The following is a 60,771-nucleotide window of genomic DNA, read 5'->3' as shown; positions in this document are numbered from 1 at the left end:
GCCCTTGGCTGCCCAAATGCCACCCAAAGAGACACAAATAGCTCTGTCCTGTCCCTTACCAGGGCTGTCCCCTGAAACACAGCCACAGCCAAGGTGCTGCCAGGACCTCAATGGCCATCACAGCTGAGCACAGCTCATCCAACGCAGACCCAGCAGCGCCGGCCAGGGGTAAAGAGCTCAGGGGGAGCACCTGCTCCATGGGCCCATGACAGTGCCTGGCATGGGGCAGGGGAGCACCCAGGGGGTCTCCCTGCCTGCACCCAGCTCCATCAGAGGTTTGGCAGCCACCACGTGCGTGTTCCTGATGGGGTTGCTCTGACTGCCCACGTCAGTCAGAGGTGTCCTGCAGACCCTCTGCAAGCTCCACGTTCATCTGCGCCTCTTGTGATACAAACACATTAGCAATCAGAAAAACCCCGTACAGACAGCCTGACCTGGATGGTACAAACGGTGCCATGCCGTAGTGCACTGCAGAGGTGAGATCCATCCCCCCACAGCGGATCAGCAAGTTCAGTTTTTCTCCTGAGCTCGGCTGCCTGCATCCCACAGAGCAACCAGAGGAAAAAGCGCTGCAGAATGGCCAGCCTTGGCCACAGCAGTGCATTTGCCTTCATGCGTGAGGACAAGCATGTGGAGGTATATCAGTGTGCATATCCACATCTGCACATGGAGCACCCTCCTTCAGGAGTACTGCATCCAGCTTTGGTGTCCTCAGCACAAGAAGGACATTGACCTGTTCGAGAAAGTCCAGAGGAGGGCCAAGAAGATGATGAAGAGGGCTGGAGCACCTGTCCTGTGAAGACAGGCTGAGACAGTTGGGGTTGTTCAGCCTGGAGAAGAGAAGACTCCAGGGAGACCTTGTAGTGTCCTTCCAGTATCTGAAGGGGGCCTACAGGAAAGCTGGAGAGGCACTTTTTACAAGGGTATGTAGTGATAGAACAAGAGGTAATGGCTTCAAACTGGAATGGGGTAGAATTACATTAGATATCAAAAAGAAATTTTTTATGATGAGGGTGGTGAGGCACTGGAACAGGTTGCCCAGAGAAGCTGTGGATGCCCCATCCCTGGAGGTGTTCAAGGCCAGGCTGGATGGGGCTTTGAGCAACCTGGTCTAGTGGGAGGTGTCCCTGCTCATGGCAGGGGGTTGGAACCAGATGATCTTCAAGGTCCATTCCAACATAAACCACTCTGTGATTCCTTGGAGCGAGGACTCCCTGGCTGTGGTGGCAGCATTTTACCCTTGGATGGAGCGGTTCTGATGGAGCTTTTCACGCAGCTGTGGCAGGAGGGGCTCGCGCTCGCTCTCACCCCCAGGCACTGCCCAGCACCCAAGGGCTGCCCTGCAGCGCTAGCCCTGCCAGTGCTGTGCCCAGGTGGCCAGGCACTGCAGTTTTGGCTCCTGGCACCCTGTGGCCAAGGTCACACTGGAGCAGCAAGGTGCTCACCCAGCCACGTTCCATGAAACCTGCTGCAGGACCATACATTCACAGGCACAAGTGTGAACATAGGAAGTTCCACCTAAACATGAGAAGGAAATTCTTTACTTTGAAGGTGGCAGAGCGCTGGAACAGGCTGCCCAGAGAGGTGGTGGAGTCTCCATCTCTGGAGACATTCCAAACCCACCTGGACGCTTTCCTGTGCAACCTGCTCTAGGTGACCCTGCTCTGGCAGGGGGGTTGGACCAGATGATCTCCAGAGGTCCCTTCCAACCCCTACCATTCTGTGATTCTGTGATTCTGTGACCTGGGACATGGCCAGGAGGTGATGAGGGGCCAGGAGCCAGTGAGAGCTGATAGTCCTGACCCCCCGTGAGAGCGGAGATGGCACATGGGGGAAGCTTTGCTGTAGTCATCAGCTCCCTCACAACCGGAACCAAGGGCAGTCTTGGTAGGAGACACAGAGGTCCCACCTCCAGCATCTTCAGAAGCCCAGGGGCTGCAGCGTGTGGAGCGCTGCTCCTCTGCTTGGCGGCTGCCAGCCAAGGGGCGCCGCACACCTGGAAGCACAGATGATGAGAGCTGACAGCCAAGCTCACTGCCAGCTGCTGGGACCTGTCTCCACGCAAGCGCTGGCTGCGCCTTCCCCAGGGGCACATTTCTGGGCTCTGCCTGACCATGGCAGGATTCACCCAGGTATCTGCTGTTCCCGTGCTGGAACAGAGCAGGATCAGGCTCTTGCAGCTGAGTCTGCTCTGGCCACCAGGGCAGGACGTGTTCAGTGGCCATCCCACCTCCAGCACCCACCTCCAGCACCCACCAGCACCTCTCGCCCGCACAAACCAGGGCCCTGCTCTGTTGTCCCTCCTGTCGTTAGCCTGGAGCAGAACTCTGCTCGTGAGCCTGTCCACCTTCAATGCACGCCAGAGCAAAGGTTCAGGGAAAAGCATAACCTTGTAATTGCACCTAATTGTGGGGTGGGGAGAAGTCATCTCCACCTAGTAAGCTGTTTGTAGCCTGGAGCAGAGGAGGGGAGGCACATCAAAGGGCAGGAAGCTGGAGCAGGGGCGGGAGGACAGGAAGGAGGAGAGCTGGGGGGGAAACCAGGGCAGAGGAGGGGGGCATCAGGCATGCTCTGGACGCTTGGTGCAAGAATGAAGCCTCCCCCACATTTCTGGGTGATGAGGCAGCTGGAAGGCCGGCGTGCAGGGTGTCTGCAGAGCAGGTGGAGGTGAAGCGCTGCAGTGGTTGAGGACATGGAAACGCGGATGGGGTGGATGGGCAGCACCCACACACGGGAGGCAGGAGTGGGTGCAGAGCACATGGGGGTGAGGTGGTACAGGCTGCGCAGCAGGTCCAGGGGTGGGCAGGTGAGGCCGCCCTGCGTGGGGGAGACTTACAGGGCGTGCATGGGGTGAGGCAGCGCTGGGCACACGCCGTGCGTGGTGTAAGGCAGCGCTGTGTTCAGGGCATGCATGGATGGGCTACGTCAGCCGGGGTTCTCTCCTGTTACCCAGTTGTCCATTTCAGAGACACAGCTCGGCTGTCCCCAGGGAGAGGAGGCAATGGCACTGGGTGCTGCTGGCAAAGAAAAACCCCTGGTCAGGATAAGCTGGAGCTGCAGATAAAATCCAGCCGGCTGAGGGCTGGGACAGCACGGTGCCACACCCCCCCTGGAGCTCTACCTGCAGGTAACCTGGCTTAGTGCAGAAGTGAGATTGTCCCATTATGCACACCAGGCCACCCTGAAATCTGCTCCTGGCACCCCAGAGAAAGGTTGTTTTACCACACTGTGTCCCCCAGCTGGGATTTCAGCAGCTGCAGAGAAGCCCCCAGCAGCTTTGCAGCTGCCATGGGACAGGAGAGCAGCTGGAGTGCCACCATCATCTCAACCCTGTGATGAGATCTGGTCCTGGCCTTGACGTTACTTGGGACAACCTAGAAACTGCCCAAGCTCTCACCAGTGGGGGAATCCTCCTGTGGAGGCACTGCAGGGACCAGGAGCTCCAGGCACACCCTTTGCTTATGGGACACCACCAGCTCCAGCCCTAGGACCCACTAGCCCAGGGCTCCCTGCCTGTCCCTGTGAGGAAGCTTTCATCTCCAGATGGTGTCTGAGCAACCCGAACACATGAGGGATGGAGAGCAGCCACAGTCACGGCCATTTTGCACCATTTTGCATGAACAGATCCTGCCTTCAGGCCCGCTGCCTTTGAAGCCCCAGTGCTGGAGCCTCTCTGCAGGACCTGCAGTGTGGAGGCATCATATCCAGGGACCCAGGGTATCCTGGGAGTCCCGAGACTCCCACCACGGAGACACCATTTGTACGGACAGCTCTTCCTGCCTCAGGAGCTGCCTTCCCTCCTTTCTCTGTCTTATCTCTTGCAAATCCATTTGTGTTATTTTTCTCCCTCATCTAAAGGAAATGGGGCTTTGGGCTGGCCGACAAGTTGCCACGTGTATAGAGAAACAAAAATGAACTTGCAGGAGACTAGACAGAGAAAAGGAAGGCAGGTGGGAATTTTCCTCTGTTTCTAGGAGTGGCAGAAAGTGCTTTGAAATCTCTTCATGCAAAATGGTGTAAAATTTCAAATTACAGTTATGACACCAAGGGAAGTAAATAAACTCTGGAAGCGTGAACTGGCCTCTGGGATATGGGAACTGGGTCCAAGGCAAGCGCACGAAAGATGTCGTGATTCATGTATATACAATTACTGAGTAGCTCTCCACCCTGGAAATTATCCAATTATGTATTCAAAACACAAGAAACCAAAGAGAGAGATTTAAGAAGTTGAAAAACTAAAAAAGTTATTATGATTGAAGGGACAAACCCTGTTGTGCAGGACCAGCAGTGGTTCTGCCTGGGCTCTGAGGAAGGCTCCCTGGCCTGCTTGGCACTGCTGCTGAGGTCCAAGTTCCTGGAGAGAGGAGAGAGAGGGATCCCTGCTTTTCTGAAAGTAAGAAAACAAAACAGAGCAAAGAAAAACAAGGCCAAAGAGGTACAAAAGAGACAGCAGGCAAGCCTCTACAGCCAGAACTATGTTGCAGAGCTGTAGCTGGACCAGTGATAAAGCTTTGGTCTGGAGGCGCCTCACCACTGCGGATGTGGTCACCATGAAGAACAGAGTTCAAGCAGTGCAGTTAATCCTGGGTTTTCAGTATGTCCCCAAACTGCCCTGCACCAGGGTCAGCCTTACGCTGCTAAATAAGGTCATTTTTTTAAAATTTATTTTGCTGACGAGTTATCACAGCGTACGTAGGGTAGGTGCCGTGCAGGACAGGCGCTCAGCCAGGTTTGGCTCTCACTGAGAGGAGCGAGGAGTCGCGCAGCAGAAGGGGGCAGAGTAGCACTTCTCCAGCAGATGCAGGAGCAGATCCCGCAGCAGATACCAGACTCCCGTGGGCCCCTGGCTGTGAATGCCTGCTCAGGTTTAGGTGCAGGTGGGGCTGGGGGTCCCTGGCTGCTGCGGCTTGCCTCAGGGTGTTGTAAAAAATGTCATTAAACATGCTAGAGAGCGCCTTCTGCCAAGGGGTTGTCTGTTCTGCCAGAGGAGGTGCAGTGATCTGCTCACAGCGTCGCCAGCTCTGTCCGAGAGATGCCCAAGTAAGATAATTTAAAGCCCATATCCCTGTTTTCTGCAGCTAAACCATATTTCAGCACCTTAGCTCAGGAATGCATTAATGCAGTTACACAATTATATTTTGTATGACTTATGTACAACCTACATTTGCCTTGCGACACAGGTTTGTAATGTGTGGGTAACTGCAGCTCGGCTCATGGAAAGAGAGAACAGACTCTAACGCATTAAGAAATGCAATTGAGAAATCTCCTGCAGACGATGCCGTCCTGCCTGCCCGGGATGGGGGTCTCCTGCTGCAGGAGCAATTCGCAGCCGGCTTCAACTCAGCAACTCGCATCAGCTACCAGGAGCACAGGAATCACGCAGGGAGTGAGGCCACAGGGTGGCCTCGAACCCTGAGATATCCCTCATTCCTGCCCCACAAGGCTGTTTTATACCTGTTTTATATATGTGCCAGGAAGATCTGGATCTGAGGGCGGCACTTTGGCCCTGATGGACCTCTCCAACAGCCAGCACAGTGTTTCCAACCCCCATCTCTGAGCCCCCCAACCTCACACCACGGGCCAGAGGAGAATTTTAAGAATCCCTTTTCTGAAAGAGCAAGTCACATCCCTCCGTGAAGGCTGCAGAGCGCAAAAACACTGGCATATGTGTTTGGCTTTGCCCATGAATAGCTGCACTGAGGCCACCGAGCCCGAGCACTCACGCCTTGGGCTGAAACACAGGCCTAAGTGTTTGCTAGACTGGAGTTTACATTATACAGAAAATAAATAACATAAATTCAGTGGTCAATGCTCTGACTTTGTTTCAATACATAGTTACGGTCTGAAATGGCACAGAGATACCATTCACAGAATCACAGAATCATAGGGTTGGAAGGGACCCCTGGAGATCTAGTCCAACCCCCCATTCAAGGCGAGTTTCATTCAAACAAGTTAGGAGATTTTAGGAATGATTAGTTTAGATAGTGTTAAAAATGCTTTGATCTGTGCTGCACCCTGAGGATAGTAGCCAGGCGTGTATTTCAGTGTGAAGGGACTTGGGGTGAGACAATGGATGCTTTATCCAATTAACTTGAATTTTTCTGAAAACAGATATGATACCTTACATTCCCAGCCATAATTGTTGTTGCAAAACGGAAGGCAGATAGAATAGAGCAAAAGCGTCCCACACCAGGATGGACACACAGGAGTGTAGGAACTTCCTTGGGATGCAATGGAGCAGCCTGGGCCAGTTTTGGAGCCTGTGCAGAGGCAGACCTGGAAGCCAGCTCCTGGCCCCTGCCTGTAGGCAGGGAGAGCTGCCTGGACCGGGAGACGGACCCGGCTGTGCCATGTGTGTTCCCGGAGAGCTGGGGTCTTCCTGTCCTATTAGTGCTGCAGGTGGGCAGAGACCATCTGCCAAAGCTTGAGGGAACCAGGCAGCCCCCGGGTGGCTCGGGGGTGGAAAAGTGCCAGTGGTGCAAAAAGAAGGTGCAGATGTGCTCTTGGGGATAGAGAGTCTCAGGGACTCGCTTGTCGATAAAGGTGTGCACCAAAGGGTATATGGAGGGAGGGCATGAGGCTGGGACTTAGTGTGGGGACTGAGAGTATGTGAGGAAGACAGGAGGAGAGGTGCTGCCTGCAGCTCCCGGTAAAAGCACCAGCATCATCCCCACACCAGTGTTGGCTCCGAGAAAAGTCAGCGCTGGAGCCGCTGGCTGGGACAGACAGACCCCTGCGCCCACTGGATGACTCCGTCCCCCACCTCCTCTAAGCCACCTTGTGCCACAGAGCCAAGCCACTGCACTATCTCATCCTCCTTAAAGATGGCCGTTGCCACCTCAAAGCCTTTCCCGAGTCCCCAGGCAGATTTTCTGCGGGCACTTTCCCATTACCTAAGTGCACCTCAGTTGTATTGGAACACTTGATCTCCATCTTCTTCTCCAGAGGGCTGCCAGGGTAAGTGCCTGCACGAGCGAGCGTTGGTGCACTGCTTTCTATAGGAAGAGGAGCCATATAGCCATACTCCAGACACCCACTGGATGTCTCCGGTGGGACACAGGGACTGCTACATCCCTTCCCTGCAGTAGGTGATGGAGCTGTGGGCTTTATCAGGGTGCATTGCCTCTCCCAACGGCTCCCTCATTAGTCGTGCTTCCTGGAGCAACGGTTGCATCTCATTACAGTTGGGAAGGGAAGGTGCTTTGCTGTGCTCCAAATGCTTCAACACCCCGGGGCGGGCAGAAACCGGGGAGACGCAAGGACACGCGGTGCTGGCAGCTTGCTGACCGATTGTCATAGTAACCCTGGTTAAAGTCCCACCAGGAAAACGACTTCTCCTACGGCACTTGACCCCGCTTGAGGTGACGGCTACCAACAGCACCCCTGGGAGCAGGGAGGCCCTGGAGTCCCACAGTCAAAGGCAGTGTAGAGCTTTCCCCCAGGCTGCAGTTCAAGGTCCCTGTGGGGTGATGATTAACCTCGGTGCCCATTTAAAAGCAGCACAACGGTGTTAATGCCTGCCCTCAACCCTGGCACCTTCCTCCCTGAAGCTATAAAAGCTCAGAGGACTTTATAAGTCACTTGTGGCAGCTCTCATGTGGAAAACAAGAGACGCCACATTTTTTTATTCTACAACAAAAAGTAATTCAGCCTATGGAAAGGGGGATAACACCTTTTCTGGCATCAGTTAGAACAACAAAATGAGTCAAACAGTCCTACATTGCAATGTATACTCTTTGGTTTTCTACTTTCCAACACAGGCAGGGTGGTGGCAAAGGTGGCTGGGATGGTAAGGGAGCTTGGCACAGGCAGAGTGATTTGTTCAGGACAATTAGCGAGCCAGTGGCAGGGCCAGGACCAGAAGAGTTGGATCTCAGTCCTAGGCAGGAGTCTTCCTGTTATACCATTAAAACGGACCAGCTCTTACCCAGTTACTCCCCCAGATGCCTGCTTTACAGTCAAAGCAGAGATTCTGTCTTTCATTTTACCTGTTTCTGCTTTTATTCTTCTTGATAAACAGTGAAGGAAGATCTGCCGGACTTTCAGGTGACCAGAGTTGCTCCAGCTGTGTGCTGGAGCTGGCGAGGGCTGGGAAACTTCACTGCTCTTCACAGCATCATCTGCCAGGTCCTGCACGAGAAAGAGCTTTCGTACAAGGGGCCCAAACACCTGATACGACATGCTCAGGAGGTGGACAACCTTGCGCCATGCTGGCTGGGAACAGGCAGGCACTGGGGAAGACAAGAGCAAAGAATGGGTAGAGAGACCAAACATCAGCATGTGCTCTTCAAAGCAAACCCATTAAAGTCATGGTATTTGGGCCAATTTCATGATGCAAAGGCTATGAATCTGCAAAGCTGGCAATGGCATAGCAGTACCATTCGAGTCTTAGAAACCCTCATGCTTAAAAATACAGATATTTTTCCAAAAAGCCAGAAAGAGTCAGACTTTCTCCATGCCAGTTCCTTGGGGCTGGAAGCTGCCTGGTGGCAAGGGCTCCTTCATTACAGATAACCTGACAATGATGTGCTTTATCGGAAAAAAGACCAGAAAAATGCCTCCCTGACCGTGCCTGCAGGACTAAAACACAAACAGCTTCTCTGTTAAGGGCAGAGGAGGGTGATGCTGCAAATCCACAGCAATGGGGTGGGCAGAGACCCAGTCTGTTACTGCTCTGTTGGCAAAAAGTGCTGTGAGGCAACCTACCCTCGGGGAACCAAATTAAACCGCCTGGAAGGAAGCGAATTACTGCCTGTTCACTGTGGCACGTGCACGGTAACCGCACCTGAACCCCGTCTCAGCCAAGCAGCGTGCCCGGAGCTGTGCTGCACCAGCGAGCCAACGCCAGCAGCCAGCCCTGCCGTGTGCCTCCTGCTAAGCTTCTGTCAGGGGAAAAAGTAATATTTCACTGTTTCGAGGCAAAGACACAGGTCTGCTCCCTTCCTCGAAGAGTGCCAGGGGAGAGGATGATGCAGCTGTATCAGTAGCATCCCCCCGGCCCTTCCAGCACTGCTGAGAATGGATTAACTGCGGCTGGCTCCAGGCCAGCCCCCGACGGTGGAGCTGGCTCCGTGACAAATTCTCGTGCTATTTGTAGCTTCTCTCCAGTCCCCAGGGCTCAGGCTGCTGACTGAGAAACCTGCCGGTATCGGTTTTAGTTTGTTTCTATGACATTTCTCAGCATTGTGGTTACACAAGCAGCTGAAAAGTCGTGTTTCAAAACGCCAGCCAGAAGGACGGGTGCTGCCGTTGCTATCACAGCACCACCACGCTCGGGGAGGTGCGGAGGTGTCTCCAAGCTGGAAAGATAAACCCATCCCAGGTTTCCTAGGTCTTAAAGTTTCCATAATGGTAAGCAAGGCTCCTATTTGAGGGTGCGCTGGGTGGCACTGTTGCAGAGCTGGGTGCGGATGAGCAGAGCTACCTGCAGAAGCAGCGAGCAAGCGAAGGCATCCTGCTCCATCGCGCTGCCCTGGCTGCCGGCAGAGCGGCTGGGCCAGCATCCCACTGCGCAAGGCAGGACCTCAGCGGCTTTCTGACCTGTTGTGGCTGTTGTAGAGATCTTCAGCACAGCTTCCTAATCTTCATTTGACACGTATAACGCTTCTTTATTTCTAACTGGTAGTGCTGATTGATGTTTTTCTTTGATTTCCCAAGGAAGACAAGGAGCCCCGGGGGAGGCAGCCCACCCGCAAGGTGCTGTGTCCCCACGTGTCCCACCTTTGGGAGCAGGGAAAGGACCACTGGGGGAGCAGAGGTAAAGCCCTGACCTGGGGCAGAGGAGAGCTGCCCTGGGTAACCTCCCGTGCTGTTTTCAGGGCTGCTGCTGTGTGTGAAAGCACTGCCATCACTGGCCTCCTTTTCCCAATAGCATTTCTGGCAGTGGCACAGTTCCTCAGCCGTGGCTTCAAAGCCAGGCACGCAAGAAGCGCTTCTCAAATCCTAAACTTTCCTCTAACACCTATCGACTCCATCCCAGGTGTCAAAGCAGTAGGTTGGTTACACAGCAGACAGCGCCAACACGCCACGAGTCAGTCATATGCATCACCTGGCCAGACACAGGAGTATCCATTAGCTCAGGCCTGCCAGGCAGAGGAGAGCGTCCACTTTCCATCTCTGCATCCCTTCTGCTGGTTTTTTTTTGCTGGCGCTTCACCACCCAGACAGCACCTACAGGACCACCACTTGGGAGGAAAGCAGCACACAGAAATACCCTGACGCTCAGCATTACCTAAGAGAAAGCACAACCCACTGCCTACAAGCATTCCTCCAAATGCTGGGTCTTCCCCGTCAGCCCAGCAGACTGTCGAGCATAGCTCCCAGCAGCACTACACAGCTCCCATTTGGTACAGCAAACTGGGTGTACGCCACCTGGCCAGCTCTGCAATGGCTTGAGCAATTCTGCCACATCAGAACAGCAAACCTCGGACATCAGCCACTCGTGACAGCGGTAAACACTTTTGAGGCCCAGAGGAAGAAGCATACATTCCCATCCTCTGTGTAGCTCATTGTAGAGATAAACACATGCAGGACTATCAATGAGGGATCTCCATAGCAACTTGCTGCTTCTCGCCTCTGCCTGAAACGAACCACTTCCTCTGCAGCTCTTGCCACTCAGAAGAGACTTCTGGTTCCTCTTGGCTTTTAGAGATGATCTTTGTTTACTTCACCCACCATAAACTTTTTGTCTTCTAAGCTCTCCCTTTGCTGCTAGTGGAAGTTTTGTGTTGGGGCTAAACCAGGAAACACAGGTGCCATGAGGTCTGGGACACACACTGGGACTTGCCACTGGTTTGGGACTTAGGTTTTGGTCAAGACAGAGAGAACCTGAAACTATCTGGAGTATCCAGACTCACAGTGCTTCCCTGGGAGACCCCAGGAGGCTCCTTGCTGTGAACAGAGTGAACACGACATGCAGAGGGCCACCTCTTGGTTCCCAGTATCATCATAGAGAATCATGCTGATCTGAAAGGTAAAACAAACCCTTTACAAAGGCTAAAGGGTGCACCAAGGAGCTGTACCATCACTGTCTTCCAAACCATTGTGAGAAACATGCAGAAAAAGGTAGGACACTGCCATAGCCTCAGCAGCTGGCCCTTGAGAGGAAAGCCACAAGCACCTTCGGCAGCCTAACTCCTCGCAGGATACCACAGCAGCAATGAGCATGGACTTCCAGGGATTTCACTGAACTTCCTTCTGTCTCCTCCATCCCCTGGCTTTGAAGGTCACTGTCAAATGGAATTGAGTTTTCTTCCCTCTGTTACTCACCAGCAAGACAACGATCTGCCCCCTATGCCTGCATTAATGAACACCACCATGCGAAACAAGGGTCTGGCTGCCTCAGGGAATCTGCCTCTCAGATTTCAGAACCAAGTTTTCACTGAAGGGCTGCTGGAAGCTCAAGATGGGAAGCGGCCTGCTTGGTCATCTTGGCTTTGCTCTGCTGGCTCAGAGTTCACGTGATCATCTGCACCATACAGAAACACTTGATACTTGCTCTTCCCACACCAGCACTCTGCTCCTCTCGGCCCCAGACACCCACCCAGAGCTCCCCACCCAGCCCAAAGCCAGATCGGGCACTGACAGCTCACCTGAGCACATCCCAGGGGCAGAGGAAGGGACTGGGGCTCACACGCTGTGAAATCCTAACCCTGACTCGGCCACGAGGTCCTTGCATGGCCTCGGACACTTCTTGGCTTGCAAGTCTCCGTTCTGTCTGTGAGAAGAGCTAATCCTAATTACCAGGCAGCTGTAGCATTTGGATTAGTTACATGCAGAGTGCTGAGGCAATGAATAATGCACAGCACCGCTCTCCCAACGCTCTCATTTGAGGGAAACCACATAAAATACAAACACTGACAATGTGTGTGTTTGCAGAGGGGCCTCTCTCTAGCTGCTTCTGCTGATGAAATGGGTTGTGCTGCCCGTTCTGCTCCAGGCAGTTCCCACTGAGCCTCCCCAGTCCCACTACCTGCTGAACCACCGCCACCTCCTTAATTACTGAGCCCAATTAAATCGTGACTTCAGATTCAAAGGGGGTGGGAAAAACAATGTACAAATGAGCACTTGAGACACAGACATGTGCTTTACAAATCTCACAGTTTATTTTTCTCTCTGTGCAAATCAGTGCTACTTGACATTACTCACATTTCACAGTGCAGGGGGCAGAAGTGACTACAACAATACTTAAGCGGCAGTTCAGGGGGATTGTTCTGAGTCCCGGATCCCAGGCAATCTCCATGTGCTGATAATCTGAAACAGAAAAGAACTGCACGGCCAGCATTTCCAGTAGCTGTAACTACTGTAATACAAGCTACCTCCACAGCATCTCTAAGGGAAACCTGCTTTCCTCCTCAGGCATCACACAGAGCATTCACAGCTGCATGCAGACTCCAAGCGTTTACAGCCAGCAGCGTATAAAAAGTTTATGGCACAGTTTCCAAGTCAGAGCTAGCACAGACAGATGAAGAAAGAGCAAATGATAAGCTCTTCTCATAGGCACTTAATCTCACATAGGACAAAACAGAACAAAGTTTAGCAGTGGAAGGGAAAGCTGGTCCCTAGAGAGGTCCCAGCCTGGCCAGCAGTGCCCACAGTCCCGGCTGCTCTGCTAGCAGTCACCACTGGGACAGAAGGAACAGGGCGTGAAGCCAGGCAGCCCCAGCACTTGGAAAAGCGACTGAAATCCCTCTATATAGCCAACAGGAGAGACGCTTGGGGACACTGTGCAAAAGTAGCTCATATCAGTTATCAAGAGGTTCTCTGAGGAGACAATCGTGCGTGACGTGGAAATTTCATTGTGCAATATTAAAAAAAAAAAAAAAGAGGAAACATGTCACTTTAAGCACCCTTCCAGAGCTCATAGTCAGGCCACGCTGGCTGCACAGTACCCCATCACTGTTCAAGTGCAGAGAGGATGAAATCAAAATACTGGTTTGGGAAAGCAAAGAGCAGCTCCCTCGCTAGCAAGAGGGAGCCTAGCATGGGGCAGTGACAGGAGGGAAGTAGGGGGGCAGCTGGACAGTGTCTGTACCACAGTTGAGTAGTTCAGGCACCAGTACCCAAGGTAGCAAAGGAGCCAAATTTGCCTGCTACATCAGATTCAAGCCTGGCTCAGACTTCACTCATTATTAGAGGGGCTTTTCCCTGCCCAGCCTGTCTGCAGTTGCTGGCTCTGGCAGCTCCTGGCCACAGTGCCGGGAGGGAAGAACCCTTCTTTGCAGAGATCTGACCCCTCCAAGCTAGGTAATGAGGCTGTTTAGAGGCAGCATTGCTGTTTTCCTGGAAAGAGCAGACAGTCACAGCACAGCAGAGCTTCCTAGCAGTATCACGAAAACAACAGAAGACTGTGACTGACCCATTTTCAATCAAATGGAAAACTCTGCTTTTGTTTCCCATTTTAGTTTCTCCCTTTGAGACATCTCATAGCAACAGCTTTGCTCTGCTATGAGCAGCCTGTCCTTGTAAGGAAAAGCAAGAGCCCATTAACGAGCCAAATTTATCACTGGGAGAACTCTGCTGACCTAATTACACTAGCCACATATTTGACCCATTATGTTAACCTTCCTCTGCGTCCTCCACAGTTAAAAGGAAAACACCTTTCGGCTTTAATCAGGACAGCAGAGAACACAAAGAACAAGAATTAGGAAAAAAACCAAGAATGCCATGCTGTTCTCAGCATCCCACAACACAAGACATGAAGGAGTAACCCAAAGTGAAAGCACACGTGTCTGCAGGGGAAACGCATCAGCTATGGGTGCAGACAGGCTAAGTCCGCTCTAACCTGTGCGTACGTATGAGCACTGGAAGGATGCCTGAAGGACAGCCATTTACAGGGTGGCTCCGGGGATGTAAAGCCAGTCGGCAACGGCAGTGGGCAGGTGAGTCATGACTTGCAGCCTCACCCACCAATAGGTCTCCATAGGATTGTAACGGTTGTTCGGGCACGGGGAAGTGAGTGCATCAGTGATGTCATTCAAGACCAGAGACATGTCCTTCAGGCCACTGTTAACGAAAGACTTCATCAGGGCCACATGGCGAGTGAAATACTCCCTCCCATAGTCCTCCTGTACAGTGTCGCTGGCTCCGCTCCACAGTGCCTCAGCCTGCTTGTCGATGCCGTCCGCCGTCAGGATGCCTGTCGCTGCCACGAAGTTACTGGGCTCAATGAGGATGACTCTGACGCCCCAGCGGTACATCTCCTGCCGGAGGCAGTCAGAGAAGGCTGCCACCCCAAACTTGGAAATGCAATAGCAGGAGCGAGACGGGCTCACCATCCGTCCCAACATGCTTGTGATATTCACCACACGGCCTAGAGAGAAAAGAGGAGGGAGAGATGACAGGATGCAGAAGCAGTAGCCAGAACATCCCAGTAAAAAAGTGCTTTGTTGGATGATGCTGATTTGTAAAATCTGAATCTTGAAGAGGTATCCAAATTCCCTGCCAAGGAGCCTTTCTCTCCTGACTCAGGCAAGGCTAGCCCCTGCTCTGACCTCCTCCGTGCATGGTACACATGCCTGCCTCTGTATTAAAAAAGACTTACAAAGCACACAAGACATTTCCCTCCTAATTTCCAAGTAGTGAAGTACCCAGATGTTCTGAGGCTACTACCTCTGTGATCTCGCATCAGTATGCCCCACTCCTGCATCTTGCTAGAGAAGCGTTCAAGCTCCCAGCTGGCTGTGTTACGAGCTGGAAAGCACACAACACAGCGTGATGCCATGCAAGCATTCTAGTTCTTTCTTTAAGCATGACAGCTCATCTGCAGCCACTCTGCCTAATGCAGCTACATGCTTTTAGACCTGAGCTGGATGGCAGAGAACCAGTGGAGGTTTCTCTGAACCTGCAGCATGAGCAGCAGAGCCTGCTCACCCAGCACCTAGAATGCTACATGACTGGGACAAACGGAGAGGAAACTTGATGTGCTTGCTGTCAATGGGGCAACAAAGAGCAAATGTTGTAACTCCCACCAGGAGCCCATGCCAGCCCAACTGCAAAGCTCTGGCAGCTTGTCTTAGATCACGCGCTGCCTAGGGGCAGTGACAACAGTGGTCACTCCTCTGTGGGTGGCTCTGTCCTTCCCCAAGACAAGATGTGTACGATTATGGTTTCAGATGCACTTACAAACAGACCCTTGAAATCTCACTAGCTATTTTTACAGAGAGGATTTTCACAGTCGGGGAGCATGACACCCTTCTGCAGCTTGAAATTTTAGCTGAGAAACAAGTGGGTGGTTCTGCTCTCTCATTCCAGACCTAAGTGCAGCTTAGAGGGACTGTGAGAGAACCACCTGCTGACCTGACGGGTAAGCTACCTTTTGTAGTGAGATGGGGCTTGTTTAGTGGGTACTTACTTTCTGGAAACGCTATCTGAGCAATCTTCTCAATATAACCCCTTTCTGTCCTCAGAGACACACAGCTGTGCCAGCATTCTCCCACACATGCTAAATAAAGAAACTCTTCAGAGTTCTGCTCCTACTTTTTTTTTTTTAATATAAACCAAAGACCTTTGATAATACTGTTATCTTGTAAGATATCTAAAATGGTTGTTTATTGACTCTGGTTTATTCCACCACTACCACTCTGCAATCATCTGTGAAATGAATAACACGAAGGGAGAAGATTCAGTTATCCAAACATAAGCACCTGGTGGACCCTGGAGGCCAGGATTATCTTGTCTGGCCTCCAGTCACTTTTTCTAAAGGTGGCCTGGAGTCCTGTGTCATATCTGCCAGCGCTGCACAAAGGCCTCTGATATCTTGGGATGTTCAAGATAGCACCTGCTGTGTAGGTGCCTGGACTGCACCAAGAGTGGCCTGTACTACCAAATGCTTGCACAGCATTTTGAACCTTGCTGTCTAGTTAGCCTGCATGCCTCAGACACCCTCCTTGGACTGCACAGGCATTCCTCGAAGCACAGCCTGAGTCATGATTTTTAGCTACATCTCTCTGCTGTGCTGCAAAAGCTCTCTGAGTCTTGCCACACTGCCCAGCATGTACCTTTAGCTCGGCGAATGAGGGGCAGGAAAGCCTTTGTCACCCTCACGGTGCCCCACAGGTTGATCTCTGCCACGTCCTTGTAGTTGTCTAAACTTGCAAATTCCACCTCTCCAAAGGTTGAGATGCCAGCATTGTTCACCAGGCCCCACAGACCTGCCAACAAACACATGGTTAAAGAGTGGAATGAGGAAGTGTCGCAGAGAAGCAGCTTTCCTTGCTGTCCAGAGTAACCCAACCCCTTGACAAAGAACGTGGCACTTCTGTAGAAAAAAAGTTGTAAAGAAAAAGCAAGGAGACGAAATACACTCTTGATGTACCAGTGGGGCTTGTTTAGAGCACCAGGGAGAGTGATGGGGTCACACAAGCATTGTCTCTTGGAATGTCTCCTCTAAGGTCAAATTCTGTCCTGAGCCTTTGTACGGCTGGATCTGGCTGATATTCTTTTATGCCTCCTGTTGATCCCAGGTTTGTCTTCACGCAGTGACTTTATCATGCCTTTTGCAATTTGGAAGGGGTCAGTCTTTCCCTCAATTAAAAAAAAAAAAAAGGAAGGAAAACAAACACCTTGGATGTCTAAATCCCCTTCACAACTCTGACTCACTGTTTTGGAAAATGCACGGTATTATCCTGCAGTTTCACAGCCCAGTAGTTAACAGCGCCTGTATTTTAGCCCAGCTATTTTGTTTCCCTCAATCCTAACAACAGGACACAACAAACTTACAAACAAACCTTAAAACTACTAGAATTTAAAAATTAACATCTTTTGTGCGTGCAGTCGTGTCAAAATTAAACTGGCTGCACTTACCAAGAGCTTCTGCACTGAGCCCCTTACATGTCCAGGACTCAGCAGGCCATTGAGGACTTGATCCTCCAAAGTGATTACTGCAGGAATCCCAGAGGCAAACATTTGTAGGACTGAGTCTGTACTTTGTGAATTTGTTGGAGCACAGGACTATGCAGCCATAAACTGCACAGGAACAAACAGAGGAGCTGGAACAAGATAACAGAGTCGCTCCTCATTAGAAGTCTTGCTATACACCATGGTTATTTTTCACTGTGTAAGTACCCAGCTGGAGTCGGGGCCCCTTTCTACTCCCTGACCTTTCTCTCACCACCAAGAACACACACAGGGCTAAGAAGGAGTCTTCATGTACAGGGAGCTATGACATTGCTATCAAAAGCACCCACGTCATGCCACCCTGTTGATAAAACTTATCGAGCTCACTTTCAAAAATTTTTGGGCCGTTTGCCCTGCCTCTGCTCCATGGCTTCCCTGCCCTAATGTATGAAAATCTTTTAATAACTTCCAGCCTATATGTATTCATGGTCAGATAGTAACCATGCATTGCACCAAACACAGCTCTCTAGGCAAATTGTAATATTCTACCATTGCCAAATAAATACCAATGGAATTTATCCTCCTGGTGCATTTAGCACACCCTTCCTAGACTGGTTCTCTATTCTCACACTGGCCCTAGTAACCCTGCCCTGTGCCCAGCTAAGCTCTTTTTCCCTGCAGGCTGTTGACCAGCTGTGTTCACCAGACAGGAGAAGGTCATGTCCTACCCAGTGGTAACAGCGTATTAACCATTCTCTCAAGGTCTGTCCCAGAAGGGTTCTGCCTCTTTGCCTCTCATAGCTGCTACCGTTCTGGTATCTCCCAGCTCTCACATGCTGACCCCAGCACCCCTTTTGCCCTGCACACCTCTCTCTGACAGACAGTGGTGAATATTGCTCCAGTTCACTGGCCTCCAGCTCTACCCTCCTCCAGACAACCCCTTCCCAATCCCCACCGGGCCAAAAGAGCCTCAGGAGCTGTTTGGGATAAAATTAAGTCATGGCCTGCAGCAAAAGCCAAGAAAACATCTTGCTCACCCATCCTTACTTCAGTTTTTATTAATTCAAGTTTCTAAATGCTGTAGTCAGGTAGTTCTACTCCTGCCCTGCCCAAGATCCCCTGTCTGTTGCTACTGTACTTACTGAAGCTGCCAGGTTTAATAGGTCAAGATAACTTCAAAATCCACACTCCTCTGGCAGCCAGCACAGCATCTCAGCCTGAACGGTGTCCCCTAGGCTGCTGCTAAGCAGGCTCTAATTGCTAGCAGAAGGACCATGGAAACAGGGCACCTTATGGTGTAATTTCACCAGTAACAAAAGTTATGCAGAGCAAACTTGGCAGGGATTTACCAAAGACCACAAAAGACTTAAACTCTTAGTTCCAAACTGACCTCCGCAGAGTATTCCTGATTCTAAATTTCTCTACAATGATTTTCCATTTCTTGGGTTACGAGGTTAGATTCAGGGATGTTCGTGAAAACATTATTTACAATAGTTCATTCTTGGAATGTCATTGCTCACCGATCGGGTCATGTTATGTACAGAACAAAGTGCTGATAGGCACCAGTCACAGGGCTGTTTGCTGCACAGCGGTGTGTGTATTGAGCAGAGCCTTATCACTATTATTTCTTTAGTGTCAACAACAGAGCGGGAACTGCCTAAGATCAAAAACAAACATGGCCACTCCCATCGAAATTAGCTTAGCCTTATGTACACAGCACAGTGAGAAGAGGTATAAATGTACAGCACAAGAACTGTTCTACACTCGCTGCTCTGGGGACACGCTCAGCGTGCAACAAGCACCCATATGCAAGACACCTTAGTCTCAATGGTCTCTACGTTCCAGAGCTTTTTATTGAGCACTATTTATTGGTGAGCCCCAAACCTCCATCACACGGATGTGCCTCAAAAGAAGCCTATGCTGCTTTCCACACTGCTGCTGCAAACAACTACAAAATGAGGTGCTCAAGAGCAGGAGGAACCGGTCCAACTTGCTGATCAAGGATGCAAGACTTCTCTGTCCCTGCTACACACAAGGCTTTGCAAACACTGTTGCATCTATAGAAGCAACAGAGCTGCTCCCTTACAAGCTTTCACTCAGTGGGAAATAGCTCTATGCCACCACTGCTGTTGCTGGGTTCTTCAGGAAAAGCCTGAGAAGCTGTGAAATGTGTGATGAGGGCTGGGTGATTGTGTAGGAAGAAAAAATCATGCAGAGAGAACATGTGTGGGAACGGAGCTTGTACGTAACTTGATTACATTTCATAAGCTTGTTTTAGAAGGAAGGGTGTGCTCACGTAATTTGCATGAAGATTGAAGCTACTGTTATTTACTAGCTTTATACCTACTGTGAACAAAGACAGGCCCATGGCAGTCTCATCCGTGCCTCAAGAGGAGCAACCACCCTCCAGCCACACAACCCACAAGTCCTGAAGCCACAGATGTGAAACTTCAATCCACCCTCAGCCTGGGTCTCCAGCTGCTGCCCAGTTTGCCACTTGCACAGAGGCTGCAGAGAAACCCAGGCGGGACAAGAAGCCTCACAACCTCACCGCATGGCAAGAGGTGAGGTGGTGTCACACCAGGCTCCCACTGTAGCCTCACATTCCATTGCCAAACCACGCACATGAGGAACTGCCTGACACCCAATCCAGGAGCCAAGCCGTGCAGGGATGCAATCAGCCATCCCTTCACCCAGGAACCTCTGCTCCACTCAAGCCCAGAGGTCAGTTCAAGGACAGACATGGAGCACCTTGGCACTAGCAGCATCTTGAGCTGGCTGGGCTGGTCCTGCAACAAGCACTCTCCTGCCTTCCCAGGCTCATGCACTTTTCTAAGAAGGAAGGAAGCATGCAGAAGGGACTCCTACCTTCTTTCACATGTTCATAGGGTCTGGGAGTTGGACTCAGACTTTAGGTGGTGTGTGGATTAAGGCGGTTTATGCTGAGCCCATCCTGGATCCTGTCTCGCATCACCTGGATTGACCTGGCTGAAGTATAATCCAGGTTTGGGAGAAGATCAGTTTTATGCTCCAGCTCAGCACTCAGTCACACAAACAAGCTGTACCAGCACAGCAGAGGGGACAGCAGTCAGCAGCCAAGGCCTGTTGGTGACTAGCAGAGTCACTACAGAAAAGCCTGTGGGAGCCAGGATGCCGCAAGAGCACCAGGAGGGCCAGGCTGCAGCAGGAGGACGAGGAGGGAATCAGGATGTGCCCACACTATGCTCGTCACAGACATTCAGGCTCATCTCACAGGAGAGAGACGAAGGCTCTTGCAGGCTTGCTGCCACTCATCACTTTTTTATGAGATGTAGGGTTAAGCCTCACCCTCTAGCCAGTCTTGGTCTCTTCCCACGTGGACATCACACAAAGTGCAAGACAGATACACACACACCTTCCTCTGGCTCCTTCAGGGTCCTCTTCACAAAATCCACAGCCTGAGCCACCTCCTGGTCACTGCATACATCCATCTGTAGCACTTGCATGCGATCTGACTTCATGTTCTTCAGCTCCCTGGCTCCATCTCCATTCTTGTGCTGCTCAGCAGAAAAGAAAGATGTCCCCACTAAGACAGACAAAGAGCAGTAATGCAGCTTGGGGCCAGGAATGTTCACATGGGCAGGAAATAGAAGCCATTGAAATTGCACTCAAGAGGTGTAAACCTGGTGCACAAATAAGCATGCAAGCCACACAAACCAGCACGCAACCCACCACCACCTTCCTATTCCCTTTAGCACAGCCCCTATACCTGCATCAGTGACTCACTGCCCTGAAGGGCCACAAAGCCCCTAATGTTAGCTCCTCACATGAAGCGTTTCACATCCATAATACTATCAAATATTGTGCCAGCCTGGGATAACCATGGGTGACTCTTCACTGCCTCAGTCTCCATGCTCTGCAGGTAACATAGCAAACACTTGTATAGAAATCAAAGTCAGATTTTCTAGGCTTAAAAGCATAAGGCTAATTAGGCACCATACTCGTCCTATTCCAAAGTATTGCCTGGCTTCTAAAGAAAGCGTATTGTCAGATCACTTTGAAAACAAGACAGCAGGGACACCTTTGGCATGCCTAACAGCAAATGGTCTGATGCTACAGGATACAGTAGGAAACATTTACAGCTGAACCTATATAATAATAATAATGTGCTCTTACTATACAGCAGAACAGGATGCACAGGAATACATGCGCAGTGGGGATTTGCCACACAACAACAAGATTACAGACACAAGGCATGAAAGGAGGAGATTCTGTCTGGGGAAGCAAGAACAAGTTTTGGTTTTTTTCTTCACACCTTTTGTAATAAGAATGTGATGGCTCTGCTTTCTTTTCTATCCTTTTCGTTTCATTCCTCTTCCCCCCCGTCCCCCCCCATCATTTGAGATTCTGTTACTATTGTGGGGTTTTTTGTTTAGTCAACCTAAACACAGTTCAAATTCCAAATTTTACCTGTTCACTTCCAGACAGGATTGCTGCCTAAGCCTTACAGCCTTGCTCAGGTGCTATGCAACAAATAAAAGTCAATAGAGCATAGATTAGCCATGTAGTTCCACAGCAGGCTGGAGATTTAATTCATCAAACTACTCCCCAAATCACAGGATCTGCCTTGTTAGGGAGGAAGAAGTTATGAATTGGTGAGTCACCATGCCTGGCTGCCACTCTTCCTTTAGCACTTGATACCAACTCCCACAGCACAAGGGCAAACAAGGCGAGCAACCCTCCCACAGTCACCTGCTCAGCTGCCTCTGCAGCCAGGCTCATGAAAAAAACATGTAACCACTTGGTTCTGCCATACGTATCTCAGGCTATTTAATGTATATAGCATACAACATCTCGCCTCCACCTTCGGTCCAGTGAACAATGATGTGTAATGAAGGAAAAGAGCTGAAATGTCCATTTCAGCCTTGAGCAAGACAGAGTAGCTCTCTCAAAAATCAATACATAGTTACACCAGACTTACGACATTAGTAAGAATAGGCTTCTGGCCCTATGGCTGCATAGCATTTCACAACTGACTTATGTCCAGGTATCACAAAAACAGCAAATAAAGACTCGAAGCTTTCTAATGCACATCAAACACAGTAACGTGCTGTGTCTAGCCCTCTTATCTAGCCACAAAACGAATCCCTAAAAGTGGTGTTACAAGTAGTTAATAACAGAGTCACTGAAATATTATATTCCCTTTGAAACAGGTGAGGGTTGTGTGGTGCCTCACTATATTTCTGGAAGATGCTCTTGCATCTCACTGAGTTTTAAAAGCAACTTTCAGCTACTTAACAGTGAATAAAGTGGAGCTAATTCAGCCTGTAAAGAGAGAGATTTACTGTATCTATAAAGGAACAAAAACTTAGCTATATCTGTACTCAAGTACCAGTTGTCATTTCAGAGCACTGAAAACACCTTTTCTTGCATGTTTATTAATCTTTTATAATGCTTATAAACTAAACAAGAAATATTTCCACTGTTTTTTGAGAAACAAAGTCATAGGCCCGCAACTTAAAAATCCAGTATAAATGGTTTTTGTTATTCATGTTGAAATGAATTTTCCCCTATCGCCAATGCAACTCAATCTGCAAAGCTACCTTCCCAGCTACAATTTATTCATTGTTGACAAAACATTTATTTTGGAAGACTGACTTCAACTTGCAGTATCAATTGGAACTACTTTGCACAGTTGCAGACACCACCTCAGCTGCTATCTAACTTTAAAACAAATTGCTTAACTCGTATGACTGGAAAGCCTCTTCACAAATGAAGCAGCCATGTATTTTTATGGAAAGAAGCGAACATCATCTTATGTTCTGTGGCCTCTAGGGGCTGTAAGCACGTCCCCTGTTCAGACACCCACATGGTACGTCCTCCTTGTTTTTTAAATGGTAGATTCGTCAGGAATACCTGGAGCAGTTCCCGTGTGAGCAGTCAGGCTGTCCTCCCTGGGATGGCTTTCATGGCCTTGGGACGCATCAGCAGGAGCCGAGGGGGATCCCTGGGGGGATCCAGGCAGCACTGGCCCAATTGCTCCTTCAAAACCCCTCTTCCCCTCCTTTTGCTGTCACTTTCTTTGTCTGATTGTTCTCTCAGGGAACCTCCCAGCTTTCCCTTTCCAGTTTCATCAGAGTCGAAAGTCGCCCTGCTCCAGCCCAGCCTGCTGCCCAAGTACTCTCCAGAGAGGCCCTTCAGTGGGACCTTCCCGTTTCCTCCCAGCTATCTCATTTCCCCTGGTTATCCTGCCCTCGCAGTCCTGCTTGGCTCTGGCTGCCCACCCCACCCTCCACCATGCAGGGGCTGCTCCTGGGCAAGGAGCCACACAAGCCCTCTCCACCCTTCAGAAGAGCCTTGCTCCAGCTTTCAGCTGCCTCCCCTTCCCCTTGCTCGCTCCTCTCCTGCTCTGGTTCTGAGGACCCCAGTGCAGCTGGTGCTGAGAGACAGGCACATCACACAGGGGCTTGTTAGCAGAGAGCCCTCCTGCAACAGACTGAGCCACGGCCTTCCTCAGGGAAGCTCATGGGATTGAGGATTAGCTCCTGGCAAGCACTTGGGCACACACACTGATATGTCAGTGGCAATCAGGAAGCCACAAACACAATGCTGAACACCCGTGGATCCGGCCAGCTTGCTCCATCTGCGTCAGTTCCCCCCTCGCCCTGCTGCTGCTTACCCATCCGCTCCCTTCCTGCGCTTCCTCGGCAGAACACCTTGTATTTGTCATTACTGGTTTCCATCTAACTGATTTCAGATGACATCTGATCTATCAGGATCATTTTGAACCCTATTCCCCAAAGGGCCTGTAATCCGCCCTGCTTGGCACCACGCACATTTCTTTCCAAGTGAACTCTCTATTCCAGGGAGCACTTCCAAGAAAATTTCCCTGGGACTGAACAGCAGTCACAGGCTCAGAGCGTAAGTTTGCTCATGAGACTATCATGAGGGACTGTGTCAAAACGCTTATTCAGCATAAACTGATTCCTTCCCCTTTAACCACTCTGCTGCTTAATCAGAATGAGCTTAGACTGATGTGGCACAGTCCGAGCCCAGTAAACTTCTACAGTTTGTATCACACTGTGATCTAGACATTTGTAAGACTGACATTTCAGTGTGTTGCAACTTCATCTAGAGCACCGAAGGTGAGCTGCCTCGTTGGCAATTCCAGAGGTCTCTCTCTTTTGGGAAGGGAAGTAGAGTATCTGCCCTCTTCCAGCATTCTGGAAATCCCCTGGCATCCAGGTGCTCATGAAAATATCACTCATGGGGCAAAAATCACAATGGCTCATCCTTTAAATGCTCTGCAGTACATGTCGTCAGGCCTGGTGAACTTGAACGTATCCATTTATGTAAACATTCCTAGTTCTTTTCCCTTTTCTTGCCTGCGGTCCTCATGAAAACTGCCATCAGTAGACATCTGAAAACAGTTTATCTTTTTTTTCAGTAAGAAAATAAGACAATGATTATTTCAACTTTCTCTGTACTTTCTACTTTTCAGGTTATTTTGTAATCGATTTCTGTGTATGTTTCCATCTTTATTCTAATATATCAACAGAAACTTCCTCTGTGGACTTAGTTGTCCTTGCTAAGTGAAATTCCATTTGCACTTGATCGTCTCCAGTTCTATCCCAGCCTGCTTGCAGTATTCTTGTTATTCCTGTAGCTTTACTTTTTACTGTCTGACCATTAAAAAGCTCTGTTAAAGTGACCCATCTTGTATTTAATGCAAGAGCTTTTTGTGGTGGCTAGTACATCAGGGATCCTTTAATTCTCAGTATAAAAGCATGCAAGTAAGTGATGATGGAGTAACTACGTGTGAACTAATTGCCTGGCATCTGCTCTAGGACAACTGCCCCCATACCTGCTCTGACCCTGCAGTGAACCTACAGCAGCTCACTCTTCTCTCATGACAGGGTAAGTTTCCTTGCATTTGTCATGTTACCACACGGTAGCTGCATCCTTAGCCGCGCGTGCACTCCTGCACTTATCAGCAATAATCACTCATATGCTCATACCTTGTCCTTCTCAAGTGATCTGACCTAACAGCTCCCTGCCTTCACCGACGTTTCCTGCTTCTTTTGGATCCATCATCCTTTTCTGCAGTCACTATAAACTTCCTTTTCTCAAAGCAGTCAGCTCTAGATTTATAAACATTTTCATCCCACAGGCATTCTACCATTAGGTTTTCAGAAAGTTCCTGCTCATCAAATTTTAAATGTCTAGGCTATTATCTCCCTCATCCAACACAAGGCTGTTCCACAAGGATGCTGCCCGTCCCAAGAACCATAGGAAGCATTTGGCTGTATTACTTTTGCAACAGCTACCCAGACAACTGTGATACCACCAGACCCTGACCTTTAGATGCACCTAACAGCAGGTAAGACCACACTAACAATCCAGGGGAAAAAAAACAGGCATGAGTGAAATCCTAGGGCACTGAGTCCAGGTCTCCTGAAAATTTATTAACACACAGAACAAGAAAAATCACATTCTCCCACTCTCTGCCCCTTCAGGGTCAAGTGCTCAGTCAAGCTCCTGAAAGTAATCTGCAGATCAACTATGACTGACGATGCATTTTCCACTTTCATACAAAGTGTAAGTACTGAACTACGAAAGTTTTGGCCCCGGGTAAGAAGTTGCCAGGCCAGATGAGAGATGCTGAGAGCTTCCCAAACATTCTGGGACAGGTAATGTGTGAACAAGAAGTAATTTTTTTTTTCATCAATAAAACAAGCAAGCAGGGCTCACTTCGGGAGCATTTCTGTTCTTTATGTGGCTTCAGATGGAGTGTGGCCCTCCCTGCTCCGCAGTAGTGTGCTGCCTTCTGAACAGCCCTCTCAGACCACCCGATCTCCCCTCTCCTTTCTGTTCCCTACACCTGCTGCTTGGCAAAGTGAGTGCCTGACTTGCTATCACCACAGAGTCAGGCATCCCAAAGCAGCACATGACATGATTACGGAAGGATTTACAGAGCCTGCACATGGAAATTTCCAAATAATGGCCGTTTTCCAACAGGACACTCTTGCTCTCAAGTTACACAATGTGTCAGCTGATAATAACTTTCCCTTCTGGTGGGGTGGAAGAACGTAACCTCCACTGAGATCACACTGGCAAGGAGGGCCAGGTTTTTATGTTTGTTCTCCCCCTCCACACTACTCAAGAATCGGTGGTCATCACTCCCCGAGCACCTGTGCCAAAATTAACCAATTTTGAACAATTCATGTCAGAAATTATATGAGTTTTGACAATCAAAACAGCAAAAAAAGCATAGTAAGGGTAAAACCCCAGCTGAGATGGCAGTGTAGCTGGCCCAGTTTTATGAAGAGCATTACACAACAGAGTTACTTGCAATAGCAGGGACTGAGATGATGCGTCTGCAACCCTTTTTGATTCAGTAGGCCTAAACTGATCTGTTACAAGAAGTAATCTGCCAAACACAGGTGACAGAGGGTGAGACCTACCAGAAACGTACAGTAAATTTGCTTATTCAGCTATCCAGAAACTGAATAGTTCTACAGAAGCTGTAGAAGCACAGTTTGGAGAAGACACTTTGGAAACAGAACCTGACCAAGGCAGGAGAGGCGGTTTGAAGATGAGTTTGAGGAGAGTGTCCCCGAAGGAAAGAAGACAGTATGAAAGTCAGCAACCGAGATGCCAGGGAAGACAGAAAGCCATAGTGCCATAGCAATCTTGGACTATCAGATTTATTGAGAGTGTTGCAGTATTGCTGAGAGGCTTTCAGTAGTGAAAAGTGCCCTACCGCGCAAGCTGCTGTACACACAGGCAGCTGACAGACGTCCCTGTCCTAAAGAGCTCAGAATTACAGGAATGACAAGATGCAACAGGCAGATGTAGCAAGGGAAGATGTAATGATCCCTGCCCACTGCACTTCCCCCAGATCTTGGACTAGGGTAAACGGAAGCTGCAGATGAAGAGGCTGTCACTTGAGAAGCATTTTTCTCCATTCACAAAAGAATTTTGATCAATATTACTACTCACCGCTTGCAAGCATCCAGCAAAAACAGTAAATCCCTTTGAGTGGAGCAGTTTTGCCAAGGCATGTCCAAAACCCTTGTCACAGCCTGTTATTAGCACCGCCTTCCCTTCAGCCTGTGTGGGGAAAGACAGTAATACGATATCATCAGATACTGCAATGCCGCAGGCACCACCAGCACCCAGCGACATAGCACAGGAGCGGCCTTCAGCCCTGCAGCCGGGGCTCGGGAGGTACAACTCCTGCTGTAAGCCATGGTGGGCATGTACCTATCTGCACACTAACCTGACTGCAGTCTAAACCCTGCAATTTCAGTGGAGCTTCTGTCAGGTCAACCAGCATACACAAGGTGACAAAATTCCTGTGCAGAAACACAACCAGCTCCCAACTACTGTGAAACCATAAATTTATTCAATTGCTGTTCTGTAACAAGTTGTGATGCCTTGATACCTGAGATAGGACAGTAGCTCACTCTTTCAAGCATCAGTGGGCAAAGCAGAACAGAAACATTTGAAAAGAAGTTAATGATCTACCAGCTCATAGGCATTACGAGAAAGAGCAGCACAGAAAACATCCAAATGATAGTATGTCACCTGCTTGAACCGCACAGCAGCTCTTTTAACTGCAGAGTGACTCTGTTGCCTGTTCTCCACCTACTCCCACTCTTTGCAGTACTTTCCATGCTGTATTTTAGCACACAAGAATGTGACTACAGGTTAGGGTTTCCTTCTGAAACACTGCAGTCTTAACAGGAACAATTTCTCAAATCCTACGGTTCTCTCCTACATTATTATTGACTGACGGATAAATTGAGAGAGAAGACTGATACTCCATCTGATATGACACAACAGGCTTGCAATAGATCTGAAAACAGAATCCCAAATCCTGAAGAGAAGCATATATTGAAATACCGCACCTCCGCCCTTTCTCTCCTTGAAAGCCGTCTCTCCCCTGCTCTCCTCACCACAGCTCTGATGCAATGAACTCATGAGGCTTAGCCCAACTTGCAGGCACCCAGCGGCAATGCTGCACACTGCTTAAACTGAAACCATATCCGTGAGGCAATAACATGATATAGTAATAAAGTTCTAGAGAATGCAATAAGGAAGTGAGGTCACGTCTATCTCTGCAGAGATATCTGCAACTAACAACCCCTGTTACTGTATAAACAGCTGGAATACGCATTCTTATTTTATACTACCTACACATGAATTGTGTCAGCTTGTCCAGCCACTTTTTCAGACATAAATGGGGCAATCACTGGTGCTCTCCGATCTCTCATTTTGCTAACATGCGTGGTAGTGGAGTAGCAATAAGGAATAATTGCAGGGTGATAGTGATCTGAGCATTACTGCACAAACTCAAAACGCGCAGAGAGCAATAAGCAAATGAGCTACACCCTGTCCTGCCCTGGATATCAAGGTGAAGCTACTGCTTTCAAAGGGGAGTCAGGATCTGAAGTAGAAATGAGAACTGGCTAAAAGTCTATCCTGCATTTATCATACAAACACCCACATTAACAACAATACCTACGCTCAGGCAAAGAGCACCCAGCTACAAGCCAGCTCTACTAAAGCTCTGAAGATAGCTACAGCTGAAGGATATACCGTAAGTGAGAATTAAATATACTCCACTCAGTCTCAATCTAATTTACAGTGACACAACTCCAAGAGAGATGAGGATCAAGTATTAACCAGATGACAGAATTTGCCAAGGCTACCTCACACTTAATTCAGCAACCTGACCCTTGGAGAAGAAAGGATTTGACTTTTTTCTCTACCTCACCTCCTTAAACCCCTTTGCCTCTGAATTCTAAAGACAAAAGGCTTCCCCAAAAGGCAGCAACTGAACAGGAGATAAGGAGTTGTGATCACTTCCAGAGACGATGGGTCATTATCATCCTCAGCCATCATCAGCTCCCTCATTAGCCGGTCTAACAAGGACAGAGCTCAGCTGCAGGAACTAAAAGCAAATCACTGGGCTGTGTTCCTGCGTGCATCTAGTTTTAGCTCTCAGCAGCCGGTTTGCTTTCTCAGGTTAAAAAAAAACAACAAACCAAACCCACCAAAATGTTCACAAAAAGGAGGAAGTTTAAAAATCCTCTCAGCTGTCTATAATGGGGAGAAAAGTGAGGAACAACTTACAGTATGAGAAGGTTCCTGTGATTATTTGTTATTTACTATTACCCTAATTTCTGGTAATAAAGCATGTGCTACAGCAGCATGGCTCACAACAGACTGAGGCCCCAGCAGCAATAACGAGCATGCAAAAACTCCAGGGATGTAACAGATCTCACGTTGGTAGCTGCCCTCGTCTTTGTACCATGCCTGATGGACAGAGAGCTCCCAGGGATGAGAGCAGGGAGTTGACCCCGTTCCCGGCCAAAAAGATCCTATCCCCAAAAAACCTCCAAACACGGAAAAGCCCAATCAACCTTATCTTTTGAAAGTCCCAAGATAAGGCCTAATGGGCCCCATTCCTGGAGTCTGATAAGGTCAATCTGCAGCTCGCAGTTTGACACAGCGCTGGGACAGGCAGAGGACCAGCTATCACCTCTCTAGCAGGCATCACAGTGACCTTAATCAGCGTTTTGAGGAATTTCAGGTGCCTTACTTGCTAACGGTCATACAACGCTCTCGAGAAACACTGCCCAGGAGACGGCACTCATGTACAGTGCTGCCGGGGCTCCTGAGACCTGCTAAGAGTGGAGGGTAACTTCTTGTACTGGTGGTGCAGCTGTGGCGTCTGGGCAGGGTAACACTGTCTGATCCACAGCACTGTAATACACACAGTTCAAACAGCCCCAGCGAGGCAGCCCGATTTTAACCTGCAGCTAGCTCAGGTGCACACACTCACTAACTTTTCTGACTGGGATATGATCGCTTTATTAAATAGTAGAACTTATTTTATGCATGCAGGTGATCCATCAAAATTCTACACATTTATTGCAAAAGAGGCTAAGGAAAGTGAATCTTCTTTCTCAGTCTCTCCAGACAACGTGGGAACCCACCGTGCTTGCCTAGATTTTATCTTTTCCTACCGTGTCACTTGTCTTCTGGATCCTGTCCCCCTTTATGCCCTCCCCCGACCATCCGCTTGTTATCAAACAGACTAATTTGCACATGAGAGCGGTTGTGCAGTAAACTTTCCTTATTCCCTTTTTCCAGAGTCGGGAAGTCGAGGTTTTCAATCCCAAGAGAAGGAACTGAAAGAATTCACTAAAGGGAAGGTATTTTCTCAGGTGGGACAGGGATGGGGAACATCGGAGGAGCACAGTGGATGGAAGAAGAGCCAGGTGGGACTTGCAGAGGGGCTGGACTGAGCTGGAGGCCCTGGAGCAAAAACGTGTTCGCTTTCCTGCGGAAACGTTGTGGAGCATAGGCAAGAGCTCAGTGAATGCCAATCCTGGGAAAGAACCCCTGACATTTTGTGTTATTTTTTAATAACACGTAGAAGTGACTGGTTATGCAATTCTGTTCATTCACAGGGCTTTTTTTCCTCCCTTTACTCACTTCCAAATGTAGAGCGCTGGAACAAAGCCCACACCCCCACCCATCCCCGTGCGATAAGGCGGGTTTCGCCCCCGCACGGCGGGGCCCGGGCCGGCAGCCGCTCCACCGCCCCGGCCGAGCCCCGTCTGAGGGGCCGGCAGCTGCCCGAGACTCTCGGCGTCTCGTCTCCCCTCTCAGTGCTCGTCTTAAGTCTGCACCAGCCCAGCCGCCCACCGGGGCACCGCCGTTTCAGCTGCCCGCAGCCACAACGCCTCCGCCCCGGTTAAACCGCAGCGGGCCTGAAGGCGCGGCGCCATTTTGGGCCCGGGGGGCGGGGGGAGTCCCCGCAGGCCTCCCCCCGGCGAGCCCCAGTATGGCCGCAACCCCCCGGCCCCTCGCCGCGGTACTCACGGGCAGGGCGCGGCGGGCCCGCCGCGGCAGGAGGAGGAGGAGGAGGCGGGGGAGCAGACGCCGCCCGCCGCCCGCCAGCAGCAGCGCGGCGCCCAGCGCCAGCAGCAGCATGGCGACGCCCCGCACGGCCGCAGCCTATCGCCGCCGCCGCCCGCGCCCGCCCCGGCCCTTCCCCCGGCCCGCCCCCCACCGCGCCCCGGCAGCCGGGCCACGGGCCCAGCCTCATTCAAACGGCAGCAGCGCCCGGCAGGCCCGCCGGCTCCAGGTAATGCGCGGCCGGCCCGTTGCCGCCGCCGCCTCGGGGCCTCCACGGGAGGGGGGCGAGCGGGCCGGGAAGGGCGACGGCGACAACAACGGACTCCTGGCTGCTGGGCTGCCCGCTGACCTTGCCCGCCCGCGGGGAGGGAGGGGTCCATCCGGGCGGGGCAGGCCGCGGCGGGAGGCGCCGGCATCCCCCGTCCTGCGCGGCCTCCGCCTGCAGCCCGCCCCGCGGCGATCACGCGTGGGAGGCCGCGGTCGTGTCCCCGCCGCCCCGGGCCACCGTGTCCCTCCTCCGCGGGGCCGACACGCACCCGCGCGTCCTTGGCGAGCCCGTTGCCGGCGGCGGGGGCCGCGCCCCTGCGTGGGGCCTGCCCGGGGAAGGTCCGTCCCCCCGCCTCCTCCCGGCAAAATTCCTCACAAAAAAAAATTGCGTGGCCGGCCACCGACTTTGATCAAAACCGCCGAATTCCACAGGATTGCCGGAGCCAGCTGGTCCTCCCCAGCCTAGACCTCCCCCTTGCGAGCTCGGTGCCCCACCATTGCGTTTTTTGTGGTAATTTCGCAGATTTTCAGTCGAGGCCTGTTTCCCAGCAGGCCCTGAAGCTGCCGCAGCAGCTCTTCGGCAAAGATGCAAATAAGTCCTAGCAATTAGATACCGATTTTCTGATTATTTTTTTTTTTGTTTTATCCAAGATGAATATGATTGAAATTAACTTTCTGGACTTAACTTTTGTTCTTGAGCTGTTTTCGCCTCATAGTGAGTTTAATGGTGATTCCCTGTGCATAGTCCAGCATCAGCAGCATCACTTAATTAGAAATGTATTTTTAAGCACATGGCTGTACTAGCTGTAAAGCCCAAGGATTGCTTTGGGAACATGTAACATCACCCATGACTTGAACTTATATTTTAGTTTAAAATTATTTCATATAGCTCACTTGAAATAATATATTCCATGTAAATACCTTAATTTTTAGCTGTTTCAGACAATACAGTTAAAGATATATTAAAGGAGGGGAAATTGTCATTTTCTTTAAATGCCTCCTTGCTTGTCAGTTTACTTATAATCTTTTTCCTATTTAAAAGCATCTTGAGGTGATTGAAGGTTGAGCTGTTTATCTCAGTGTGAGGGACTGCAAGGGGGAACGATGAGTTCCTTTGGACTTTATTTTCTTGTTGAAATACATGGAGTCAGCATGACTTACAAAATAATTGAGCAACCGAAACAGAGGTGCTATCTTGTATTGCAGAGCTAAGGAAGAACAGTCTTGCTGTTGGTAGAGTGTGTTAATTGAAAGCATGTTGGCTACCAAGTTGTCCCGGCCTCTCCTGAGCTTCTCTGTGAAAGCCCTGAATTTCAAGGACACACGGAATGGCTTTAGGTAAGTAACTTGGTAGAGAAGAAAGAGTGACATCTTGAGTAAAGCACACATTGAGGGCCCATTTGACTTTAGTGGGACAGTTTATTTACAGAATCCAGGGTGGCTGAGGTTGGAAGGGGCCTCTAGAGGTCATCTGGTCCAACCACCCTGCTCAGGCAGGGCCTCCTAGAGCTAGTTGCCCATAACTGTGTCCAGATGGCTTTTGAACATCTCCAAGGATGGAGATTCCACAACCTCCCTGGACAGCCTGTGCCAGGGCTCAGTCATTGAACAGAGCACAGAGGAGATGGACTCTATATGCAAGGAGGGGTTGGCAACATGTTTTTTTTACACTTGGACAATAATCTGCAGTCAAAACATTCAGTGTCAAGTCAAGGATTTATTCCTGAATATCAGCAAGCAGGCCTTGCTGCAGTGCAAAGAACAGTTGTATATTTCTATGACTTCATTAAAGAGGCAATGAATCACATGAAATGAGAAAGTTGAGAGGGAGGGTTTTAGTGAGAAGTGGAGGTGGGCTGGGTAATGAAGCTGTTTTTTTCTGAACATGAACAGAAAATTGCTTAATTCTAATTCCTAGCTCTGAAAATATATTGCTATATGATGGGAACCCTACTAGTCCAAACTCAAAGCAAGTTGAGTGCTTTTACTGGCTTTGCTTTAGGGCAAGGTTTCCAAACAGTGGTGCGTACTGTGTGTACAGTGTGTAATTGCATATTAGCCATTTAAAAGTGGCTCATGGCCTGCTAAGCAAGAGCTGCCACCTCCAGTGTTGTTCTACTGCTGTTGATAGTGGTGTCTGGCACCATCACCGTCAAGGGTGCTCCTGTGACCCTTGGTGACAACAAGGAAGTAGAGACCAGAGATAGCTAAGCTGCTAGAGATTTCCTATGCAAACAGACATAGGCCTTTTATCTCCTATTGACTTCCCCCACACCAAAGCTGCACTGGCAGGAGTCTGCTGTGGCCTTAAAAATACAAATTAATGCTTTATTAATTTGAGAAAAGAATTTTCAGCATTTTTTTTCTTCTTCTTTTGCTCTGCTTGCTGTGTATTTGTGCTTTGTGTGTCTTGTAGTCAGGGCAAAAATATGTTGAATTTTTTGAAGTACCCACAAGCTGCTAAACCTGAAATGGAAATAGAACTGTTCATCTGAAAGGCAGTGTTGTCACTATACCAGTATCTTAATGCACTGAGGTAGCATTTATATACTTGACTTTTCAAGCTGAGGACTGCCTTTTTTGGTGTAACTGAACAAAAGTGAATGCATGGTTACAAGCACAGATCCAATTCGAGGACCATCTGTGCATTTTAAAGCTCTCAGTTGTGGTCTCTGGAATTCAGTCATGCAGAATGACAAAAATGGCTCATGGTGTAGTAGTGTACTGCGGGGGCTAACATCGCATATGCATCATAGCTGTTTCCTCTGATGACATTCCTGCTGATCAGCAGCCGGCATCTATTTTATGCCCTTGCCTTCAGGTCAAGGTAGGCAGAAATGTCAAGTAGTTATTCTCTACAGGTTAATGTGAATAGAGTGCAGCAAGTCAGTGCTCTGCAGTGAAATAACAGGACCAGACATGACACTGAAAAATAAAAATCAAGTTCATGCAACTAAAAGAAATGTTATGAACACTTCTGGGCACTTTGAGACACCCCAAGAAGCTTGTTGAGATAAAAGTTCCAAGCCAGGATTGCAGGTCAGTGATGTTAACGCAGACTTTGCTTGAGGACTGACCTTTGCAGCAATTAAATTGGCTGTAGCTATTTCAAGAGCTGATTTGGCTTGTGACACTCAAAATTAGAAAAAGAGCTAAACTGTTGCAGAGAGGTGAGCAGACACTGTTGCCCGAATATAAATCAGCTCCTTTCCCATCTGGTTCAAAGCTTCTGCCCGAGCAGACCTTTTTTCTAGCCTTGTTTTCCTAAGATGCAGCTCAGAGGCCAGGGTGTCCGCAGATTGCTGTTCAGTGTAGCACAGGTCACTCTGGGAGTGCCTGTGATGTCTTAGCAGGAGATAATTGTGAATGATTATGCAAATTCACTTAGAAGACAGAAGAGCGGCCTGAAAGATAAGCTCTGCTGAAGGGTAGATGTTGTTAGAGGGGCCAGAGGGTAGATGAAGTACAGCAAGTCTAGCGGAAGGCCAGAAGGCTCTGAGAGGGCAATGCCAGTGCCCGAAGCAAAAATGAAAAAGCTGGTATAATCCAGAGAGGTGGCTGGCAAGGACAGAGGCTAGGGTCACTCTGGTGTGTTTTCTAGGCCCGGTTTTGATGAATGATGCCAAGACCTAAGACAGCGTGATGCTACTGGTAGCATAGCTTTCCTAAATAGAATGTCACTGGAAGGCATTGTTGCTTTGCTCTGGTGTGTCTTTATGAACACAGTTTTTCTTCCTGGGAGTCAGACATACTGTGCAGAGGAACTTCAGGTTTGCATGGCAGGTATGCTCAAAGATATAATGTCTCTTGGCTTAACGGTTGCAAAAAGGGGATATAAAATCTAAGAGTATCTAAAGTGTAGGCACTGCAGAGGGAGAAATGTCACCCAAGATGACAGAAGGGTGGACCTGTGTGTAAAAGCAGTGTGATAGATCCAAGCAGATTCAACCTTAGGCTAGGTATCAGAGACAATGCCACAGCAGAATACTTTCATCAGATAAATTAATAACTTCTCCTACCTCAGCTTTGTGCAACTCCAAGTGAGAGCGTTGTTGCTGTTGGAAATGAAAACACCCATTTTGTGGGTGGAAACAGCTTTGTGCCTCCAGACCAGGAGCTGCTTTGGAATTCTTGGTAATATTCAGACAGCTTCTGCAGCTGGAAATAGCATCAAAGTCTTTTGAGAAACAAATGTTTCATACTGTAGGAAACAGGCTCAGACTAAGGAGAACTGTAGACTGGATTCTGTCTTCTCAAATGACAGTCTACATCATTTATATAGGCAACACCACATTCCTTTTCATGTGTATGCTGCAGCACCAGGGTATGGACAAGATATTCCATGCCTGATTGTTCTATTGTTGGGTTTGTTCTTTTTTAACAGGCCTGTGCAAAGGTTTTGCTTCCCTGTCTTGTCCCCGTGTGGCAGCCGCTCTTATGCAAGTGAAGTTGATCAGGTGAGTGTGATTGTGGTTTCCAGGAACTAGTTCTGCTGAGCTGGGGTTTTAAAATCCCTGAAGCCTGTTGACTAAATTCTTCTTTCTGATTTGCCAGAAAGACTCTGAGCTGGACCTCTCCAACATACTCCACATTCTTTCCTAGCACAGAGCTGCCATTGACGTAGCACGGTACATGCTGCTAGGGATGGAAATAAACAATCAGACTAGTGGGTTTTTTCTATTTTTGGAACTCACTCGGCAAATGAAATCTTCCACCTTAGAGTGGAGGGAATTTGCATGACAAATTTTTAATAAAGCACACTTTCTGGAGTATGGTTGTATAAAGAGATGTAAATAAATCGGTGTGTCCTCACCTCTTGATCTGGAGAGTGGCCCTCTTCTTTAACAGCTGTCTCCTTGAAGGTGCTAACTTGCCAGGAACAGTGCCAGGTAAAAGAAAGGGGGATGTTTTGCCCTCTTGCCTGTCTTGTGGCACAGAACTCAGCACTGTAGCAGTGCTAGAGCATGCACATTTTGCTCCATAACCCTGGGTCTCAGGAGTCCAGATAGGGTCCTTGCATCACTGCTGGACTTCCAGTGTGATCCTGATCACACTGTATGATGTATGCTGGGGAAAGCCAAATTTCTAGTTTGTTAAAAGAGATGAGTTGGAGTGAATTGCAAGTAACTATTACCTAATCCCACCCACTGCAGCACTTTGCTGCACATGCACTTGTTTCTGGAATGTCTGACACACTATGCAGTTTTTAACATGTCACTAAACTGCTACCTATCTTTGCGTTAGAAGAAGGGGTTTGGAGAAGGAAGGAGGTGTACTTCTATTTAAATCCTAAGTTAGCAAAATAAGACGACCAAAGAAACCAGCCAAACAAAAAGACTGATGACCAAGTGGTCTTAATTTCAAATATTAAACCTGCTTGATTCTGCTTAGCTTTTAAAACCCAGTGCTAGAGGGTTTATGGGATAGAGAAAGATGAGGTCAGTAAGGTTAACCCATATCCTTTCTTCAGTCAACCTATCTTGCCCGTGCCCTGCAGGCTGCACGGCACAGAATAGTGGACTCCTGCCTGCTTTGAACATACAGGAACAGTCCCTACTGATGGGAAAACATGCCTTGGGAACTCTCTGGTATATTTTCAGATTTCAAGATGGATGTGAACTGCAAGAGCATGGTGATTTGCTTGGTCTCTTTTCCTTGAGAGCCTGTTGCCAGAGGTGCTCAACTTCTCTTTGTCTTGTGATCCTGCCTCACTGGAGTGAACTTGATACGAAACCTTTGTTTCTTGTCTTCAGGAGGCACTGGGTGGCAGTAGCTGGCAATGAGTATAGAGAAGGTCCCTGGAACGGACTGCTCCTGGCCAAGGACATGGTTTTGTTCTGTGCACTGCAAATCACTGATTTCAAATACTCAGTTCCAGTGCATTTTGTTCTGTTTTGTTTTGCAGATTGGCAGCAGAGCTGTGCTTATAACAGGTTGTGACTCAGGGTTTGGATTTGCCTTGGCGAAGCACCTTCATGCCAAAGGGTTCATTATTTATGCTGGCTGCCTGCAAAAGGTAGGGAAAACAAAAAGTGTATTCTTCACCTATGGCACGTGGACAGACACGTAGCAAATCCAGTCTTCATTCTGCAAAGCTTTCTGTCAAGGAGAGGGAGGGTGGTTGGTAGCCCAAAGGGAAAGACGCAGGTGCTTGAATTTCATAGAGCGTAACCTGGTCTAGACCAGAATCAGGCCTGAACGGTATCTAGTGAGGTTTTTATCTGAATCGCCACCTTGTGGTCTGTTCCATATCTGGTGGACTGGAACCCCAAATCTAATTTTATGGGCTTATCCATAAACAAATTTTGGAATCAGGTTGAGTCTGGACCTTTCGCCCTGCTCTCAGACTATACATATTTACGCAGGGTTTATTTTGATTAATTGTGACATACACCAAGCCACCAGTGATTTTATGGCATGTGGTAGGAGCATATTTTTCTATACGCATGAGTACAGCCATGCCTCAGTGTGTATTGAGGGTCTCCTGAAATCGCTGTGAAGGCGATAGAATTCCACTAGTGCAAAGGGAGCAGAATCAGGCCACAAATAGCTTAGTGACGTAGTCTTGATACACTCTGCAGGAGCGCTCTGTATGGCAGTCAGAGATGGCCTGGTCGTGGAGGACAGGAGAGAGGTTTAGCCTCTCTCTCCTTATGAAGCACTGCATTTTTTCAGCTGCGCGGCCATTTCCCAACAGAAACAAACTTACTCCTCGGGATATCCTGGGGTGGGTCAGTTATTTTGATCCTAATGTTTTAGCTCACTCATGACCATAAATGTATCTTGAATAGTTATATTATTTAAAGAGAACTTGCCACCTGTTTTTTAATGTTATCAATACTTCTTCTGCTGTTATTTTTTCCATTATTACTAAGTTTTGCTTAAATTACTAGTTTCTTTCTGCTGCGTTTTTTCAAAAGAGAAGTTTGTGTTTTGATGGCTCTGTCCCTTGTGGTGTCTCAGCTCTGGGTCAAGGGTTTATTTGTTAACCTGAGCTCCCTCTACAGGCTTCACAGCAGAACAAGACACTTCGACACTGCTGCTTTTCAAAAGGTGTCAAGAAGAGAGCGGGTAGATGAATACATTTTTGGCAGATGTTTCTACTCAGCCTTTATAACTGAAGATCAATGTTAGAGAATGTAAGAACGTTGCAGACTTACAAACCACTGTTTAGAATAATAGCCTGCCTCTATGTTGACAGGAGCCAAAAATTTCAAAGCTGCAAATTTACTTCTGGGTTTCACTTCCTCTGCCAGAAAGACACAATTTTCAGTGAGCATGTCTTTAACTGTCACTGAAACTTCTCTTCCATTTTGGTGTCTTCAGTATTCATTCTACTGAATGCATGTTAGCGGAAAATCTTGGCCTCTGACAATTTTGACATAAGCTGACATGCAGCAGCATGCCAGAACTCTTTTAGGCTTTGATCAATATCTGTTTCCTTGACAAAAATCATCAGAAAGCTTTGCTGTATCATTGTGTAATTAAATATTGCTTCTTTAGGTGGACTCACATCCCATGTTCCAAAATCTGTGTGACTATGGCAAGACTGGTAACAGCAGTTGTCATCAGAAAAACACTGTAAAATGCCAAAGCTCCTTAATTAACAGGTTGGCCTCCTATGTGTCTTCAGGCCATATACTTTATGTAGAACTGCTCTGTAGAACTAAAACAACTCCAGGAGACTGAGCTGATTTCTCATTGTGACACAGGTTTCACTAGCAACATCATAAGGAGAATTCTGATTGGAGTGTAATTATTACTGGTGCTGATTTTAGGGGCAGAAAAAGCTTGGTGTGGTTTTAGATACTACGTAAAAATGGAGGTAGAAATAAGAAGCATTATCTTGTGCTTGGGTATATTTCACCTAGCCGTGACAGAGAGGAAATGGCTATGAAACTTCAGTGTTATTTTCAAAGACTGTTTTTCACAGCACACCTGCACATCAGAAGCATACTCCAGCTTGGGGAGCCATCATGTCCTCAGGGTATGCATTGTTCTTAGGAACGTCACATCCTTATTGCAGATTAAAAGTGTGTGCAGTGCTGACTCTTGACCAAGAAAGGTTTCCTAAAGTGGCCAGATCCTGAGCACCTGACTATTTTTACTGAAGGAAACCTGAGAGAGGTGTTTAGAGCCATGACTGAGGGGACCCCAAGGATGAATCTGTGCTAACAGTGTGCTATTTCACACACAGTTTCTTCCTAACGTTTTCACTGGCAAATATATTCATGTGAGAGTTGTGTTGATGCTTCATTGCCAAAAGACAGTGGTAGACTGGATCCAATGAATGATCACATTGCAGCTGTCTTATTTTTTCCTCTTCGGTTAATAGCTGGAGGAGCCAGCTGACACAAGATGAAGAAGGTATTTTTCCATCAGTATCTGTTACCAGTGGACATATGTGATGTTTGTCACGGCTGTCAGGAGTGTGATGGAACCCCTGTTTGCTTTGCTTTGTGTGCTCGGGCCTGTTGGGGCTTGTAGGGGGAGGAGAAGGCAGAGGTTATCTGAGCAAGCCAGCATACAGGTCTATTACTGTAGGGCTCAACAAGAGTACTCAGAGCCACGGGGTGTTACATACCACTTCAAGGACACACTGATAAAGATACAAGCTGAAGCTCATGCGCCCCAAAGGGTGACCGTGGAAAGAGGAAGATGAGGCAGTGTTGTGATTTTTTGGTATGCAAGAGCTGGGCCCTCTTGTCATGGGGACAGTGGACCTTGGGGCTGAGAGCAGAGATGTATTGGTCTCTTGGTGTAGCATGAGAAGGTCCTTCCAGTGCTGTGTATGGGCCCAGGGGTTGTGGGACAGGCTGCATCCCGTGCCAGGAAAGCATGACACAATCACAGGGTGCCTGATTTTAACAGCACCAATCTGCCTTTTCTGAAGAGCCAAGGGAATGGCCCTGTGTGTCTGGGTTAATGCCCAGAGTCCAACTCTTGGCCAGGATCCCAGCCCCAAGGGTCCCTGTCCAAGTACCCACCTCCATGTGGGTAGGAGGGGAGGAGGGATGTTGGCTGGGGATGCTCAGCAACCATGTAAGGGAGGAAGAAGAGGATGCTGTGAAGGTCCTATTAGAGCTTACGAGGCCTCTGAGGTTGGTGTTTTGCTGTGGCCCAGAGATTTTGTAGCACCTCACAGACCTGGAACTGGGGAAAGAGGCACTTTGGCCTTATTGTTCTTCCTCTTCCCTTTAGCCATATCTGCTATTTCCAAGGGACTTGCATGCTTGCATTTGCTGATTCCCTGTTGGCATTCCTACATGTGCCACTTGTATGCTTTTCAGTGCTTTGCCATACACACTGGCTTTGGCACCACAGTGCTTTTGAGTGCGCAGCAAACTTAGCACAAAACTCTATTTTCAGTCACCGTAAAAACAAACACCACTAAGCTGTGCATGAGACTTTTAACTGCTCCATTTTGTATGCAATACGCTTCCGTGTGAAGAGAGTGCAGTAGATGCCTTCTCTTAAGGACGAACACTAACCGGTATTAACAGTCTGCGGTGGAATAAGGAACGGTGGAGGAGATGTCAGGTACCTAAGTTAGTGAACTGTCTGTGAGTACAGTGGATAAGCCCAGGAATGAGAGGAGCCAGGAAAAGGTTTTTTGGAAGATGGGTGGCACAGAGACAGGGGGATGTATGGCCACCCTTGTGTGGTATCTAAAGCGTGGTGTCTGAAGGGAACTCTTGCTCGGGGGAGTAAATGGGCAGCCTGGGTTCAGACTGCAGAGGCAAGCACCATCTCACTGACAACTGACTGCTGGCAGTCTCTGATGGGGAGTGCCTGTGGCTCTAGGTGTTCAAAACAATCTAATGTAATTCGGCAGTCAGGAAACAGCCCTCCTATGAAGAAATGGCCTGTTCCACCCCAGAGAAAAAAAAGCTCTCTATCCAAAAAAGCCTCATCTATCAGGAGTGAAGAGCATTCTGATGCTTGCCTGCTGATGCTGACACAGCAAGTGGGGCTACCTGGAGGGCTGAACAGAGGGGGAAGAAGAGCTGAGCAGCTGCCAGATGATCCTGTGGGACATGCTCTGTGTCTAGCCTGTTAAAAGAGTAAAAGACTTCTAGTGAGGGATGATATTGAGGGGACAGAGGGAGTTGCTTACAGTAAAGACAAGGATGTGATTATTTTCAGAGCTAGACCTCACTTCCTCTACAAAAGTATCCTGGAATGGCCAGCACAGTCCAGTAGCCTATAACTGTGGGAACGGTTCAGGGATAGTCCCAAACACATATTAATATCCCATGTGTGTATCCCAGAAGCACCGTAGCCAGGCTTCACCACTGTGAAGGGACTAGCTCTGGGCTTGGCGGCCTTGTTGCTAGCAGCGTCTGGCCCATGTGAAAGGTATCTCAGCGGCTGGCTGCAGTTAATTGGCTGGGCTGTGAGTGGATATGTGTATACTGGGGGAATCTGTTCTTAGCTGAGAAAAAAAGAGTGGAGATGGGAAATGGGAGTGAAAAAAAAGTTCATGGGAGGGAGCAGAGAAGAGAGCAAAATGCTGAAAAGACATTGAGGAGAACTGCTAGCAGGCGAGCTGGCCAGGCACTTGATGATTGGACTCTGTAGGAGTCTGTTGGAGGCAGTAGGTAGGTTTCCAGGCAGTGGGAGCTGTGTGAGTAGATCAGCTGAAGGGAGAGAGCAGTGGGCAGGCAGTCCTCCTTCTAGGACTGTCACTCCCAGAGCTGGCAACGTGACTGAGAAGCATGTGCAACATACATGTGCAGCCACTCACTGGCTATTTTATGCCATATCCCCGCTGTGCTATTTGCTGTGACCCATATGCAAGCTACAGTGAGGATGGCACCACATTCCCACCACTGCGGCAGTGGGGTATATCTTGAACTCAGGAGCTTGTACTGGGCAGGAGTTGCCTTGCTGGGGCATGTCCAGCTCTGGCTGCTTTCTTGGCAGTCGAAGCAGTTGGTACCCGCTGACTGCGTGGCAGGGTTCATGGTCAGATGGAGGTGCTCGAGGAATGGTGTTCTGCAGGAGCAGCCCTGTCTGTTCTCCTTCCTCTTAGAGCTGCAGGAGTGTCCTGCTTATTCTGTGACTGCCCTGTGCACTCTCTTTTGCTTGATTTCATGGTTGCTATGCATTTGATATTCTACACAAGCTCTTTGGCCAGATTCAAACCAGAGCTTTGTTCTCCTCTAGGACAAGGGAGAGGGTGGCTCCAAGGATCTGGACAACATGAAGAGTGATCGAATGAGAACTGTCCAGCTCAACGTGTGTGACAGCAAAGAAGTGGACCGAGCAGTGGAGCACGTGAACAGCAGCCTGGAGGACCCGGAGAAAGGTACACGGGTCACATAGGTGGCAGGAGCTCCCTCAACTGGGCTCTGAGAGCATTTTCAGGGCATATTTCAAAAGCTGAGCACATGGTTGAAGGGCACAAAGCTTTGAGGGGCAGCAGTGCAGAGCAGATGGCCCGTTTAAATGTTGTGCCATATCAGAAAGCAGCTCGCCACTTAAGATGGCATCTACAAAGAAAACTGCTTTTTTTCTCCACCAGCTCCTATAGGGACATTAGCAGAAATCAGGGAGGTGTTCAAGGCCCTGGGATTAGTGCTTTATTCCTGTGACCTGAAGTTTATTGTGACTCCCTTTATGTTGTAAAACCTGGCTAGTGCCCAAAGATTGGGGATTAGCAATGGAAATGTCTCCCCAAAACTTTCAAAAGGCAAAGTAAATTAAGAGTTTTCCAAAGGTTTTTCCATGAAGCCAGCTGAGTATCATTCATGCTGTTGCAGATATTACCATACATTATAGATTTCAGAGCTGAGGGGGTAGCTGTAACTGACTTTCTTAGCCTGCCTACCTCATTCTGCTGATGTGATGACAGCAAATTCTGCTCCAGTACGGTGAAAATCCCAGTTGCTCATGCATTCCTGAAACCTTTCCACCCTTTGGTGAATGACATTTTTCCCCTAAAGAGCATACACACTTCAACACACGAAGGTTGTTTAAAAGCAAAACAACCAGTAATGTTTTATTTTGGAATTTGCACAAACCTATTTCTTCTACTTTTTTTTATATTTAATTTTTACATATGGATCTTCTATATAAATGAAGTTTTCTAGCCCTGTATTCTCAAGCATAGGCCAGGATGAAGTTACCTTTTCTGGGCTGCTTCTGGGAACACAGATCTGGACACAGTCAGGCAACAGATAACATTGAGTTTTTCTAAACAGCATGCCTACGTCCCCCTTCACAGCATTGCAGACATTCTAGTTCTTGTGGTGACACAAGGGATTTTACTTGGAAAGAATTGCTCTTTTGTTTCTTACAAGGTCTTTCCTATTCTTATTATTTGCATTTAGAGACTATATTTTGCTTCTTTTAAAAAAATCACGATGGATAAAGAGAGTGGCAAGGAGAACTGCTTAGACAAGGCTGAAGTTCTCTGCTGATGTAGAACTTCCCAGGAAGCCTTATTCATGGTACTTTGTGGCTGCTCTGTTGGGCAGTACAGGCAGGTCCTGTTTGCGGTTATAGTTGCTCAGGAGACTGAAGTTCGCTCTGGACTCTCTTCTGTCTGGAATCTGTCATTACAAGTCGTAACGAAAAGCCCTGTTGTGTTGTTCAGTAATCTATTAGCAGGGCCTTTTCCACGCTGCTCTCATTAGTCTCACAGAGGGAGAGCTTTATGCTTGATTTTGTCTTCTAGGGCTCTGGGGGCTGGTTAACAATGCTGGAATCTCCACATTCGGGGAAGTTGAGTTCACCAGCATGGACACCTACATGGAGGTAGCTGAAGTGAACCTGTGGGGGACTGTGCGAACCACCAAGGCTTTCCTCCCGCTCATCCGGAGGTCAAAGGGTGAGTGATCTCCTCCTTATGGGCACTCCCTCGAGCAGGTCCCTCATCCTGCCCCATGTCTTGCTGTGTTAGAGGCTAAAAGGTCTGTTATGCTTCTCTCTGCACCACTGGCCACCTTCATACCTTTACAGACAAGAGTGTGTGAACATGCATGAACACAAATGGCAGATTCCCTAACCGCTCTGAGTTACACGGCAAAGCAGCAGTCGTGAATACCATCTGTGCTGCCTTCTCCTGCAACATCCCACACAAGATCTAATCTGTCGTACCTTCTTTTACCTGCTCAGAAGCTGCAGCTCATTATAAATTCCCATGCCAGGAGCAATCCTCCCCTCTATACAAAAACCAGCTGTGCCAGTGCTGGCAGGGTGGGCAGCAGCAGTGTACTGTGAAGTGCTTCTTGCAGGGAAGTTGTCAGCTGTGCGCTGTGTTACTTCGGGAGCTTGTTACAAATGGGTTTGTCCAGCAAAGGAATGCAGACCTGGAGGTTGCGTGGGTCTCAACATAAAGGGGCAAAAGCTTTCCTGTACTGGAGCCAACTACCTGACTAAATGAGAGTATTTTTTACTCTTGAGGCATCTGCAGACGTTAACAATGTTGTCCTGTGCTGCAGACCTGGGCTGTATGTGGCCCAGGCAGCACTTCTTCCACCATGGAAGCATATCCACTTCTGTGGTCAAAGTTTCTCTTTCTAACACAGCTCGGCAATGAGCACTGATAAAAAGTGCAGAGAACTGCAACCTCTGATTATTCTGCAGCATCCAGTCTCCTACCAGCATTCTCCCCAGCCAAAATGGATGGCTTCAGGAGAGGAGAAAGTCCCCAGCTCTGTGCCTGGAGACATAATCCATCTGTCACACAGAAAAGGGTGCAGTGGGTTTAGACTGCTCTGCCCGTTTGTGGTGCAGGAGCAATCCATTCCCTTTTAAGAGGCAGACACTATAAGCCACCATTGTGCTCCTGGATTTTGTGCCTTTGACTTGCAAATAAACAAGCTCAACCTCGGTGCCAGAGGCTTTCCTTGCTGCTCTTTGCTCTTGTCTGGGCTCAGCCCTGATTGCTGCTGAGCAATCCTGTTTCCCACCGTGCAGGCTCTGTCCAGCCTCTCCTCTTCCCTGTAGCGCCGAGCTTTGCATGTCACCATATGCCTGTTCCCTGAACTATAATGAGCCAGGGAGCACAAGCAATGAGCTTGTTCTCCTGCCTGAAGGCCGTTGCATAGGGCAGCAATGCTCAGATAGAGCCACGAGCAGGTCTGCCAGGCAGCCCCTTCGGATGTGCAGTGGGCTGGTGGATGCACGTTCAGGAATCTCTTGGGTGGTGTGTGTCAGGTATCTGCTCTGGATCAGCTCCACAGCTCAGCTGTGCTTTTCGTGGCCTCTGTCTAGGTCGTGTGGTGAACATCAGCAGCATGATGGGTCGGATGGGCAGTCCTGCCCGCTCACCGTACTGCATCACGAAGTTTGGAGTGGAAGCCTTCTCCGACTGCCTGCGGTATGAAATGCAGCCCCAGGGGGTGATGGTCAGCATCGTGGAGCCTGGCAACTTCATAGCTGCCACCAACCTGTACAGCCCCGAGCGAATCAAAGCCATAGCCGACAAAATGTGGGACGAGCTCCCTGAGATAGTGCGCAAAGACTATGGCAGGAAGTACTTCGATGAACAGGTCAGCAAGATGGAGACGTACTGCAACAGCGGCTCGACAGACACCTCGCCGGTCATCGAAAGCGTCGCCCACGCCCTCACCTCCACGACCCCCTACACGCGCTACCACCCCATGGATTACTACTGGTGGCTGCGCATGCAGATTATGACGCACATGCCTGCTGCCATTTCAGATCGGCTCTATGTCTACTGAGGCCTCCCACTCTTAGGCTACCCAGGTGGGAAATTTGTTTTAAAGAGAGCATTGTACACGCTTCCCATTAGTCCTTTTTAAATTTTTCTAACCTCATTCCAGAGTACTGTATTTTAGCTCTAAAGGGTTCATTTAAACATCTGACATAACCTACAGGGCAGTAATTTGTAAGGGATGCTTCATAGGCAGGAATACGTTATGTTTGTGCAGGGACATTGATTCTTTGCTATTTATTTCATGTAATCCTTTTTTTTCACCTCAAATGTCAAGTTAAAATCATTATTTAAACTGTAATTCTTCTGAAGTGTTTTCAGAATAATATCTGCTGATGGCTGAACACAATCGCCACAATTCCTGCCTAGGACGCAGCCTTCACACCATAAAACAGAGGCCCTCCATGCTGTAATGGCAAACCACTGCCTCCTGATGACCAAGAGCGTCCAATAGACTTCTCCAGGCCTGGTCACAGTAGCACAAGGCAGAGCAGAGACTTCTTTAGGGATCAGAACTCAAAATGCTCAAGGTGCTGAAACTGAGCAACTGATCCTGTCCCTTTCTCTCTTAGAATTATACTGACGAAACCTACAGAAAAAGAACCAGTCTGCTTTTCTTGCATACTTTCTTGCAAAGGGGTTCAACGATCCAGGGACTCAGTCCAGCAGACCTCTCCCACATGAGTTTTTTACTCAGATGAGCATTCCTGTGAGTGTGAGCAGCTTTACGCACAGGTCCGCAGGCGTCAGGATTGGCCCGTAGTAACATTTCTCTTCTCTTCAACAGTAATTGAACATCATCTCCAGGCTTAGTTTGGAGAAGAGTTTCACTCCAGCTCCTGTAATCTGGGAGGATCACCGCTGAGCAGAGGGAAGCAGGAGGGTTGTAGTCACATCAGCGAATGCCATTCTTACCAGGGACCTCAGAGTTACACCGAAGTATTTGTACAGCACCTTGCACAGAAGGGCCTTAACCCTCACCAGGGCCTCTAGGCACTATTGCAGTGCAGGTGATGATAACAGTAATAACTCTCATCAAAGGAGTCACTGAGCTGAAATACATCTGACATGATGTAAATCCAACAGAATGTCCATAACAATAAAGTTAACTTTATGAGCAGTTTCATTTCCATGATGGTTGTTTACACGTCTGAGAAACGTTTGTTTTGTACTGTAAGAAAAGAAAAGAAAAAAAAACATAAAAGAGTCTTTCATAGGGAATGCAGAAGGAGTTCACTTTTTTAAGCTGAAAGGCAAAAAAAAAAAAGTAATTAAAATAACCATTGTTAGTGAAGTTAAAAAGAAGGGATCTCACATGCTCTAGTAACATACCGTGACATGATCAAGCCCCTTTGGCTTAATAAATGTATACAGGAATGATAACAAAATTCAGAGGCTCCCTCTCTTTATTTTTTAAATATTTAAGGTGAAAAGCTCATATTCTCTCGTGGTGCTTTTTTTTTAATTTGGTGAGGTTCATGCCTGTTGTGCACACGCACTGCTTTTGGAGGCTGATGTGCAGTCTTGGGTCTTACACAGATAAACACAAGGCTTGGATAGCACGGGACTTCTATATGAGTACCAGATGTATTCTGCATCTCGTGACAAATGTGCCTTACCCCTGGGCTTTGTGTATTCACAGCTCTTAAATCTGCATCTGTACCAGCCTCACGCAGATTACAAAGGATTATTATGGATTATTCCCAGGGAGCAGGAAGAGAAACTGAGCTCTGAATTGGGGGGGGGGATGGCGGTGATTCAGCAGGCCAGGCACAGAACAGGTCACTGACAAATCCAAAATAAAAACCTGGGAGAGACTTGCCAGCTTCCAGACCTTTGTGGTGATCTCCAGAGTCCTAGCAGTGGTAGCTGCATCTTGTGGTGCAGGGTGCTAGTGCCTCATTTTCCAACATATGAACTTCTTTCAGGGACAAAACGTAAAAGTATGACCCACAAGAGACCCAGCAGGCACGGGGCTAACTTGCAAGACAGAGCAAAGCACCTGGATAACAATATTTGCTGCAGATGACATAGCAGAAAGAGAAAAGCCTTTACAAGAAAAGTTCTTGTAGTCTAAAAATTTAGCCCCAAGATGCTAAGTTACACAAAAAAAGTAATTCCTCTTGGGATGCTAGCTCCCAGTTGCTGGGTTTTAATACAGACGTCAATGAAGTTAGATGTGGAAAAGACTGAGTGCGCAGCTGAGTTATCTCAGTTTAGCTCAGAGATGCCTAAGAGCAAATGTAGCAGACGTTTAACAGTGTCACATTCGTTCCCAGCCAGAAAGGTAAAGCCGAAGTGATGACTGCGCTCACATCTACACAGCATCTCTTCTGGAGGCTTCTCTTCTGCATGAGGTGCCCACAGGGAGCTCTGAAGCCGTGGTACCGCTCCAGGGCCAGAGGAGATGTGACAGTACCGCTGCCCTGCAGCGTGATTCACAGGGGACTGTGTGGCCACGGACGATGGGGAGGATGCTCCTGTGCATCATGGCCATTCCTAGGTTTCTGTGGGAGTTTGGTGGCTTATCCATGGCCAGGAGAGCAACAAGCTAGCTAGTTTTCCTTCTGGGATCTTTGCAATCCCACAATTTCAGGGTTTGCCCTGAGAAGCGCATTAAAAGCTAATCCCCTCTGGTTTTGCATGATTGTCCTAGGCGACTCAGTGCACTCCAGGTCCTGCCTGCACGGTGCCACCGCAGCTCCTGGAATAGCTTCAGCCCACCAAGTTTATTTGAAAACTAAAAAGAACAAAAGCATAGCAAAAGAGGACTTGGCTGGGCACCTGATTCTCTGCACTCCCAGAGCTGTCTTGGTGGGAGCTTCTGCCCCCTCGGGAGGAGCTGGGGAGCCTAGAGGGGTCAGTTTGCAGTGGTGCCCAGCCCCGGGCTCTAGTCTGATCCCAACTGGCTGGAGGGAGGGCTCTCTCTCTTCCTAAATTTCTTGCCAAGCAAAGACCGTTGGCAATGATGCAACAGATGTCACTGTGCAGCATCCCTTGGGCAACCTGGAGTTAAAAATAACTTTCCTTTGTGTGGTGGGAGGCAGCAGAGATGGGGTAATTTTAACTACAGCTGTTACATCTTGTTCTGAGCCTTAATGAGGAAATCATGAAGCCCTACCCACTTCAGAACTTTCTGCTCCTGGTGGTGAGGGTGGTGAACGCTGCACTTGAGACCTCTTTACTGCCACATTGTCTGGATGAAGTGCAGGGATTTCCCAGTTAAACACAAAGTGATTTCACAGCCAGGAAGGCGCACAGCTTTGGGAGAGCCGGTCCCAAGCCCATGTCTCAGGTCCGACATCCTGGCAGAGGTCTGGCACGGGCTCCCCCCCAGGTCTCAGCCCCGTGCGTCTGGCTGAGGCTCACGGTCGTGGGCTGGCAGTTCAGACACAGAACTGCTCTGGATGCAGAAAAGAGGAAAGGACCGCTCCTGTTCAGGCAGCATTAAATAGCTGAGTGCAGGGTGTCTTCCCCAATTGAATTATATGTAACAATTAAATAGATAACTCAATTAAATATGAGTGGCTCAGTTGCTGAGCTGCAAAGTCAAATCCCTGCCTGTACTGAGACTGGACTGAAGCCAAGGGGCCTTGCTGCAAAGCGTGCGTGCACCTGCTGGTACTTTGTGGGCTACAGCTTTGAAAAGAAAGTATCTTCCCAGCAACCAAGAAGGGAATCGTAAGCAGAACTCACAGAAGATCTGATGACACCTCCCTGGGGAGATACCACTTAGGAGCACAGCGCCGGTTTCTCTTCCCTCTTTCCCAGCAGCGATGTAGGGCTTGTCGTGCAGCCGTGGGTGCTGCAGACTTAAACGAGTGCTTCCCTGTGCGATATGAAGTGGTGGCCTGGTACCACCAGAGCAGCGAGCAGCGAGTTCTTCCTCACCATGCAGGAGTGCAAGAAGCAGGAGATGCCAGGGCCAGGAGCAGCCCATGCACCCATCACACGGATGGCAGGTTGCGCTGGCAGTGCCACTCCCTGCTCGTCACCACCCACCCATCACCTGGGCATCACAGCCCTCGCTGGGTGGCGGGTGAAAGGGATGCCGTGAATGTGCCCTAATTTTGGCAGTTGGCTGGGGTGGCACACACTAAGCCAGCCGGACAGACTGACTGCCGGGAGCACCATCATTCCTCCCGTCAGCAGAGCTGGGAGGGTGGCCATGGGAAACACGGGAGCCCCAGCCTGGCCTGTGTTACCGGGCGCTTCCACCCATGACCGCGCAGAGAGGGACATGCAATGGCACAGGTCCCATTCTGCAGCTCCCTAGCAACTGGTGAGGGACAGGCGGAGGTGGTCATCTGCCACCTTCTACCTCCCAAAGGGCCCCAGGACTTCAGAACTGGAAAACTGCAGATCAGCTGCTCTGCTTCCATGGCCAGAAGGCAGCTCACTGTGGTCTGTGGGAAGCGCAGGGGCGAGGAGGCTGGCTAAGATGTAGGTTGCTATCTTAAAATAATTTTTGCCAACACAGTGTTTTGTTTGTTACTGAATGTGGTTATTCGAAGATGCCTTCTTGTCAGCATCTGTCCCCTATCGCAACTGAGTCTGTCTGTCTTTGTGGGGCTCTACCACCATAATGAACTGGAAAAGGACAGGACCTGGCTGCAGAATCCTCCAGTATCTTCCCCCTTCCCTTCTCTAGCACAGGGTTGTGTAATTACTTGTGTGATGTGGGACATCTTCAGTAGAAAAGCTTGGGAGACCTGTCCTCACCTCCCACAAGAGTCCTGGGGAAACAGAGCTCTCCCAAAGTGGGGGTGCTCCGGTTTCACAGCCATGCAGCAAGCAGGTCATCCCACCTGCAATCCAGTTGGGATGTGACTATGGTGCAGAGGAGCTGTGTCCTGGGAACCGCTGCCTCACAGCAGCCACCTGAGGTGTGCAGCCCTCGGCGGGGACTTTGGCCCGTCCTCCCTTTGCATCTCTGACAAGCTTCAACGTGCTGGTCCCTGAGGTGTTTGCTCCCCTCACTGCTTACCCCTCCATCAGCACACGGGGCCGGGCACTGACGAGGGGTCATGCCTTTCCCAAGGGAAAAAAGGACATAGAAGACTAAAATCCCCCTCCTGGGTTTGCGCAGGTATTCATCCTTCAGCACAACCTTACTTTATTTTCCACCCAGAATAGCAAGTTGGGGAGTAGCTGGAACCTGCTTTCCCCCTCCCGAATACCCGCACACCAAACCCCCAGAAAGCTCCTTGCCGGAGCCGGCGGGGAAAATGTAAATGTTCCTGTCCTCATTTCTCCCTCGGTTGTGAATGTCAGAGCAGTAGTGTAAAAAATGCGGTAATATCCGGAGCCATCACTGTGGTGGTATTTCTGACTTTGCCTGGAGCAAGATGGACCATAAATCTTGCGAGATAACATGTTGCCACAGAGATTTCCAGCCAGTTTTTCAGGCCTTTGGAGTCTGAACACTGTGGGCGCATCTAAGCCAGCCCACCCAGGGCCGGGCATCGCTGGCACGGAGCAGCAGGTTTCTGTTATACCCACGAACGCAGGGTGAGTGTTTGCCGCTTCCCCTATCATGAGGTCTTGGGGGCCTTGTGGGAAGCCTTACCAGGATCCAATACACACCACAGTGAAATGGGGATATTTGTTGTCATTAGACTGAAAGTATAACAGGTCTGGAGAGACCAGGAAAAAATGTGGCTTGGTTCAACAGAAGCTTTGGGTTATTGTTGGTGTGTCACACCTGGATCTGCAAGTTTAACACCACTGAGAAAGATCTTATTCCCTGATGGACCATCAAGACCTGACCAGCCCCAGCTGGGATCCCCCACCCTGTCCATGGCCCAGGATCCTATTTCAGCCCCACCTGTGGCTGCTCATCCCCACTGGGCTGGGGATAGAAGATGCTGGTCTTCAGCCCCACTGGGCTGGATTGATCCTTGCAGCCCCTGCCCGCCCCTCTCTCCAGTGAGCACAGCCCATCGTCCCGCTCAGGGTGAAAGCAGCACCTGGGGGGTAAGGGATGGATCTGCCCCAACAGGGGTGTTCCTGGCAGTCCTGACACTGCTCTCACTCAACCTGCCATACTTGGGAACGGTCCTGGTGGCACCAGGAGGTCACCCCCTCCCTCCTTGTCTTGCCTCTGCTTCTTGACCCTGCTGCTGCCTCTCTCTGCTGAGAGGTCCCTGCTGTCCCGGTCGATGTCCCTGCGGCTGGGTGCTGGATGCAGCAGAGGGTGCTGGATCAGCAGGAGTGGAGGGAGCCGCTTTCCTCCGGCTCACCAGCGCTTTCCCTGAAGCTCCTCTGGATGCCACTCTGCTCCCTGCCTCTCCGAGCCCGCTCTGTGGGGATTAGCCATGCTTGGCAGAGACCTTTCCAGATGAGGGGATCACTCTCCACCCTACGGAGACAGGAATTTGCATCCCCTTTGCTGGCGCTGTGAGCCAGCTCTGCCTCTGTGTTAGTTACGAGTCTTCTGCAGCACCGAATCCCGCAGCAAGGAGCAACGCGGGGTTCTTCAGCTCACCCGCTGCGGAGCGGCACTTCTCATGAACAGCATCAGGGCTCTGCACAGGAGAGAGGGGGCTGAATCCCCAGCATGGCACAGCCCAGCCGTGCTTGTACTGTTGCTGCAGGGGCAGCACCCCCCAGGGATGCAGCCCTTCCTCCTCCTCCTCCTCCTCGCTTCCTTCTGGACCCTTCCTTTGTTTCTCAGCTCCTGGGAGGTCCCTGAAGTTAATGGCTCAGCCAGATCAATGCTCTTCCAGCTGTGCTTGGGCACTAATGGGTGAGGGGCTTGGAGGGGTGAATGTCCTGGGGGGCAGCAAGTAGCTCCCAGGCTCCTCTTGGCAGTGGCTGTGTTTTCGTCACTGTATGCTTGCCTTTGTGTGGGGCCAGACTGATGCCTCTCTGTGTTGACGGGGCCACCAGTGCAGGGGCAACTGGTGGGTGGGAAGCACTGGTGGGCACAGGGAGATGCCAGCTCCTCTGCGTGGGGATGGCATGTTCAGGGCTGGGAGTTCGGAGGCCAGGGGGTGACTGCAGGAGCAGTGAAACCCCGTGTTTCACAGCGCCCTGTGGCCCTGGGGGTGCCCAGTCTTCATTCTGTTGCTGAAGAGGAGGCAGAAATGCACAGGCAGGTGGACAGGGTCTTCTGAAAGATTTAGCTCAACTATAGTTTGCCATCAAGAACCGATTCCGTGCCTGGGGGATGGTGACCGTTCCTGGCTGAGCTCTCTGAGCGCTCTGCACCAAAACCCGGGGACCAGAGCTGGTGCCCCCTGCGCCAGGGAAGGTGAGCTGCTGGCAGGGACATCAAGAGCACCTCAAGAGATTGGTGGACCTTTTTTTTCCCTTCTTGTTCCTTAAAGCAAGTTTCCCTCACAGTCTCAGCTGGGCCAGAACCATGGTGCCGATGGGCAGCATGGGTGGGGGTGCTGTGGGGCAGCTCACAGGGAAGTGGCAGGGGTGCCACAGGAGACAGTGTGGCATCTTGGGGAGGCTACAGGGGCACAGGGCAGTCTGCCCTAGGCTGGGTGTGAGCGTATGTGGCTAAACAGCAAGTCGCCATGCGCTCCCCAGGGGTTCGGAAGCCTAAAGCAGCCCTGCCTGCAGCCCGGCTGGCAGTGGCAGGGAGAGGGCTCATCCTGAGAGCAGCTTTCCCATGTGCAGCATTTCCCCCTGGCTGGAGCAGCCCTGGGAAGCTCTGGACCCACACTGTGCTGATGCCAGACCCTCCCACACAAGCACTGCCAGAAGACACGTAGTGCTGACCAGCTGCCAAAACCACCACAGCCTTGCGACCTGAGCAGATCTGCCCCACTGCCTCCATCCGGCTGCCACAGGAGTGGTGTGGGGTGGTGGTGGGAGGACGGGCTGGCCCCAAGATGCTGTCCCCAGATTGAATCCCCCAGGGTCCTTCCAGCACCCATCATCTGCATGCAGAGGGGAGCTGCCAGGGCATCCCCGGCTCCCAGGACAAGCATCCACCAAAGCCCCTGTTGTGCATCAGCTCGGCCCTGCTGCGTGGAGGAGGTTGTAGGAACAAAGTGGGCAGAGATCTGGGTCCTCGGCTCTAAGCATTAAGCCATTGCTTATCCCTCTCCCAGGGGTGTTTTAGCTTGCCTGCGAGCCCAGGGCACCCCCCACAGCCCCAGGACACGGTACCTTACAGCTGTGCTGCTCCCTGCAGTTCCCCACAGATGCAATGGGTGTTGGTACCGTGGCCCAGAAAGGTGCCCCAAGTGCTGGGCAGAGGTGAGCAGCCATCCCTGAGCCCAGACAAGGTCCCTTTCAGCCCTGGGAGAGGGAGAACAACGGGCAACGGATCCACCAGAGACAATTCAGCTGTCAGCACAAAGCACAGACAGAGCTGAGCTGCGTGCCGGTGCTGCTGGCCATGCACGGGCTGGTACCGCGCCACCGGGCTGAGCCCCGGCTGCCCTGAAAGGCTCTTTGTGCCCCTGGCTGCTGCCACCGGCTCCTGTGCCACTCGTCTGCGTGCCCAGCCACCGGTGCACAGCAGGGTCCTGCGGGCTCATGCTTTTGTGACTCTGACCCACAGCGGTTGTGCTGCAGTTCGCACCATAACTGAAACCCACGCTGAAATCCTCCAGAAATCCCCCAGAGTGAAGAGTGGAACATCAGCAACATGGGCTTTTTTTGGTTTGCTGTAGATGTGGCCACTCTTGACCTATGCTGAGCAGAAGGCCTCGTGTGACAGCGTCTGGGGTGTGATGCTTTCCCAGGACACTGCTGTCCCTGCATGCATGTGTCCCATCTGGATGCAACGTCCCACACGGCGCTGAGGGTCACCAGCTCCGTTCCCTAACAAAGACCCATGCCAGAGCCCCCCACGTTGCCCTGAGGTCTGTGGCCAGGAGCTAACCTGGCCTTGGGGCACGCCGCACACAGCTCTGCCCAGCAGCACAGGGACTTGGCTTTCCTGCCATTTGCTCTTCCATGGGATGGAGGATTTGCTGCCAACACTGTCACTTGTGACTAAAAGGGGCCTCCAGTGGTCTGAGGCTGGGCTCAGTGGTGGTGTGTGCCTGGGATGTGCAGGGGATTTCACCAGGAAGCAGAAATGGGGTAGATATCCTGGGATCTGAGAATAACCCTGGGCATCTTGCTGTCCCATTTCAGGGAAATGTTGGTGCCCTGGAGGACTGCGTTTTCTGACTGTTGTTACCCTTCTTCTCTAATTCTTTAGAAAAAACATCCAGCCATGCTAACTCCATCCTGGGGATGGAAAATATGTGCCTGGATCCCCAGCCCAGCTGATAGCCAGGTCTCCAAGAAGGCAGGACACACGATACAGCCCTTGTACTTGGCGTCTCCATCTCCGGGAGATGCCTGCCAGGCTGAGCTCCTGCTCCTGGAAAACACTGCTCTGGCGCTGCCTCCCAGCCAGCGGAGATGGGACTGCCAACATCGCAGAGATCTTTGAAATGTGCTTTTCGACCGGATTCATCCCGGTTTGACACAGCAGAGAGAAAAGGAATCCGCAAGGAATTACCCGGGGGCCTGTAGATGTCTGTTAGACTGCAGCGAGGATGAAAGCAGATGAGCTTTTTTTAGGACTCGGCTGAAACGCTCTTTAAGATCCGCTCTCAGCAGTGCTTGGAGCTGAGCTGCCGGCTTTGATCCCGAGAGCAGCGGGAGAGCTCGCGGGAGCTCTTGTAGCGCTGCAGCGGGCGGACGGGAGAGGTTGAGCTAATAACAGCGTTTCCAAAGCGATCACAACTATTTCGGAGGATTTCTGCGAGTGAAGGCAGCAAATGGGCAGGGCTGGATTCTTCGCCAGCTGGTAACCAGGCGGTGGATGCGTCTGAAGCTGTAGCCCCACCAGTGCGCATCGCACCCCCACGGCAGAGTTTTGAAAACATCACATTCCTTAAGAGACCTGATTTTGGAAGTGGTGTGGGTGCTGGCAGTGCCAAAAGCTCCTGAAGCTTCTGCTGCAGCAGCAGCCCCTGAGCAGCCAGGGGAAATGCTTAGAGATGCTCCCCCAGCCCGGGGGTCTGCACCCTTGAGGACGAGCCGTGGGTCATTGAGCTCGGGCTGTGACCCCGCTGACAGCCAGATCCTTGTCACCTTCCCACCCTTACGGGATCAGCCCTTTTCCAGCCTGATTACAGGCCTGGCTGGAAATGCAGACAGCTCATGGTTTCGGTGTGAGTCACAGGAGGTTTGGTGGCTTTTCTCTCCGTGCTGCTCCAGGCTCAGGGCTGAAGCGGTTAGCTGGCAGCGTCAGCCTCCTCCCCCGAGGAAGCGGATCCACAGCCCTTGTATTTGCGGAGAGAAGTTTGGATGTGTCCTGAGCCGGCTCAAGGGGAGCAAGTCAGAGTCCCAAGTGTTATTTTGAAGACCTTTCCTCTTTTTGAGGGGGAAAAAAGAGACCCCTGAGGTGGGTGGTGGGAAGGCTGGGCTTCCTGGGGACCCCCGGTATGGGGGCATCTGCTCTGGGGGGCCCAGGCTTGGTGCCTGTGGGCAGAGCCTTTCTCCTCTCCCGGGGGGCACAGAGACCTGCCAAACTCGCTCCCCTCTGCCCAGAGGAGTTCCTGCCGTGCCAGGTTTGCAGGGAAGGCGGGTTTTTAATTAAGCAGACTTTTGCAGCTGGGGGACACAGCCAAGTGCTTGGGTAGACAAACCCTTGTGCCTGTTGGGCCAGCGCAGGACCTCGGCTCTCAGCTCTCCCTGCCCGCGTGGTCTCGTGCTGCTGGGGACAGAAGCAGCAGTTCTGGTACGCAGAGGGTTGCCCCGGAGGTCATGTAACATCTGGGAGGTGAGGGGAAGCCTGGCTGGGCTACAGTCGTAAAGCACTTCAGGGAGGAAATGTCTTATCTGTGTGCTACGTGCCGCTGCCTTTTATTTGGCGTGCTGTGTTTGGGGAGAGCACGGTGCTGTGCCAAGGTGGGGACCCACAGCTCGGTCTCCCCCGCTCAGGCTGTCAGCCATGTCCTCCCCTCCCTAGACCAAGTGCCCAGCCACACGTGTGAGCATGGAGTGCCCACGGGGCTGGGACGGGTCCTGGTGCCCCCACAGACCAGCTGCGCTGGACGGGCTCTCCCACGCGGTTTGCTCAGGTACCACCGTGTCTGGGCTCCACAGCATCTGCAGCATCTTCCAGCTCAGCGCCAGGCAGAGTCCAAATGTCCCCCATCCTCCGCTTTGCACCCCTCCCTGTCTTTCCTTTGCCCATCACCCTCCTGTGAGCCCCCTCCCCATCCACAGCCCAGCAGGGACAGGCACCCTGGGCTCAGCTGGCTCTCCCAAGCCCACAGGCAGACTCATGCCACCTTCACCAAGGCTTCCGCATCCTCCAAGACTGCTCCCAGCCCTCAAAATTCTGATAATACCCCTTAGTACTCCAAGGCTTAAAGAGGCTCGCAGCAGTTGTAAACTGTGGGAGCTGTCTTTTGTGTAAAAGACTATTATTTTATTTTGTTTCTACTAAAAATAGCTCAGAAGCGCTGTCGATGAATAGCTCCTGAAGCAATATGAAATATCTCGGGGTGAACCTTTGCAATGGGTACCACCTATGTCCTGCCTGGGAGCCCACTGACCCCAGCAGCACTTCTCTGGCTTCAGCATCGGTTTGTAATGTCAACATAACCCTCTGGTATAATAGCAGCCCTGTCATTTATGCTTACTTATCAGTCTATTTATAATACCTCTAAGCAAGCCCATTATTTATTGGGATAAAATTGGCTGTCCGGAGAGGTTGAAGTCTGCACGGGTCAGGAGGAACACGAATATCCATTTTCTAATTCTGACACTAAAAGCCTCCCAAAGGCGGAGGCTGTCAGTACTATTAGCAGACATTACTGCGCAACGGGAAGACAATTACCACAGGAGAACCATTTCTCCTGGGCTTAACGATTCACCAGCACATGTGAGTGCCATTCATCCCCAAGGGAGCGGGGGCAGGTGGCCTCATGAACATGCTATTCCCCACCCGAGCGTTGCAGCGATGCTGTAGAGAGGTTCTCCCTTCTCTGGGTGTCTCAGAAAATATTCTGAGAGGGCTCAGGGCTGTTCTGCAGCTCATGGGGCTGGGCACTTGAGTTGGACCACACTTTGGGCTTTTCCAGTGATGCTGGCTACCCTGCAACGGGAATCCTTGCTCACCTGGTGGGGCCTGCTGTAGAGCAAAGGCTGTTGTTGCAGCAGCTGCCATCCCACACAGAGTCAGGAGAGAAGCTCAGCGCATTCACTTGCCTTTTAGGTGTCCAGGAAGCTCCTAGACCCTCTGCAGTTCCCCGCAGGAGACATCACAGTTAGGCTCCATGGAGAAAGCATCTCCAGCTCTCCCCTAACGGCAGCGCATCGCAGCCCCTGTGCCGGCTGCTGGGCTTTGCTGGGGTAGAGCCTGGGGATGTTCCTCTGCCTTTGTGGCCACAGGGCATCCTGGTTACAACAGCCAGCTCCTGCACGGGGCTGTTCTGTGCCGGCTGGTCCAACGTGCACAACACAAGCTGGCGTGGGCTGCGGAGTAGTGGGTTTGTAACAGAAATGCTGCCTGCAGAGCTCCCTCTGCTCCTCAGCAATACTCTGAAGCTCCTGTGCCTTCTATTATATGGTTTGTATGAAATCATAGGAAATTTCTGGGCATAATAGGAACAAGTAAAGGTATGATGATACGCAGAGGAGCTTACACCAGGGCTGCAAACTGAAGAGATTCTCCTTCCCGGCAAAGGCTTGCACATTGGGTTTACTGACTGCCTTTGCAGAGGGAAGGTTTGTAAGAAAAAATAAATAAAAGGCCTTTTTTCCCCCAAGCTTGAAAAGCCGGGTAAAAATCTGTGCTCGTTTGTTATTTATTGCCACAAAATATTTGCCTGACAGTTGTAATCACTATTAGTACCTCCAATGTGTCATAAAGCCTAATTGCTTGAACTTTTCTGTTAACAACGAGATAATGCAATGACCTTCTTGCATCGACAATTAACTTAGCCCAGAGCAGCTTGTGGCGCCTGCTGCCTCCTCCGCCAGCTCCGTGTGCTCAGGAAAGGCCATTTGCTGGCTGTGCCGCACTCCTGCGAGCCCCCACGAGGCACGGCACCTGCAGCGGAGTGACGGCGTGGGTGGGGATGGAGGTGAGGAAACCGGGGGGAGGAGCGGCTGCGGGGACCAGGAAGGCGAGCAGCGACTGAAGAGAGACATAACTATGAGGAGTTGAACCAGCACAGGTCCTTCTGGCGGAGCGATGTGCCTGGCGAGCGGAGAGGTGCCCCTGGGCTGTGTTTTTAGGGTTTCCCTGGCAGAGTGCCGTTGGGGTGGGTGGGGAGCAGCGATGCTGCTGCCCCTCGACACGGGTTGGCTGAGGGCCGTGCGTGCACCCTCCTGCCCTGGGCAAGAGAAGCTCTTGCCCACCTGAACCCCCGGGGTGACCCAGTGCGCAAAGGGTCCCTGCGGCAACTGGATCTCGGGGCTCCCATGGTAACAGCAAAGCCACAGGGAGGAGGAATTGCCCTCTAGCACGCTCCACAAGGCAGCATGCCGTAAAATTCACCACCCTGAGACTAGTTTCAGCCCTCCTGTAAAACCCATTTTGTCTCTAATCTAAGAGACAACGCAATGTCTCTTCACCACCAGCCTGGCAGCGCGTTTCACTGCCGATGATTAAGGAGAGAAGCCTCGCTGTAGCGGAGAGAGTGGCCCCGCTTGGCAGGCACACATGGTCCCCTTTTTCTGGAGACATATTTTCCCCCGTCAGGCTGTTTTGAGCTTCCTTAACCTGAAATCATCAGCTCTTGTTCTACAACGCGTCACGTGCCGGGCGAGATGCCGCCTCTCTGGCTCTGTGGTGGGGTGGATGTGCCCCGGGGGTGAAGTGCGAGGCTGAGCTCGGCGTCCAGCCCTGGCTGCCCACAGCCTGAGGGTACGTACAGGGCTCGCATCCCTTCAGGAAAGCCTTCAGTCCGCAGTCAGAGGCCCACAGGCACGTCTGCCCTCCAGAATGAGCCACAAGAGCCGTGTTAGACCAGGACAGGGTTCATTTCTCCTTGTGGGCACCGACAGACCATTTAAATCTATTTAAACCAGTCCGCAGAGAGGAGCATCTCTCCACACTACCCACAAAGCAGCCTATGCTTTGCTTCTCGTGTACAGAAAACCAAACAGTCTTAATTTCTTCACCAAAGGAAGGCAGAAGAAATATTATTGCTTATGGGGAACCTTTGCTGAGTGAGAAAAGACAGGCTTTTATGGGTTGTATCAGGCTGGTGGAGGTAGCTAACAAGAAAGCCAACCCCTGAGGGAGGCTGCCAAACCAGCAAAACCCCCGTGCACCTGGAGGTGCCGGGCAGAGGCTGCCTGTCCTCCCTGCATCCCGCATCCCGCACCAGCTCTGCCTCCGGCCCTGCGGCATCCCCAGCCTCTGAGCCCTGCCGCTGCCTCCTGGGCGCTCCTCGCCAGCTCTGCTCACTGTCCGCTGCCCGGAGATGACCCCAACCGCAGATTACTATTTGGTTCACGTTTCGATATAGGGGGAGGTTGTAGCATCCGCCTTTCACTCCCGTTCTTGTTCCAGAATGAGTCACTGGGATGAAGGAACTGAGCAACAGGCAGGAGGATAATTTGCCTTGTGATGGTGATTCAGCCTCTGCGGGGTGGTGACAGAGCGAGGAGAGCTATTGTTTCTCCTCATCAGCTGATGACAAAAGCCTTCTTACCCCTCTTATGACATTTCATTGTAGAAGAAGAAGTATGAACAAAGTGGTGTGTAAAACGGTGATGAGTGATGCCCCGGCTTCAGGGAACACCCTCTGGTTATCTCAGTCTACCCTGAATGCCAGGGCAGCTTGCTGCACCATCAGCCAGCCCCTCTCTTGCCCAGGGACGCTGCTGTTGCACCGCCAGTCCCTGGAACAGCCCAATGCACGGGAGGGATGGAGCTAGCCCTGCACACGGGAGGGATGGGAGTTTTCCCTGACACACGGAAGGGATGGGAGTTATCCCTGCACACAGGAGGGATGGGAGTTAGCCCTGCACACGGGAGGGATGGAGCTATCTCAGCGCCTGTAGACGGAGGAGCTCTGCTGGGGCAGCCTGGGAGTGCCACACCAGCTGCTGGTGCAGACCGCATCAGCAAATTCCTGCAT

The 60,771-nt window shown here is 50.3% G+C and overlaps 2 protein-coding genes across 3 annotated transcripts; one reads left to right on the top strand and one right to left on the bottom strand.

Moving 5' to 3' along the window:
* Positions 1-12,080: 12,080 nt before the first annotated feature.
* LOC141744386 (D-beta-hydroxybutyrate dehydrogenase, mitochondrial-like) lies at positions 12,081-30,958 on the bottom strand. Its single transcript, XM_074590184.1, has 5 exons — positions 30,715-30,958; positions 26,818-26,928; positions 20,231-20,372; positions 15,999-16,151; positions 12,081-14,311 (listed from the first exon to the last, which is right to left on the bottom strand). The coding sequence occupies exons 1-5, from the start codon at positions 30,823-30,825 to the stop codon at positions 13,830-13,832; spliced, it is 999 nt and encodes a 332-aa protein (XP_074446285.1). The 5' UTR covers positions 30,826-30,958; the 3' UTR covers positions 12,081-13,829.
* On the top strand, positions 30,843-47,091 carry BDH1 (3-hydroxybutyrate dehydrogenase 1). Of its 2 annotated transcripts, XM_074590183.1 has the most exons (8): positions 30,843-30,979; positions 32,224-32,355; positions 35,402-35,474; positions 36,923-37,033; positions 42,187-42,328; positions 43,700-43,852; positions 45,241-45,735; positions 46,491-47,091. In XM_074590183.1, exons 2-7 carry the CDS (start codon positions 32,273-32,275, stop codon positions 45,708-45,710), a joined length of 1,032 nt encoding a protein of 343 aa, XP_074446284.1. In that variant the 5' UTR covers positions 30,843-30,979; positions 32,224-32,272; the 3' UTR covers positions 45,711-45,735; positions 46,491-47,091. The 2 variants fall into 2 exon arrangements, with proteins under 2 accessions (XP_074446284.1, XP_074446283.1); XM_074590182.1 differs by having other exon boundaries at positions 45,241-47,091.
* Positions 47,092-60,771: the final 13,680 nt, after the last annotated feature.

This window comes from Larus michahellis, chromosome 6, assembly GCF_964199755.1.
Source record: "Larus michahellis chromosome 6, bLarMic1.1, whole genome shotgun sequence".
NCBI classification, from domain to species: Eukaryota; Metazoa; Chordata; class Aves; order Charadriiformes; family Laridae; genus Larus; species Larus michahellis.
This window is presented reverse-complemented; position numbering and strand designations above follow the sequence as displayed.

Bases quoted from the DNA above. Each gene is read 5' to 3' on its own strand.
- LOC141744386 (XM_074590184.1), bottom strand. From the start codon at position 30,825: ATGCTGCTGCTGGCGCTGGGCGCCGCGCTGCTGCTGGCGGGCGGCGGG. The intron at 20,373-26,817 runs GTGAGTAGTAAT...TCTGCTGAGCAG, and splicing joins TTGCTGGATGCTTGCAAGCG to CACAAGAATGGAGATGGAGC. The intron at 16,152-20,230 runs GTGTGTGTGTAT...GTTTGTTGGCAG, and splicing joins CCTGAAGGAGCCAGAGGAAG to GTCTGTGGGGCCTGGTGAAC.
- BDH1 (XM_074590183.1), top strand. From the start codon at position 32,273: ATGTTGGCTACCAAGTTGTCCCGGCCTCTCCTGAGCTTCTCTGTGAAA. The intron at 35,475-36,922 runs GTGAGTGTGATT...TTTGTTTTGCAG, and splicing joins ATGCAAGTGAAGTTGATCAG to ATTGGCAGCAGAGCTGTGCT. The intron at 42,329-43,699 runs GTACACGGGTCA...TTTGTCTTCTAG, and splicing joins CCTGGAGGACCCGGAGAAAG to GGCTCTGGGGGCTGGTTAAC.